Source organism: Pyrus communis, chromosome 14 (assembly GCF_963583255.1).
Source record: "Pyrus communis chromosome 14, drPyrComm1.1, whole genome shotgun sequence".
Taxonomy (NCBI): Eukaryota; Viridiplantae; Streptophyta; class Magnoliopsida; order Rosales; family Rosaceae; genus Pyrus; species Pyrus communis.
In genome coordinates this window covers 11796231-11868319 of record NC_084816.1, presented here as the reverse complement: position 1 = coordinate 11868319, position 72089 = coordinate 11796231, and the positions used below count along the sequence as shown (strand labels likewise).

Here is a 72089-nt window from a genome sequence, read left to right as displayed (position 1 = left end):
GCTGGTAATTCAGATTTTTCTGTGGAGATGTTTATATATTTTCCGCAAGTTCATAGGGAAAAATGTCTAGTCCACAAGCACAATGTGTACCTGCCCCAGCTGTGATCCAAATGGCGGCAGCAAATGGCGTTCCGGCTGCTGGAAATGTAATCATCGGCATTGCGGCACCGATTCAACCGAGGCATCCTTCGCGTCATCTACTAGAAAATACCAACAGTACTATACGATCTCTCTCTTTCATGCACATCCCATGTATACATACATGTAGCATATGATTAATTGATATATAGTCTCCATATATAAATGCGTTGTATTTGCACCTGTGAAGGTTAATTAAAGTGGTAGAAGTCTGCAAATTGATTAGTTGGGAAAAAGAAAAACAATCAGCATGGAAATAAAAAAATAACTTGAATTAATATCAATTAATAATACATAGCTAGGTGAAGTTATATGCTATACATGAATATGAGATAAATATTGCATGAAAATGTGAAGATCAAAACATGTATTAAATAGTATCATTTTATGAAAAGTTGGTTTAAACCCAATATCATAAGCATATTTTATGAATAACCCATTTTTTCAAAGACTAATGCTATAGAGACCATTTATTTAAACTATTTTTTCCTCAATTAATGTGTAGTTAATGGCTTAAATCACTTATAACACACAAGTACAATCAATAATTTTTTCCTACAAAAATTCAAAATTTTTATTTTCTTCTTCTTCCTCGTCAAAATTTCATGTTCTTCACCTCTAAAATCCTATGAATTTCATGGCATTCCTCCTCCTCCTACAAAGTTTATGGTGCTTTTTACCTTGTTAAAGGTTCAAGTGACGTGGCAGTTTACCTAGAAAAGAGAAGTTTTTTTTTTTTCCCGGTAATTGTTACTTTTCCTCGTACTGTAGGTAACGTAATCTTAAAACTTTTCACTCACACATGTTTTAATCATCTTGATGTTGTATCTGTTAACAAGGTATAAATTTGTTATAAAAATTCATGCCTAGCGCTGCTTAGGCCCCACCTATATAGGCACCAAGTTGCTGGCCACCACCTAATTAATCTTTAGGCATTTGAAAATTAATAAAAGGGCTTAGACCTGCTTAGGCAGCCGCCTAAGTCACGACTCTCACTTAAGCATAAGATAGATACTTTTCATTTTTCATTTTTTTTTTAATAAATTGTAAGAGACTTGTTGAATACTTAGACGAACACTCATTACATGTTTGCTTCTCGTGTTTTCAATATGTTCTAAAACTTTATAATATATGTCATTCTATTTTTTAATTTATGTATTTTACTACAATTATGTATTTTTAAGTATAAACAGACACTTTTTGTTTAAAAAAAAAATGTATAAACAGACACTTATTTATACGACGTATAATAAATTTACGTAAATCCGCCTAGTACGATTCGGCCTCTACCTAGCAGCCTTGTGTCTTTTAGAATCTTGATATGATTTTTACATCTATTAGCAAGGTAATATAATTTTTATGTCTATTAACAAAGTAATACAGTATCGTTCCTATTAATAAGATAATTTCAAGAATGTATATGGGTTCTTAAGGTTGAAAATTGAAATTGAAATCCAAATTTTTAGAACAACAAAAACGTTTTGAAATTGAATTTCAAAGGTAAAATAGTCCTTCCAAATATGCAACCTAGTCGACATGAGACTTATGTGGATTATTTTATCTAGTGAGTTCTTTCCCCATTTTCCACGGTTGACCAAGTCTAAATAAAAAAGATCTCATTTTGAAAAGTATACAAATGTCATAATCGTTCAAAATTTTTTTTGTCATAATCATAATTGTTTACTTTATTATTATTAAGATATTATCCTTGAAAAAACAATTAAGGGGTTTTAACTTTAATCCTTCAAAAATATTAAAACTTAAATAAAAAGTAGTGTTAAATTACAAATTAATTATAATTCTTTGATGTGTATTTTAATTCAAATCCATATTCGACTTTTATTTAATACTTGATATGTATTTTACTTAAATTCTCCCATTAAATATTTGAATTAATTAATAAACACATTTTAATTCTATGACAAAAAAAAAAAATACACATTTTAGTTCATTTATTTTGATTAACTTCCTCCCCTCAATTCGTTAAAAATGAACCTTAATGAGAAAAAATTCAAAATAAAATTCAAATAAAATTTGTTACACATAAGAAAAATATAGGAATACATAAGTGTACTGATAATATATATTAAAGTGAATTGATTTACCAAAATATCTATATAGAAATGTATGTACCAAAATATATTATCATGAATTAATGCTTCTAAAGATCTATTCCGAAATGGATATACCAAAGTATATTATATAAATCACTGTCTAAATAATATAAATAAGTTAGTTTACCTAAATGTCTAAAACAAAATATTATGACGAATGAAATGAAAATTACGAAGAAAAAGAGAAGTAAAATATCCAAATATAATTAACATATGAAGTGATTAAATGTATGCTGACATTTACAGTGACTCAACAGACTACAATTAGTTTTAATCTTACTTAAGGTTTTAGTCTAAGTGTGACATTTTTCAAGGATTAGGAATTTAGGATGAAGTTTTCTAAAAAATCAATAAATTTGGCCAAATTGGAGTTTGTTCTACGATGCATATGTAGCGAACGAATCGATTTTTTGATAACAAGTAATATCTTCAAATGAACCGTTTATTTCTTTGATGCATATGAATGACTAAATGATACAAAGTACTAGAAGGTTTATCAATTTAGACAAGAATCATATTCAGACAATAATCAATCTAATTTTATATGGATGGTATGCCAAATTTTTCTACGAGAGAATATTTGTGTACTCATATATATTCTACGTTCACAAATTAACCATATGCTTAGTCTAACTTCATCCCTTGCATCCATCACAGGAGAGGCATACTTGGACTTGTGTATGCCCCTTTACAAAGCTGCAATGGAAGGCAACTGGGAAACCACCAAAGGTATCTTAAATATCAATCCGGCACTCTTAACTGCTAGCATAACAAAAGGATGGCAAACTGTTCTGCACGTTGCAGCAGGAGCAAAGAACAATATTCAGATTGTGGCAGAACTAGTCAATATGATAGATGAAGACGACTTGGCACTTCAAGACATGAAAGGAAATACGGCACTGAGCTTTGCCGCTGCAGCTGGAACCGTAGAAATTGCCGATATTTTGATACGAAAAAATAGGTTCTTGCCAAAAATTCCAGGTGGCGAAGGAATGACACCACTTTATATGGCTGCTTTGTTAGGACAGTCTGAAATGGCAACGTATTTATACCCAAAAACGTATAAAATGTTGGATGAAATGGGCCGTAACGTTCTTTTTTTCTGTTGTATAGATCATGGTCTTTATGGTAAGTACTTGGAACTTGTTAAACATTAAACACATCTTTATTTCCCGACTACTATTCTTTTAATCTTTGTAAAATTGTGCAGATTTAGCCATGAAGTTGCTACAAGAGGATAGAACATTAGCAACGGCCCGTAAAAGCGACAAAGAAACGGCCCTGCATGTCTTAGCTCGAAAGTCTTCAGAATTTGGTGACCATAGTACTCCAGGAATGTGCAGAAGACTTATCAAAACACGTGAGTTAATTCTTCTAAAATATGAATATCAAAATGTGATGAGTTATATAAAAACAAACTTTCGTATTTGATCACCGCACATTTGCCTGCATATCCTTGTGACTATCAACCCTTTTGTTTATGTTGTAACCTTTTTAATTTACAGTTAAAGTACTCCCAGGGATGAATGTTTCTTACAAAAGAAACTTGAAGCAAACTCAAGCCCTGAAACTAGTCGAACGCCTTTGGAAAGAAATGTTGAAACATGACGATGACGAAGTCATGCGTCTGATAAGAGAACCTTCAGAATTAGTATTTGACGCAGCGAAATTAGGAAATTATGAGTTCTTATCTGTGCTTATTGGCTTTTATCCGGAATTGCTATTAGAATATGATGACAACAATCGAACTATATTCCATATTGCAGTCTTGCATCGTCATGCAAGTATCTTCAATCTCGTGCATGTGACAGGCTCCATCAAAGATATCATAGCAACATTTACTGATGATGAGAATAACAACATTCTACATCTAGCTGCAAAACTGGCACCTCAAGACCAACTCAATCTTGTGTCCGGAGCAGCTCTTCAGATGCAACGAGAATTAGTATGGTTTGAGGTATCATTAAAGTTCATCTACAATCAACTTTAATCCGTTTTGCCTAGAAATTCCTTGCTTCTTTAATTTCATTATCGATCATTGATTTGGCAGGAAGTCGAGAAGATTGTGCAACCTCCCTTTATAGATATGAAAAATATGCAAGGCAAGACACCTCAAGAATTATTCACTAGCGAGCATGAGGATCTATTGCGCAAGGGAGAATCATGGATGAAGGACACTGCAAATTCATGCATGCTTGTTTCAACTCTTATCGCCACTGTCGTGTTTTCAGCCGCATTTAGCATTCCGGGTGGTATAAATGATAATAAAGGAACACCAAATTCCATAAAAGAGACAGCATTTTTAATATTCGCCATATCTGATGGAGTAGCACTCTTTTCCTCCTCAACTGCAATCCTCATGTTCTTGTACATCCTCACGTCACGGTATGCTGAAAACGATTTTCTCAAATCTTTACCGTTGAAGTTGATGATCGGGCTTACATCGCTCTTCGTGTCAATAACATCCATGATGGTGACTTTCAGCACAACCTTCTATTTATCTTGCCATGATGGATTAATATGGGTTCCAGATCTTATATTCATATTTGCATTTGTTCCGGTTGCTTTGTTCGCTTTCTTACAGTATCCTCTCTTGTTTGATATGTTCTTTTCGACATATTATTCAAGTCTTTTGTTTCAGCCAAGGAGGGTTATGATTTGATATGTAGAACTCTCTACTGAAGCCTTGCCTCCACAATAATGTGTATATATGTATATATGTTCTAGCTCAGAGTTGTGATTAAATAAGAATGATCATCTATATTGACACAAATGGTTGGCAGTAAATTTGGTATAGTTCTAAAATTTGATATTTAAACTTTTTTAGTTTTGTGCAATTACCACTCGAACTTTTTTTTTTATTTTATATTTAACCACCCAAACTTCACATGGTGCCCTTTTAGCCTGATTACGGCAAATCATTTATAGATAATACTTGCATCCCTCAAGTGGGGATGTACAAATCCCCGATTTGCAAAAAATGTATTTTGACCATAAAAATTCAAGTATTCAACAATCGGAACTATTCAATCTCCTATAACCTTCAATTGAACATCACCTCTACAAAAATTCATTTGAAATGAAGATCGTAAAATCATTGAAGCATATCAAATAAATAGACGGTTCATAATGTATATGTTACTTGTACCTATCCCATTGATTTGTTCTATTCATTTGAATGATTAAATAAGCTCCGATTAGGTGATCTATAAATGAAGATTAAAAAATTTAGCAACTCCAATTGTTATTTTATATGGTCAAGATATGTTATACGCAAACGAAAAATATGTGCATCTCCATATAGAAGAATGCAAGTATTATCCTATAATTTATCCCATTGTTGCAGCCAAAACAAGTGCATGCGGATTTTTTTTCTCCCTAAAAAAGCTAGCACTCCATTTTCTCTGAAATTCATCAATTATAGACCCTTATCAACATTAATGATTTCGAAAAGAATTGTTCGGCCTTAAATAAGAAAAAAGGCCTGTTATGGGGCTAATTTATTTTATTTGCTCAAAATCATGCGATGCAGCCCACCAACTCCAAAGTCCAACTCAAGATACTTACCCAAGGTTCAGACGACCACTTCCTATCACTCCACGACAATATAAGGGATTAGACACGACCGCCCTCGAAGCGCGTCTGCCACATGGACAACCAGATCTTGGAAGCTCTCGCTTCATTAAACGGCGAGGAACGGGTCACCAAACAGATTGATGTAGCCACAAAAATCGTATTGGATGCACCGTAAAGCCCAGTAGTACACCAACAACCACAAATTGCAGTCATTGTCAATATCAAAAGACCGATCAACCCTACTCCATCTCAGTGATACGATGGAGATTGCTCATCCATGGTTATCTATAAATAGTGCCATAGGCCCTCAAGCTCAAGACTTCCGTCAAATTCAATCTCAACGAATATAGGGAACTTCTAGTGATTCTTCAATTAACCTAACAACTTTTCAGCTCAAGTTGATTGCTTTTTAGCTGTAACCCAAAGCCTTCCTTTAAGCAAACATTATCTACGATCCCTGAGATCTAAAACTTTTACAGCTGTGCCAACCCACGATATATTTTGGTTCACGTGCAATTCCAACCACCATGATCACCTCTTTGAGGCAATGTTTCCTTTTTATTCCAATCTGATACCAATGACCGCAATGAACTCCTTTAGTATTATCTTGTCCTAACATGCTTGAATCTTGCTAAAGTTTATTGTTTTTTTTTACGTTTTCAAGTCTATTACTTTTCAACGTATGTAGACTTCTCATTAACCTAAAATCACTTTTGAAACGTTTGTATTCTCGAAATGATTACATTTAGTTCCTTGCTTTATTTCTACTTTCATTTTCAATTATTACTTAGGCAAACACTTATTTCTCACTGGATTTCAAATCCTCGTTCACTCAAAGCATTAAAAACTTAACCGAACCAACGTCTCATTCAGTGCACAATCATTTATTTAAGAAGTCTAATCTACGTGCAAACACAACACAACTTTACACAATATTGTCTGTTGGCAACCTTCAACTGTGGCACGCCTATTTTCTATTTCTCTCAAGCCATCTATGGCCCTAAGACCGAAAGCAACAGTCGAAGCAAACACATGTTGAACCTAGTCAGGCTCCATCTAAATTTGACACTAACAAAAATGGTGTGCGTTCTTGTCACATTCCATTATTTGACACAATAGTGGATAGAAGTGAGCATTGGTGTCAAACTGTAGCAACATTTGAAGATTGGTTAAGTAATTATAGGTTTTTATCAGAAATTGTCCCTGAAATTGACCCATCTTATCAAGATGGTCCTTGAAATTGAAATTGATCGATATAGTCCTTAAAAATCGGTGTCGAAAATCAATATGGCCATTTCATGACAATTCTATTATGTGCAGGTATAGCACATAATTAAGTCCCACAAGTCTAAGTAAATATTGACATGTGGACTAAAATATTTAAATAATAAAGGATAATGTTAGGAAAACCAAATTTTTTAAACCAAATGATGTGGTTGTTGATTATTGGATTATTACTTAAGCATTGATTAACATGCTTATTTCATATTAGTGACACATCATTTAGTTTGTAAATTTAGTTTAAAATTTTCATCTTGCTAGCATTAACAAATAATAAAACTAATCAAACGAAATTTAATATATAAAGGAGGCCCACATCTTCTTCTCCACGTCTTCCACCATCTTCTCCAACTACCTATTTTTATCTCCTTCCCCATCTTCCACTCCAGCCATCCAACAATTCTGGCCAACTGTTTCTGGGAAAAGCTGATTTATTATCCTCTCAAGCAACTCAAGCTTCGTGCTGTCCCACCCTCTCGAGAAAAATTGAGGACAATCTTTGTTCTATGTATGAATGCACTATACACATGGTCCAATACACAAAGGAGCATTCCTAGATTCAGTCATCAATTTTTAGAGAAACCCATAAATTCAAACACCAAAAGTTTCACAAAATTTAGGTTTTTTGATCAATTTGAACAAAACCCAGATGAGATTATATACAAATTTTCAGAAACAAAGAAGAACCCAGAATTGGGCTCGCAGTCTAGCTGGTGGTTTGTGGTGTGTCTGGTTTTCGATCTTCTCCCACCGCTGCAACGCCTCCTAGTTAGCCCTATTCGACTCTATTAAAGAGGATATCTTAGATTGATTAGGTCAAACATTGTATATTATTCTTTAGTGATTTACTTCCTTATTTAGTCCTCAGTCTGCCTTAATTATGGGCAGTAGGGTAGGATCTTGTCGTACAGAATGTGTATAAGAATGTAATCTTGCTTTGTGAAATAATAAGAAAAGGATATTACACCATATCAGATTTCTCTAGATGGTACCAGAGTGATCGAACTGGGACACACACAAAACACGAAACACAAACCCTAGCAGCAATAGCCATGGGTGACAAACCAGAAAAGTCAACCTCATCTGGCATGACTTTGTATCAAAAATGGGAAAACCCTAATCATCAACTCTACCTCCATCATTCGGACCAACCAGGCGCAATACTTGTGCCACAGCCGCTTGTGGAAGATAACTATGGCACATGGGTTCAATCCATGACCATGGCCTTGATGGTCAAGAACAAACTGGGGCTGGTTGATGGGACGATCGAGAAGCCAGGTGATGAACAGATTGAAGAACTGCAACAATGGAACAGATGCAACAACCTGGTAAAAACGTGGCTGCTTGGTTCCATGTCCAAGGAAATCTTGGGAAGTGTTATACATTACAAGGACGCACGACAGATGTGGCTAGACTTGCAGGAGAGGTTTTCTCATGTGAACATCGTACAACTATTTCACATCGAAAACGAAATCCATGATTGTGTACAAAGCGACATGACGGTAAGCTCTTATTTCACCAAACTTAAGAGCCTTTGGGATGAACGTGATGCATTGTGTTCAATCCCCACATGCCGTTGTGAGACCAGGAAAGAGATAATGTCATATGTTGAAACTCAGAAAACTATGAAGTTTCTGATGGGACTAAATGAATCGTATGCTAAGGTTTGTGGTAACACTTTGTTGCTGGAACCACTGCCCACTGTAAACAAAGCATATTCACTTGTCTTCCGACATGAGAAACAGGCTGGAGTATCGAGTGCTAAGAGCATTGCTCAACCAGAAGCAGCGGTGTTCGCTGTGAAGGGTGCTGGACGCGAAACCGAGTATAACGATGGTGGGCAACGTTGTGGTAAATGCAATAAGACAAACCACACCACGAAGAACTGCCGTGCACACCTTAAGTGCACCTTCTGTGGCTGGAAAGGTCACACCTTTGAATACTGTCGAAAGAGAAAAGCTGCTGCTGAAAGTGAGTCAGGATATTCCATGTCTTCCAAAGGGAATCAGGTCACATTGCATGACAAAAGGGAGGTGATGCCTAGCTTCCCTTTCTCTCGGGAAGATTGCAAACAAATTCTCCAAATGTTGAACAAAAACAAGCCTTCCTTCGTTAATCAAGTTGGTAATTCCTCAAATATTGAAGACCTTTCAGGTAAAGCTTTCTCTTTTACATATCATGGAAAGAAAAATATATGGATCCTGGATAGTGGGGCTACGGACCACATTGTTTGTAGTCCTGATCTTCTCACGAATTCACACCCAGTTGAGAACCACACTGTTGAATTACCCAATGGCTCATTTGCTAAAGTTACTCATGTTGGACAAATAATCTTTTCACCCAATCTCATTCTTGACAATGTCTTATGCGTACCCCCTTTTAGATTAAATTTGATCTCTATCAGCAAGTTAGCATGTGATTCACTCTATATCACCATTTTTCTAAACCATTTTTGTGTCATACAAGACCTACGCTCGGGGAAGACGATTGGGACGGGAATTAAACGGAAGGGGCTTTACTACCTTGACCCTCCTAAGAAAGGAACATGCAACCACGTGCAAGTTACTTCTCCTAGTCTATGGCACCAACGTCTTGGACACCCTTCTCCAAAAGTTTCTTCATTATTTCCCATTGTTGATCATAAATCTTGTGCTTCCAATAATTGTTTGATTTGTCCATTAGCCAAACAAACAAGATTGTCTTTTCCCTTGAGCACCATTTCTAGTAAATCATGTTTTGAGTTAATACATATTGACATTTGGGGTGGTTATCAAGTTGCGTCTCTTTCCGGTGCCAAATACTTTCTCACTATTGTCGATGACCATACTAAGAGCACATGGGTTTATTTGATGAAACAAAAATCAGATACACGCGACCTCTTAGTTCAATTTATTCACATTGTAGAAACTCAATTCAATGCTAAGGTCAAAATAGTGCGAAGTGATAATGGTCCTGAGTTTAAACTTGAACGTTTTTATGCCCTCAAAGGAATCCTACATCAATCTAGTTGTGTTAATATGCCTCAGCAGAATGGTGTCGCTGAGCGTAAACATAGGCACCTACTTAATATGGCTCGAGCCTTACTTTTTCAAGCCTCTCTTCCCAAAAGATTCTGGGGGGGGGACGCCATTCTTATTTCTGCCTACCTCATCAATAGGACACCGACACCCCTTCTTCAAGGGAAAACACCATATGAAAAATTGTTCCAGAAAGAACCCAACTATTCCCACTTACGCGTCTTTGGTTGTTTATGCTTTGCCTCCACTCATGCACAACGTCCTTCCAAATTTGATCCTCGTGCCAGTCGTTGTCTTTTCCTTGGTTACCCTTATGGTCAAAAGGGTTATAGACTCTTTGATCTCACACTTAAGAAGGTCTTCGTCTCACGAGACGTCGTATTTTTGGAGGATCACTTTCCCTATCAAAACCATGATTTATCCGCTGCACCACCATCACATCCTTTCCTTTCACCTTTGTCTTTTACCATGGACGCCTTTAGTGAGCCTTCTCCTCCAGTCATTATAAATGAGTCTCCTAATTCTCCATCTCTTTCTGACATTCCAAATGAGTCTCCTGCCTCTCCATCACCTCCCTCCACCACTTCCCTAGCAGGTGCTTCTCCATCACCTTTGATTCCCCCATGTAGCACTCCTCCCCTCTGCCGTGGCACTCGACCCACCAAACCCTCTACCTTCTTGCAGGACTTTCACGTTGAGGCAGCCCTTCTTTCTCGTGCTGCTCCCACTTCTTCCACGAGTATGGTCCAAGCCTCAGGTATTTCTTATCCTCTTTCTCATTCTTTGTCCTATGCAAGGTTGTCATCTCCTCATAAAATATTCACCACCAAACTTACCCTTCTCCAAGAACCTACCAGTTTTCAACAGGCTAATCAAGACCCCCTTTGGCGTGCGGCCATGCAAACTGAAATTGCAGCTCTCCAAGCTAACCACACTTGGACCCTCATGCCATTGCCACCTCACAAACGTCCCATTGGGTGCAAATGGGTTTACAAGGTCAAGCTTAAACCTAATGGCAGTCTAGAACGCTACAAGGCTCGGCTTGTTGCGAAGGGATATAGTCAAATTGAAGGTGTTGATTACCGGGAAACCTTTGCACCAGTTGCCAAACTGACAACAGTTCGTGTCATTCTTAGTGTTGCATCGCTGCAAGGTTGGCATTTACACCAACTTGATGTGAACAACGTTTTCTTGCATGGTGATCTATATGAAGATGTCTATATGTCCTTGCCTCCTGGATTCGGACGAAAGGGGGAGACTCGAGTATGCAAGTTAAACAAATCCCTGTATGGTTTAAAGCAAGCCTCACGACAATGGTTTATCAAACTATCCACGGCACTCAAGGCTGCCGGATTTCATCAGTCACGGTCTGATTATTCATTATTCGTCCGACATCGTCAAGGTAATTTCATAGCCTTATTGGTTTACGTTGATGATGTAATACTCACAGGGAATAATTTGCAAGAGATAGAAGAGGCCAAGAAATTTCTTTCCTCACGTTTCAAACTAAAGGACTTGGGACAACTCAAATACTTCTTGGGGATAGAGGTTGCAAGATCAAAGAAGGGAATCACTTTATGCCAACGTAAATATGCCTTGGAAATATTAGATGACACTGGGTTTCTTGTAGCTAAACCTTCAAGGGTTCCTCTGGAGCAAAATCTATCTCTCACACAAACAGATGGAGAATTATTAAGTGATCCATCCTTGTATAGGCGACTTGTTGGTAGATTGATTTATTTGACTATCACAAGGCCTGATCTAACGTATGTAGTGCATGTGTTGAGCCAGTTCATGGATAAACCAAGGCAGCCACACCTTGATGCCGCTCACACAGTTCTCAGGTACATCAAACAAGTTCATGGACAAGGCATATTTCTTCCCTCCACAGGTTCATTGCAATTACGAGCATTTTGTGATGCTGATTGGGCTCGATGTAAAGACACTCGAAGATCAGTAACTGGTTATTGCATTTTGCTTGGCCAAGCACCAATTTCTTGGAAAACAAAGAAACAAAGCACCGTGTCTCGTTCCAGTGCAGAGGCAGAATATCGTTCTATGGCCACTACATGCTGTGAAGTCACATGGTTGAAGAACATTTTGACAGATTTGAGAGTGCACTATGCACAACCTGTTACGTTGTTTTGTGACAATCAAGCTGCTTTGCACATTTCTTCAAATCCGGTATTTCATGAACGAACAAAGCATATAGAGATAGATTGCCATGTGGTACGTGAGAAGGTACAAGAAGGAGTGGTGCGAACAGCCTATATAAGAACAACAAACCAGCCAGCTGACTTGTTCACCAAAGCACTAGGTTGGGTGCAGTTTGAAGCATTACTCAACAAGTTGGGTGTTATCAATATACACTCCAACTTGAGGGGGAATGTTAAAGAGGATATCTTAGATTGATTAGGTCAAACATTGTATATTATTCTTTAGTGATTTACTTCCTTATTTAGTCCTCAATCTGCCTTAATTATGGGCAGTAGGGTAGGATCTTGTCGTACAGAATGTGTATAAGAATGTAATCTTGCTTTGTGAAATAATAAGAAAAGGATATTACACCATATCAGATTTCTCTAGAGACTCCGCCAACTCCGTCATGACTTTCTCGTTTGTTCTATAAGCTTTTTCCTTTTCACGCATCGCCTAGTCCCTTTGCCTCCCCCACTCGTCCCGCTTCTTTATCGCCTCGTGCGCCAGAGCCTTCAGCTGATTGAACTGATCCTGCAAATTCAACTTCGAATTCTCCACAGTGTCGCGAGCTTACCACTCGAGATTCAGCTCATGAAGCACTACGGGGAAATCTCGTCCGGTGACAGATTCTTGATTGCGATCGGCACTGGATCGTCGCCCTCCACATCACTGAGCACTACATCATTGTTCTCGTCACCGGAGTGGAAAAGAGAGGTTGTTGGAGAAGCAAATGGAGAGAAGAAGATGTAGGCCCCCTTTATGCTTTAATTTAAAATTTGTTTTAGATTAGTTTCATTACTTAAATATTTCTAATACACATGTCAACATTTAATGATATTTGTATAATCTATTTATGTATCACATGAGCACATAACAGAATGTTTTAACAAAATTATGACGAAATGATCACATTAATTTGCAACACTCATTTTCAGGAACTACATTAATTTGCAACACTCATTTAAAAATCATCTTGATGGAATGAGTCAATTTCAATGATCATTTTAATAAAAACCCTTGATTATAAATGTTTTAGTTTATGTTGTAATTTCACAGAGCTAGAAATATTCAAGCGTGATTTATGCTACACTTTAGGTATCAATATACCACAACAGAACATTGTGTCATCAGCAGCCATAATCTAATGCCAATTTTCTTCTTAATGCTCGAGGAGTTCCTAATTTGAATTTTTTTGTCAAATTCTAATTTGCATATTTTACTACTACAATATCAGTCATCTATGACGTTGTCTTTAAAAAAAAAAAAAAGAAGAATAATATATGTACGCTCAATCTATTTGAAATTTCAGCCAACGTACTAATCTATATATGTACGCTCACTCTATAAACCATCAAAGGAAACATAAACCAGTCAGGATTCCAATACGGTGCTCATATGGGCTCACTCGATAATATTTCAATAATTTGAACTGATATTTTTTTAGGTTTTAATTGAAAGATCATCTTTGCAAAAATTTATTGAAATTTAAAAACAATTTAATCTGACTGTTAAATAGGCGAACACAATGTTGTTAGTAAATATTAAAATGTTCATAATTCCACATTAAAGGGCTAAAACAATTTTCAAATCAACTGAATTTTTACAAGATGATCTACGAATAATGACCTGAAAAAAACAAAATACATAAATGATGAGACTATTTTGTAGAGTAGGCACGGATAAATAGTTAACAACGTACTAACTTACTAGCACCTGAGCGATTCAATGGAATCATGAGAAATAATAAAAAGAAAAGCTCTATCTACACCCAAAATCTATCTCTTGACACCTAATAAAATTTTGTATTTTTAATACTTATTATGTCGTTGGTTGAAATAATTTACCCATAAAATTTTATTTTATCACGAGCAATATTCTGCATTAGTTTTTTTTCCTTTACAAAATATTCTACAATAATCTATATTAAAAATATAAGAAACTTAAGAAAAAAAGGCCTTAAGACTATCTCCAAGGCATGTATTTTGAGGGTGGAAATTTTAGGATGATGGGTTTGGGGGTCTCACTCTAAAACCCAAGAATCAAGTGATTCAGATCTTTGAAATTTAATTAAACGGCTAAAAATTATTATAATTTTTAAAAGTTTTTACTAACTTCTCTGCTTTTAGCCGTTAGATCAAATTTAAAAGATCTAGATCACTTGATCATTGGGCTTTGGGAGAAGAGATCCGGAGATGATCTATTTCCGGTACACACCACAAATGGATAAAGTTGTAAGAGGGTCGAGGGACCCACGTTTCACCAGCTGCAAATTGAAGGGTAGATAGAGGTGGACCTTGTGTGTTAGCAGCATTAGTGTGGACGATTGCATGCAGGTGAGTGTGCAGAAGGCACGCTTTCTATGACCCATATTAAGGCGGTCATTCATATCAAGGGTAGGCGCACATCCTGGGTTTTGATCCAGTGTGTGGTGCATCTATATTTATTTTTAAATCCAACCAATCAGTTTAATTTAATCAATTTTAGCAAAGTAAAAAATAATCAACAATTCAAATTTAAATCTAACGATCAAAATAATATTATTAATTAACCCAAATTAGATCCAACACCGAAACTTTATAAATACCCATTCATTTAAAAATTTCATTTTTGTTGTAGGCCTATTTGATTGAACAATCTAGGGTTTAGAGAGAGAGAGAGGGGAGCCGGCCATAATAAGAGAAAAGAGAGATTGATTTAATTGTGAGGTGTATTTGATTCACCCTATTGTGTCTTTATTTATAGTAGTAGAATAGGTAAAAACCTTTCCCTTTAGGATTACAACATTTAATAGGTAATCTAGTCCTAATAGGAATATAAGATACTTTCCCATATCTCCTAGGATTTACACAATCACATTTTTATTCTAAATATGACTGCAACACTCCCCCTTGAGTGTGTAAATACTCAACAAACCATCACATTAGATCTTCAGTAGATAAGGTAGAATAGTTGATGAAGTAATCGGCACAACAGGTGATCGCGAGTCTCAAATTTAAGTGAAGTATGCATTTGTAGTAAAACTCACAAAACTTCACTATCGTAAAACCCAAGGCATGGGGAAACCCTATAGACTAAGGAGAAAAGTCAGAAGTATGCATAATATCTTTAAACAAACGTCAAACTAGACGAAGGTAGAGAACTCAACGGAGTATGATCATTGCAGGATGGGTGCCTCATTAAAACCTCGTTAGGTAGCAAAAACCCAGTGGATAAAGGGTATTGTGTCTTTATTTATAGTAGTAGAATAGGTAAAAACCTTTCCCTTTAGGATTACAACATTTAATAGGTAATCTAGTCCTAATAGGAATATAAGATACTTTCCCATATCTCCTAGGATTTACACAATCACATTTTTATTCTAAATATGATTGCAACACTCCCCCTTGAGTGTGTAAATACTCAACAAACCATCACATTAGATCTTTAGTAGATAAGGTAGAATATTTGATGAAGTAATCGGCACAACAGGTGATCGCGAGTCTCAAATTTAAGTGAAGTATGCATTTGTAGTAAAACTCACAAAACTTCACTATCGTAAAACCCAAGGCATGGGGAAACCCTATAGACTAAGGAGAAAAGTCAGAAGTATGCATAATATCTTTAAACAAACGTCAAACTAGACGAAGGTAGAGAACTCAACGGAGTATGATCATTGCAGGATGGGTGCCTCATTAAAACCTCGTTAGGTAGCAAAAACCCAGTGGATAAAGGGTATTGTGTCTTTATTTATAGTAGTAGAATAGGTAAAAACCTTTCCCTTTAGGATTACAACATTTAATAGGTAATCTAGTCCTAATAGGAATATAAGATACTTTCCCATATCTCCTAGGATTTACACAATCACATTTTTATTCTAAATATGATTGCAACACTCCCCCTTGAGTGTGTAAATACTCAACAAACCATCACATTAGATCTTCAGTAGATAAGGTAGAATATTTGATGAAGTAATCGGCACAACAGGTGATCGCGAGTCTCAAATTTAAGTGAAGTATGCATTTGTAGTAAAACTCACAAAACTTCACTATCGTAAAACCCAAGGCATGGGGAAACCCTATAGACTAAGGAGAAAAGTCAGAAGTATGCATAATATCTTTAAACAAACGTCAAACTAGACGAAGGTAGAGAACTCAACGGAGTATGATCATTGCAGGATGGGTGCCTCATTAAAACCTCGTTAGGTAGCAAAAACCCAGTGGGACAAATGCACCTATTCATAGGAAAAATAGTATATTAAGATCATGTGAGTATGCTTCTAGATACTCCTCCTGAGTTAGACATAACTTCTAAATAAGAAAACTACAAGCGATCCAACTCAGATAATTTACGCATATCGATTCCTTAGACAAGCTTCTGAAAAGTAGACTTGGGCAACGACTTGATGAAGAGATCGACCAGGTTGTCCTGGAAATGGATTTGTTTGACTTCAATGTTCTGATGCTGCTGCTGCTACTGGTGTGAGTGAAAAAACTTCGACACTATGTGCTTGGTGTTGTCTCCCTTGATGTATCCCTTCTTCAACTACTCGATACATGCTGCATTGTCTTTAAAGATCGTCGTATGAAGGTCAACGACTGATGTAAGACCACTAGTGCTTTGAATGTGTCCCATAACTTCTCTTAGCCAAAAACACTCACGCGATGCTTCATGTAGGGCGAGAATCTCAACATGGTTAGACAAAGTTGCAACTAGCGTTTGCTTCGTAGACCTCCAAGATATAGCAGTGTCTCCAATGGTAAAAACATAACCCGTTTAAGAACGTGCTCTATGTGGGTCAGACAGATGTCCAGCATCCGTGTAACCAACAAGGCAAAAATCAATCCGAGAACCATAGAGGGTGGCAACATTTGGAGATTCGTGGGTATAAAACAAGCCCAAATCCGTTGTACCTTTGAGGTAGCGGAAAATGCCTATAACACCATTCCATTGCCTGCATTTGGGCGCATTGTTGTATCTACCCAATAGATTCACAGCAAATGAGATGTTAGGTCTAGTGCACTGAGCCAAGTACAATAAAGTCCCAAATGCACTTAGGTAATGAAATTCGGGTTCCAAAATCTCTTCCTCATCCTCCTTTGGACGGAAGGGATCTCGTTGAGCATCTAGAGTTCGAACGATCATGGGTGTACTCAAAGGGTTCACTTTATCCTCATTAAAACGACGCAACACCTTTTGGGTGTAGTTTAATTGATGTACTAGGATTTCATCCAAACAATGCTCGATCTCCAGGCCGAGGCAATATCAAGTTTTCCCAAGATCATTCAACTCAAATTTTGGTTTCAAGTGTGTAGCAATTTCCTTAAGCTCTACAGGAGTCCCAATGAGATTTATGTCATTGACATAAACTACAATGATTGCAAATCCGAAATGTGACTTCTTTATGAACACGCATGGGCATAGTTCGTTGTTCACATAACCCTGACTTGTCAAATATTCAATCAGACAGTTAATACCACATCCGCTTGGATCGTTTCAATCCGTAGAGTAACCTCTTCAACCTAATTAAGAGAATGTTCCATGGTCTAGAACTATTTGAGCCAGTCAATGGAAGTTCTTCTGGAACTTTCATGTATATTTTCGTATCTAGATCCCTATAGAGATACGTGGTTACCACGTCCATAAACTGCATGTTCAATTTTTCGGAAACTACCAAATTAATTAGGTAGTGGAATGTTATAACGTCCATTATGGGGCAATACGTCTCCTCGTAATCAATCCCAATGCGCTGAGAGAAGCCTTGCGCTACGAGGCGTGCTTTATATCGCACTATTTCATTCTTCTCATTACGCTTCCTCACGAAAATCCACTTGTAGCCAACAGGCTTCACGCGTGGTGGTGTAGGAACGATAGATCCAAATACCTTACGTTTCACGAGCGAATCGAGTTCGACCTGGATTGCTTGTTTCCAGTTTGACCAATCGGTTCTACGTCGGCATTCATCGACGGCACATAGTTCAATATCACCGCTAAGCATGATGTCAGTAGCTACTGAGTACGAGAATGCATCGTCGACGATCATCTCATTTCTATTCTAAACCTCATCTAATACTGTGTAGTGGACCGAAATCTCACGATTCTCGGGAGACCGACATGTTTCATTTAAAGCATCATCGTAATTTAGAATAACCTCATGCGTTGGAACGGATGAGTGAGCGATGGTCAGATTCAAACTAAGGTTACTAGTTAATGCCATTTTCGTCTTCCGAGGTTGTGAATCCTTTGAACCAAGGGGTTTGCCACGCTTCAAGGTTAGAGCAGGTGATTGGCTAGCCGCTAATGTACTTTGCCACGTGGAGGGTGTGGCCTCCCCACCTTCGGGGATGGTCTGGCCTTCCCAGGCAAGTTGTTAACTTACGCAGGGTACATCTATCCTTGCAGGTGTGTTTGCAACGGGTATATATGATATTGTCACCTTTGCTAGATCATTAAAAGCATCCCCCATGCTTTGAGCAATGCTCTGAAGATCTATAATTCGTCGTACCTTAGTTTCAGATTGGGCAGTACGGGGATCTAAATGAGACATAGTGGGAGCATACTACGATAATTCGCGGTGTTCTACGAGAACGTTAACATGCTTATCTCCCGCTAATGACCGGAAGATTGTCTCATCAAAATGACAATCTGCAAAACGTGCAGTAAAGAGATCTCCTATCAAGGGTTCTAAGTATCGAACAATTGATGGCAAATCATAACCGACATAGATTCCCATTTTTCTCTGAGGACCCATTTTGGTACGTAGCGTCTACGTTATTGGCACATAAATGGCACAACTAAAACACCCGTAAATGCGAGCTGCCAGGCTCGTATCCAATGACCAACTGTAACGGTGAATGTGGTTGGGTAGCGGTGGGCCTCAGGCAGACCAACATAGCTGCGTACAATATTGCATAGCCCCAGGCAGATACGGGCAATTTGGTTCTCATAACTAAAGTCCGAGCTTTATGAAGGCTTCTGCCAGGCCGTTTTGGGTGTGAACATGGGGCATAGGATGTTCCACATCAATCCCTACTGGCATACAATAATCGTCAGAAGTCTGTGATGTAAATTCTCCAGCATTATCCAGTCGAATCAACTTGATCGTATAATCAGGGTGGTGAGCTCTTAGCTTAATGATTTGAGCTAAGAGTTTAGCGAACGCAGAGTTGCATGTGGACAACAAGCAAACATGTGATCATCGTGTCGATGCATCAACCAACACCATAAAGTATCTAAATGGTCCGCATATTGGTTGGATAGGTCCACAAATGTCCCCTTGAATCCTCTAAAGAAATTTAGGGGGGTCGTGAATAATCTTTGTATATGAGGGTTGAGTATTCAATTTCCTTAAAGAACACGCTTTGCATGGCGAGAGTCCAACATAAGGATGTAACTTATGCCTGTGTGAAGATTTAAGGATACGGCGCATCATGCCACGTCTAGGATATCCCAAACGGTCATGCCAAAGCAACAAAATGTCCTAGAACTCAGGCATAGAGCCAGCCACAATGTGGGCTTCTATGTTGCGAATGGTTGTGATGTATAACCCACTCAGCAAGTGTTCCAACTTCTTGTGAATATGCTTTTGGCCATATACATACGAAGTGATACAAAGAAATTCAGAACCATGATCTTCAGTGGTTTCAAAATCATATTGATTATCTCGAATATCTCTAAAACTGAGCAACGTTCTTCTGGAACATGGAGAGTAAAGTGCCTCATTAACGGTCAGAATTGTACCATTGGACAACATGATACGTGCCTTTCCATATCCTTCAATCAGGTTGGATGAGCCTGAGAGAGTTGTCAAATAAGCTTTCTTAGGTATGCAGTTAGTAAAATAGTGTTTTTCACGCAAGATGGTGTGCATGGTTGCACTATCTGCCAGACAACTAACTTCCTCACTAGACATACCTAGAAATATATTGATTGAATTGGTCACATGCATAGATATAAGTCCATTCATTCAATTAAGTAATTCGAGAGAATAATATCCATTCAAATAACAATCCATAATTCAAATCAAACCAAAACTAAACAAATTATTCAAAATACTTAGGAAAATTGTTCAAAATTAAACCATAAACCTAGCGAATAGGGGGTAGGGCCGGCCACTCCTAGTAGGTTTGGCCACTAGGGGTAAACACCCTAAAAACATGTCTAACTTATTCATCCATAAGCATTGACACTTCCTGAAAATCCGATATCTCCATTGATATAGTTGCATCTTCCGAATGATCCACATGTGCAAAGTTAGACTCACGACGGGAATGATACTTGGTAATAGCTTCAGGGGAAGCTCGGCATACGCGTGACCAATGATCCCTTGATCCACAACAATAACACATGTCCAGTTCAATAGAAGCGGGCTGAACGGGAGCCTTGCCCTTGTTCTTGAAGTTTGGGGTCTTAGGGGCGAGTGGTGGACGCTGCTGAGTCATATTTTTTCCCTTAGGTGCAGCACTTTGTTGACCTTGGGCCCATGGTTGGACTTGTCGCCCATTGCCACGGCCACGACGATTCTTTCGTGGTTGATGGCTACTAGAATAGGTCTCATGCGCTTCATGCGCGGCATTCGAGCCAGTTGGTCGAGCTTGATGATTCTTCATCAGAAGCTGGTTTTGCTTTTCAGTGAGAAGTAAAACAGAGATCAAATCGGAAAACTTGGTGAATTTTTATGCCCTATATTGTTGCTGCAGGACAATATTGGTGGCATGGAAGGTCTAATAGGTTTTTTCCAGGTGATCTGATTCGGTTATTTCCACTTTGCAGAATTTCAACAAAGAATGGATTCTACAAACTTTAGAGTTGTATTCATTCACGGACTTAAAGTCCTGAAAGCGAAGATGCTACCAGTTGTGTCTTGCTTCAAGCAAGTATATGTCTTTCTGGTGATCGAAACAGTCAGCCAGAGCAAGCCAGAGGGTGCGTGGGTCCTCCTTAGCAAGATATTCAGTCTGCAATGCATCATGGATGTTTCTTCGAATGAAGATCATTGCAATAGCCTTCTGAGCTTCGTCAACAGGTTTATCGGCGATAGGTGCCTCGATGGTGGCTCTAATGCCCTTTGCAGTTAAATGAAGCTTCATGTCTTGAACCCACTTTAGATAGTTTCTTCCAAAGACTTCTAGAGCGGAGAAATCGAGCTTGTTCAAGTTCAACATGTCCCTAAAATCATATGGTAAGCCATAGACATATATCGTAGAACATATAGGTTCTATAAACATGTATTGGTTTAATTTATGCATGAAAATTACAGGTTTCATGTGGTATGTTTTGAAGAAAACTTTGGGTTTCAAAGGTACTAAATTTGAAACTACAGGTTCAATTTAGTTTTGTGAACAATTAGTTCATAATGAGAGGTTCCTGCAAGAAACACAAAATGCAATATACTAATTTGAATATAATGGATTTGAGGTTCTTCAGGAACTCAAATGTGAGAGCTTCATTACTACGAAAGTATGTGATGGTTCAAAGTATAAAAATAAATTATTGAATCATTAATATCCAAAAGTGATCTTCAGGGTAATAATTTTGGATTCATTATCAGATTAATGGACTGCAGGTCACTTTTAATTAATTCAATAAATCAGGCAATACGGGGTCGATTGTAGAAGCTAAATAATATTAAAATAATATTATTGGATCAAAAATATAGCCCCAAAATAATTTGGGCTTGGTGTCATGGGTAAGAGGCATGGGTTGGGTGCCTTAAGTATAAGGCAAGGCCCAAAAAAAGGACCTCGGGTCATGGCTACAGGCCACGGGGTGGAAGAAATCCCCCAGCCGTAGCTGGGTTTTCGTTTGGGCAGAAGGAGGGTGCACGGGACAAGGCCCAGCAGGAGCTGGCTTTGTGGGTGATGCACGAGAGGACAAAAACCCAGCCCCGTGAGCTGGCATGTGGGTTCGAGTGAAGGCCCAGCCTCCAAAAGGCTGGTGTCATGGCTGTGGGCCAATGTAGCAAGATGGGCATGGGACTTCAGGTCCTGCCAAGGTGAATGCCAGGGCGAGGCCTGGTGGCTGCTTCCACAATGATGGTGCGGTGGTATACCTCCCCCCTATTTTTTTTTTCAAAAAATCCCTTAGGGTTTAGGAAAAACCCTAAATATGCTTCTAATTTATTTTGTATAGTTTGACTCACAAATCCCACATAACAATTTAATTGTGTGATGCATGAAACAAATATATATATATATTGACAAATATATCAACATATACAATATATTTATTGAAAGGAAAATATAAACATATAGGGATTCATGCATCATGGGGAATGTTTTCATGCTTCGTGGATGTTTCAAATATCTTCTTTTATTTTAAGCGTACCTGATTAGTAGAAAACAAATAAACCTTTGAATTTGGTGGATGATAGCCTCCTCATACGATGTGTCAATTCCTTAGCTTCTGGCAAGAGCGTGCTGATAACGTGTTGTAGGCCTATTTGATTGAACGATCTAGGGTTTAGAGAGAGAGGGGAGTCGGCCACAATAAGAGAGAAGAGATATTGATTTAATTGTAAGGTGTATTTGATTCATCCCATTGTGCCTTTATTTATAGTAGTAGAATAGGTAAAAACCTTTCCCTTTAGGATTACAACATTTAATAGGTAATCTAGTCATAATAGGAATATACGATACTTTCCATATCTCCTAGGATTTACACAATTACATTCCTATTCTAAATATGATTGCAACAGTTTTCTCATATTTCACTATCAATTTTTTTTTTGAAATTTGTATTTTTTTTTACATGAAAATGTTGTAAAAATCAAACAAGATAGAATTGCAAAATCAAATTCCAAATTAGCCCCCCAAAAAATCAACGCATTACAAAAGTTATACAAATTATAGGAGGAAGAACCTTATCGCTGGAGGAAAAAACTATCTAACCTCATATATATATATATATATATATAAAATAAATAAAAGTACAGGGACAATTTCTAGAATCTTTACCATCACTTTTCTACACATGAGATGTTATCTAAACTACATATTAATAAAATCCTATTTGACAACCAATACGGGGTAAAAATATATTTTTGTCTTCTATCACAACAAAAATCAAGGACAATAATGTAATTTTCACAAAATAAATTTTGCTGTTTTTTATTTAAATCTGTGATTTCATCATCTCTAATTAAAGAAATTAAAAAAAAAAAACACCTCTCTCCCCACTCTCATGTACTCTCTCACTCTCTTACTCTCTCGTTCAATTTTAAAAACAAAACAAAAACATTTCACACATTTTGTGTTTGGGCATATACTTTGCGTCTAGGCATATAATAGTAAAGTACTGAAAAGAGAAAAAAACAAAAAAAAATAAAAATCAGCCGGCACAAGACAAACCCCGCGCAGCAACAGCAAAACCATTCCCTCCCATCAACCAGACCAGCCGCCGCCTCGCACACCACACCAGCAGCTTCCATCTTTCTCACCCACTACACCGCTCACATCTCTGCTTCACCCGATACTGAAGAGACACCGATTCTCAGGTATGAAATATTTGGGTAACTAATTTCTATTTTCTGTTTTGATTTATATGATTATTTTGCTTCCTCTTTTTGTGGATGGTGTTCAGTATTTACCTCATGAATTTTGTCCAGTATTTATGCTTTTGTTGGTAGTAATGAGACCTTGGTTTCAATTTTAGGGTAAAGGCCATATAATCCTTTTCTAACTCAGAGAATCAGAATGTTAAAACCTGGTACCTCGATGGGAATGCCAACCAAAACAAAGTTCGAAGAACCTGAATCTTCGTCTTCTGAGGATGTAAGTGATCCAAAGCAGCGTAATTTATTAGTATTTTTGTTGCTTTAATTTGAAGAACAATTGAATTTTTGTATTTAATTTGCGTATTTTTATTTGTTATAGGAGGAGGAGATAGAGCAGGCGCTTGCAGATGTGACATTTGGGGAACTGCAGAAGGCACGCTCGAACGGGTCACATTTAGTCCACCTTAAGCCTAAAGAAGAGAAGAAGGGTGGCCGGGCGAACAAGAACCGGTAATTTCAGCTTACATTGGATTGTTTTGTTGGTTCATATGTTTTGTAGTTAAACAGATGAATATGTTTGTGTGTTTGTGAAGGCCGATGGAGGTTACTTGCACGAAGCCTGTCCCTAGATTTCGAGAAGTCATTCAAGGTTCAAAAAAGGTGAGATTTTGATATGGCGTTTGTTATGATTTGTATGATGACTTCATTAAGATTCATTCTTATTTTCCGTAACCCTTTCTGTTTTCTATTGGGTTGTAAAAGTTTTCATTAGAAAAGAATGGTAATTACAAATATTTTACCATGAAGAAAGTTAACTTTAAATAACTATACTCTGTTGTTGTGTAATTGCCCTGAACTATTTGGATTCAAAACCTGGTATGATTTAAGCGCGATGAATCGGAATTAGGTGGTATAGTATTTCATGTAGCTTTTCTTACAGGATTCATTTATCCTGCTAGGTTTGATTTGTCAAAGTTGTGATAAAGCTAGAAATCGATGATCAAATTTGTGAGTCACTTCTATGATAAAAGCTAGGTGTTTCCATACTTAATCAATTTAGGCAATTCATTGATATTGGAGTACTGGCTTACGTGTACTTCGATTAGTGTAAAACTTGTAGAATTCAGTCAGTAGAAAGCAATTTATATACCTTGGTTGGAATTGTTTCTTGCTATGTTCAGGTGGTACGGGACCCACGTTTCGAATCTTTATGTGGAGAACTTGATGTTGATCGGTATGCTTTCTCTCTCCCTGGCAAAACTTTTACCGGAGTTTTATGTTTATTGATTTTTTCTTGAAGCTGGTTAGTAACATGTGGAGAAGGGGTCTTATGGGATGGGAAGGTTTTTGACATCACTATGGTGTTTAATGTCGAGTTTCAGAAAACTCGTTTTTTGTTGTTGCTATTTTGAAGATTGGAAAGATGTTGTGATCTTGATTTTACGGTTGTTGTATGATAGATAAACTTTACTGCGTTGGCTTATTTTTTGTTTATTGTTTTACGGGTAGTGGACAACTTGTTGTTGAACTTGTAACTGTTTTGACTTCAGCAAAATTTTGTTTCTTACAAAAATGAAAAAAAAAAGAGGGAATAACATGCATTCAACAGGTTTAGGAAGAAATATCGCTTTTTATTTGAGGAGGAGCTTCCTGCCGAAAAAGAGGTAAAGTTTCTTAAATAAGTCATATATATATTCAGTATCATCTATACACCTTTTCTCTCGCTTAGTTTTGGTTTGAATATTACAGGAACTACAGAAGCAAATCAAGAAATCTAAGGACCCAGAAACCATTGAAGAACTAAAGAAACACATATCTTTGATTGTAAGTGCTTGCCTTTATGTAAATATTTGACACTCCCTCATTTATGCGACCATGTTATATAGTCCTTTTAACTTTAAATTTGCTTTGGAAAATTAGAATTACTGGTTCTTTAACTATTCATTTATCTTTGTTTTTGTGTCTTTGTAGGATAAACAGCTAAAATCTGATTCAAAGCATACTGAAGCTGCAATACTGACTGAGCACAAGAAAAAAGAGAGGAAAGCAGCAAAGGAAGGGAAGCAACCCTTTTTCCTTAAGAAATGTAATGCCCTTTCTTGCTCCCTTTCCACCTGTGTGTGCATGTTCATCTGCGTTCGGTTCAAATAGTATGTACTTCTAGTCAGCACATAGCAGATACAAGAAAAATATATATTTTTTTGTTTCAAAATTTTCTATCACAATTCTAGGGAGCAACAATAGTAACTGATATTGAGGTTTCCAGGACGTTTCCTTGGTCATGGTTGAGAATCTTTAGATGTTCATTCTTAAAATCTTGCACGGGTGGCAATTCATAATTGTAGTTTGTTGGTGGTATGGAAGCTACATGTAGCTTTCTTAAAATAATTGCACATCAGCGAATTGTATACAACATTGCCTTAAATGTATCTGCCAGCTCATTAAGGTAATGCTGTCTTTTAATCACTTATGAGCAAGCATCATAAGAAAACTACAATTATTTACCAGACCACCAAATACCTAGGATTAACAACAAGACCCAGATAACTTTACAAGAATGAACGTTACAAGACTCTCAACCATGACCAGTGCAAAGTTCTGCGTGGCCATCACCCAAAAACTTGTATTGCTGCTAACTGGAACTGTGACACAATTTTTTCTCTGGCTACCATTTCTTGGAACAAATAGGACGAGTCCAAATCACCCTTTGCTCTTTGATTCAGAAATATAAATTGTCATCCTAAACAAAGCTAAAAACGTAAAATTGGGCTCCAAATGATCACATGAAGAGCCTTGAGTTTCTGAATACAGATGTTTCACTATGTTTTTTCTGCTTATTGTAACTGATGAGTGCTACCCAGAAGTATAGACTGTCAAAACCCAGTATAGGTTTTCGGCATGAGTTCTATTGAGATATTGCTCTAGTAACACTTGATTAAATGAGATCATAAGATGAGTAGATCAAAATTAAATTCCAATTGACGTTTCATTCTTCTATTATTCGCAGCTGAGATCCGAAAGAAAAGACTCGTGGAGAAGTATAAACAACTCAAGGTAACATGTTTTCCTTTTGTCATAATGTTGAAAAATAGCTTTGTGAGAGATTAGTACTTAGTCATGATGGCTTTGGCATTGGCAAATAATGTCATCCGTTTGCATGACCAGGCATCTGGCAAGCTCGAAGCCTTCATTGAGAAAAGGCGCAGGAAGAATGCAGCAAAGGACCACAGATACATGCCATACCGCAGGCCCGACGCTACCGAGTAGCAAGTTTAAAGGTTTATTTTGGCTTCATAGGAGCAAAGTAAATTTGAATTTATCTTTACTAGCTAGGTGGGCACTGCGGTGACCCTGGGTAGTGACGAACATCGGGTGTTTCCTTGGACAGCTGTAACGTTAAAGTTTTATTTTTCTTAAGGTAATGAAACACTAAAGAAAATCATTTTGGTTCTACTGTCTTCTGTTGTGCCTATACTTTGATGAAATTTGGATGCCGTAGGCAGATTGCCAGAAGGCTAATTGTTCGGCTTTGGATGTGCCTCACACTACTCCCCTTTGGTCCGCACTTGTAAATTCCGGGACTTGTTTGAAAGGTGTCTTTTGTGGAGCCTGTGGTAGGCTATCAGGCTCTCTTATCAAAACTAAATTATGTTGAGCGTGCTAGAGTTGGCTTAGATCAACAGATATGAGTTATTTAATCGTGAATATGTTGAATTATTGCGCCACAGGCTACTCAAAAACCTTTTAATTCAAGGGATTGTTTGTTGATGGGTTAAGTCCATAAAAAGGTTCTTTTCTATGCCTTGTGACCAAAGACTTTTAGTTTGCGTTGTATACTAATAATAAGGCCCAAGTTTGTTAACAATCACAATTTATGAAGCTTACTTGAGCAGTAAGGAAAGACAAAGTAATTAGTGCAAAGGGATAAATGATAGCTTGGAATGAAAGACTCATGGCAGCCATTGAAAACAAACTCAAATGATAAACTAAAGCATCAAGAAAGCAGTAGCTGGGAGTTCTTTAGTTGGGTGTCCTTTTCCACTGATTCTCTTGCTGGTTGATGTGACTATCTTAGGCAAGTTGATTCTTCTTTATTTACTAGTTTTTGCCATTGAAAGACCCTTTTTTTCCTGCAAAATTCTTCTGATCATCGTAGGCTAGCTGCCACGTCATAATATTTAAAAATATTTGGGCCACAGATTTTGCCAAAATCAAATACCCAACAAGGGTTCAATGGTCTTTGAATGGTCTGGGCCTAATTAAATCAAGCCCAAAGTAATTATCACCCCCAAACACTAATTCCAACGGATGGATCGATCAACTTAAGGTTAAAACAGTGTAGGTGATGTGAGATAGAAAGTTATGTAAATGATTATTTAAAGAGGTATTAGCCGATTTCCCTTTTAGTCCCTCATTAACTCAATTTACCCACTCAATTTTTATTTGACCAACTATCCCATTGACTTCTTATTAATGGCCATTACCACCTACGGTTAGATTTTCTAATTTTCTTTTTCATTTTTTTTTTTGTTAAAATTTATCACTTACCAAAAAATAGCTTGATTTTCTCAAAAACTCATATACAATGGAGGGTTGTGCTATAATTCTATAAAGCAGCCATACCATTATTTGGCCAAATGGGCATTAGGCTTGTCACATGTAACCCCCTTTTAGGCTATCTCCAACCGAAGGAGCTACGTTTAGCCTCCATCCAGATTATAGCCTTGCAAGAAATTATTTTTTAATGAACAATGCCAGGGCATATCTATGTAAAATCTCCAAACGAAAGAGGCTATTTTTTAACCTCCTCAATAATTTATTATTTTAAGTTTGTTCTTTAATTTTATTGGTTAATTGGATTAAACTACAATATTAAAATAAGGTTTCAGGACATTTTTTGCGGGCTACTTGTCATTAAATGTTGTTTTAAGTTTCATGTTATTAAATATTTTAATTTTACTTGCATGTTAACAACTTAGACATTAAAATGAGGTGAGATACTATGGAAGGGTGAAAATAATGTGAGAAATGGTGTAGAAATGGCTTAGGTATTTATAGGAAAATTTTAGAATTTTTAATTTTTTTTTTAATTTCTTCTTAAAAAAAAAGGGGAACTTTAACGAAAAACTCCCGGTACTGTTCACTTTAACGAAAAACCACATTTTTACACTAAAAAGTCAATCTTGGTACTATTCACTTTACCATTTATTTTGTCATTATCATTAAAACTCAAAGTTTTCAAGTCATTTTCATTAGTTTTCCTTTAAATAAAAAAAAAGCTATATAACGTCAACTAGCAAAACAATTGGCCCCAACTTTTGGGGTTGGTTTGCTGGCTATGTTTGCATAGCCCTTTGGCCATGTGGCTATATTTTGGCCTAGTTGGTCTCAAATTTTTTTGACCTAACCCTTCATTAAAGAGAAGTTTTGTGTCAAAACAAACTATGTTTTGGCCTATAACCTTTTAACCGACTCAGTTAGAGATGGCCTTAGCCCTTTTTTTGAGACCTAGCTACTTAATTGCAATAATGGATACAAATTCAACGACAAGATTTAAAAACATCCAACGTTAGTTTAATTACATTAACCACTAAATTTAAAGTATAAACTTAAAACTAATAAATTATTAAGGATGCTATGTTTAGCTTATTCGGTTGGAGATGGTCATACTTTGAGGGCTATGTTTAGCCCTTTCGGTTTGAGATGGTTTTAGTGCAGATAATATCGTTTGTTAAAAAAAAACAAAAATTGCTACATTGGTCCCCATCCAACGCTGAATTGATCTACCAAATGCAGAACAAAAAGCGAAGAATTGGAAGATTTCATTTATTCTCAATCTCACCACTAATCTCTACAGTAAAGAAAGGTATGATATTTTCAGCAAAATTAACATTAAAATTAAGGGCATCCTCATCGGGTCCCATCTTTCTCTGAACCTACGACAGTCGATGAATCCCCGAGCATGTAAGCATGCACAAGCAAATGTTATACGACGGATATATGGGAACTCCGCGGAAAGAAACTTTCGAAATGAGACTTAATTTATTATTGAAGCTTAGACTACAAATTTCAGAAGAAAATGTAACATTGTGCTTGCATCTTTCATACCAGCTGGGGTTGGGGAGACCAATCGTTGAGCTATCTGGCCCAAAACCCCTTCCTCCTAGCAGAATCGTTTTCCGATAGGGATCTACTCCACCTTGATCCAAGCGAGAAGTGTCGTTTCAAGAAAGGCTTCACAGAGGAATTCCGAGTGCTGGAACTCGGTTCCATCTTAGAAACCTGTCCTTTTCTATTGGCATTCTTCTGGTGATCAAAGACATCGTTATCACTATCAAAGTAGCTATCTACAACTCTATTTTTGGATACCTTGTGGTTTTTGGCTTTGAGCTCTGCTTCTGCCCTCAAAGCTTTTCTCGACATCTTTAAGACTTGCTTCTCTCCGACCATACAAATTGGGCAAGCCGGGTCATACCTATCAACCTCCAAGGTCATAGTCTCCAAGCACTCAGCATGGTAAACATGTCCACATACCAGCACAGAAACCACTGAAGTGTCGCTGCCAGCAATAATTTTCTGGACGCTCCATGAAGATCTCTCTGTTAAGAGCTTTGAGCAGACACCACAAGACTGCAAATCTATGGAAGGAGAACACGAGAACCTGCTGCTTGATCCACTTAGCTTTCCATGGATAGAACCCAAGTGCTCACTGTCAAAAGACAATCTTTCCCTTTGAGAATACGCCACGAGCTCAGAAAAGGTACGCATTGACCAGCCATCAGAAGACCCGCCTAGAGATCCAGTTGCCAAGTCATTGCTGCAAGTGGAGAGTACAAATGATTGCCTTCCTTCAGAGATTGAGTTGTTATTTGGAGATTTTAATCCCAATATCCGACTATCAGAAACCTGTCTCAACAGCTGATGTCCTGGTGAACGACGAGCTCGTCTTGATGGGGTTGAGTTGGGAAATAGAGGGTAGCTAGGGGTACGTAATGTTTCTGCAGTTGGTGTTGAAAAAGTTGTAGGCATGGACAACAAAAGATTTGACACGGCTGAATTTGCAATTCCTGGTGATTCTGTCAAACTCTTCACCTGAAATGCAATTGGAAAAAGGTCAAGACAATCAAATGGCAATCGGTAAAGGGTTAGAGCATCAAATAACAATGCACACAACCCATTATAACAGGTCTAGTTTTAATGGGGTCAAACTCACGTCTGGAGAATAATTTCTTGCAATGGTTAGATCTGCAAAATGCACACACTCAGCTCAGTAAACCACATACAAATGAAGAAACAAAAACCAGCAATCCAAGAATTAAATTTGTGTGACTACCTAACATAAAATGGAAGTATGTCTGACGAGTGTGTGCATGCGCAAAACATCACATGCAAGCATCCAAAGACCTCATGGCGAGGGCTACCAAATTTCCATTGTACAAATAATTGTAAAACAACGAACTGCAGGTTACCAATGTCCTTTCTTAACATGTGCTCAAACGAAAAGAAAATAGAGGACATATGTGTTCAAATTTAAAATATATGTTCTGTTATAAGACTTCGTCGATGCATAAAACAGTGACGCGTCCAGAATTTCTATTTTCACAGAAGAAAATTGCACATTTGATCTTTCTTTTTCTTTTATTTTGATGATATGTAAATTGGCAGATATCCAGTCATCTCAAAAAACAGAAAGAAAAAATCTGCATGAAGCCCTTCCAGTATTAGGGCCTAATATAAACATGTAGGAAAGGCAATTGTGTGGTTCTTCAATGTGTTTACAAATACCAAGAAAAAAGGCACCCAAATTACTTAAAACGCTATGATCAGTCGGCGAAAGAGATCACATTTTGACAGAGTATATACATTCTTGTCCATACATGGAAGACCAAATACCAGCAGAAAGGATTCATTAAGTAACAATTTAAAATTAAGACACGAGGTTTATAAACTCTTTTTAGATTGGTCATTCTCATTCACGACTATCAGAAAGTCCTCCCAATGCAAACGTGATACCGCTGTGCCATTTGCATCACACTGAGGATTGCAAAGTTAAATTTTCATTTTCACAGGCATTTCCGATGTAGTAGTTGATAAACCAAGTAAAAGAGGCAATTACATGTTTGCTGCATTCAATCTTATGTAAACTATCCTCATGATGAAAAGTAGGAAGCTCAGAAGGTTTTATTTACCAAAAGTGAGAGTTATATTTCACAACGTTTACCTGGAGATGGACTCCTCAGATTTTTACCTGTTCCTCCTTGAACAGGGGACTTTTGAGATATAGGTGTTCCAAAATTCTCCAGCGGGCTTCCCAGATCTGAGAAATTACCCCTTTCAGAACTTAATGCACCTTTTAACTCCATGCTATCATTAGTACTGATTCCACCAGAGACTTGATATGGAGTATCAATTTCACCAGCGACACGCCGACGATTATCCCACTGAAAACTCCATGATGGTGAATGAATGGCATTCCTATGCAATGCTTCACCTTCACTTTGATTTGGGTGGGTTCTTTTCTTTGCAGCAACACAGCAAGCTGATCCCATGATTGTCCAGATACCGTAAGTTTTGACGGTGAACCAAAATTTCACGTCCTGGGAAGACAGAAAATAAACAAGATTTAGTCCGTCATTCATGTTTAATACCCGCAACCTAATCCTCTAAGTAGAGAATCCGGTAGCAGCTCTACTGTATTCAACAACTGCGACATCATCTGTTGTATTCAGTTAATGGCACATTACTTGGCGTCTTCAATTAATTTGTTACCTTTTAAGGAAACACTCTGCACATTATTGCTTCCATACTAGCCTCTAACAGAAAAAACCCAATTGATGCTGAATGATAGATGCTATAAAAAATGGAGCCTACTTCACCATGTATTCATTGAACATAGAGTCCAACAGTTCTTAGATGTCAAATCCAAAACCGAAACAAGCGAAAACCAAATTAAATCAACACCGCAAGCACACACCAAAACAAAATTAAACAACAACAACAATTCAAAAAGGAGAAAAAGTTAAGAACAAAGTAAGGTTATCATGACGCATCATCTACTGTCGAAAATCCGATAGCAGCAGCATCATCGACTGTAATTAATTCACTGCAACATCGTCGTTGTATTCAGGTAAGGGTACAACTATTTGGTATATTCGATTTGCAAGTTACCTTTTAAGGAAATACTGTTCACATTATCAAGTAATTCCTCAAAATTAACATCCAAACCCACCACTTAATTGAATTTTATATTCAAAAACCACAACAAACCAAAACAAATCGAAACCGCATCCACAAACTGATACAAAAATGAAGAACAACAATTGAAAAGGGAAAAGAAAACAGAGTTAAGAGCAGAGGAAAGTAATTAGGCAAACAAAATTCACTGATTCTTAATAATCATAAAATTGAAGAAAAACCTAGGAAAAATAAGCATTGAAGTTCAATCATGGAAATATAAATTGAAGAAAAAACCTAGGGTTTCCAAACTGCTGGAGTACACGAAAGAGAAAGGAAAAGTCGTCGAGAATTTACCGTTTCGTTCCGTTTAGGGTTTCAGACAGCGAGGGAGGTCTTCATCTTCTTCTCCCGCATAAAGCTGAGAGAGGAGGAGAGGACAGATTTAGGGAGAGAGGATATAAGCGGTGTGAGAATAAAGGCGTGCATGTGAAGGGGTCGGATTTGGCGGCAGAAAGGGACGACCGTCGTTGTGACGGAGTTAAAGGGAACGGAAAGGATCATATGGGAGTGGAAAGTTGGGAAGCGCACGGGGAATTGTGCCACGTTTTCTGTACTTGAAGCTTATAATTTGTTTTTTCCTTTGGATATTTACTGCTCCTCCTGTGTATTTTTACAAGAAGTAAATTGTAGCAATGATTCTTTAATTTTAACTTAATGAGAACAATGATTTTTCACCTAAAAATCCATTATTATTGGTCTCTCAACTCATCAAAATGTACAACTATGGTCTTTCAACTAAAAATCAATTACCATTGGTTCCTCAACTTTAATCCAAGTGAAGAAATAATCTCTTAACTTTAATCCAATTAGAGCAATAGTCCCTCAAACTTTAACCTAATTGGAGCAATAGTCCCTCAAACTTTAACTCAATTGTAGCAATGATTATTTCAAGGTAACTCATTTTGACAAAATTTTGACGAAATTGACGAAAAGGGTCATAACTACATGTTTTGACGAGTCAAGGGACCCTAATTGTAGCAATGGTTCTTCCAACATAACTTATTTTGATAAAATTCCGACAAAGTTAACGAAAAGGACCATAGCCACATATTTTGATGAGTTGAGGGATCAATGGTAATGAATTTTTAGTTGAAAGATTATTGCTTCGATTTGATTAAAGTTGAGGGATCATTGCTACAATTTACTCTTTTGCAAAAATACATAGGCAATCTTACGTAGGGATGGACAACGGTTATAACGGGCGGGTAACCGCGGTTATTTACTCATAACCGTTTATGTTCATACCTATATAATTGTTTATTCGTTGAGTAATTGTATAAAGGGTTATACTCATACTCATACTCATAACGGTTTATAAACGGTTAACCATACCTATAACCGTTTACCCATTTAATCATAACCGTTTACCTGTTTTTGAACCAGTTTATCCTTTTTTTACTCATTTACCCCTTTTTTCACCCTTCTACATGTTTTTTTTTTTAACAACTTGAAAATTACAAAAGAAAAATTTGTCATAATTTTCATTTTCTGACAATTAAATACCGTTATAAGTACATTTTAGCATGCATTTTCCTATTTTAATCATTTAAGACTCTTATGACATATAGGATGCAAAACAATAAATAAATAAACGAAGATGGCGAATATTGCATTTTTTTTTTCAATTTACTGTGTATTAGATTCAATTTTTTTTTTCTCTAGGAAATAAATTGTAATAAGAAAAGGAGAATTTTCTAAAACACCCAGTGTTTATACAGTCAAATACAAACATTTAGCGTGCTTCATTACTCTGTCCCAAATATAACTGTTGTTAATATTATGGTCAATAGATGTAAAAACATTGGCTAGGAAGTTGACTTCTTTATAAACATGTTGACACTGAATATAATCAAAAGAGTTCGCCAATCATTTGACGTCCTCGAAATAGTTCTGACTCTCCAAGGGATCTTGCATCGGTCGAGAATCCTTATAACCATCTTGGAGTCACTTTCAACCATCACATCCTTTGTTTTAGATTCAAATTCTTTCTATATTGTTTGCAATAAAAAATAACTTTCTTGCGAAAGGCTTTTATTTTTATTATGGGTGCATGACCTCTACATATTTTTTACATATATTTGATAATGGATAAACCAAAATGGCGTTAATGTTAAACTACAGGATGCAGGTTAAAGTTTTTAAAGTTCCATGACAGAATGATGGTCTACTCTGCTACATTCACCCAAAACTACTTTGGGATGATTTTCACACACTATTTTTTAACTTCTCACACTTACTTTTTCATTTCTAACCATCATGATCTCTTTCAATACATCAATACAAAGCAAAAATCTTCAATATGAGTCACCTGAATATAATCAAAAGGAGTCGCCAACCATTTGATGTCCTCAAAAATAGTTATGACCCTCCGAGGGATCTTACATCGGTTGAAAATCCTCTCTATAACTATCTTGGAGTCATTTTCAACCATCACATCATTTGTTCTATATTCAAATTCGCTCTATATCGTTTGTGATAAAAAATAACTAACCTTTTTGCAAAAGGCTCTTCTTTTTATCATGGGTGCATGATGTGTGACAATTCGTTCGTAATTTTATGGCTTTAATAATTTTATAAGTGTGAATTGACGAAAATGCCCCTAGTGGTGAGATTTGTTGACTTTGGTTGACCGTCATTTCATGACACGTACGAGCTATTATATTACTATATTTTCGAAGTACTCGATGATACGAAGGCGTAGGTGTAAGTGGAATTGAAGTCAAGGTTACGACGAAGGTTTTATGGAACTACAAATCCAAAAAATACTTTTGTAAAAAATACTATTTATTATTTTATATATTTCGGATAATTATTATATTATTATTTATTTTTTTTATTATTAAATTATTTTAATATTACTTGGGGGATATTTTAAATATTTTATTAATTTATATTGCCCCGTGGAGGCCATACATCCCAAAACTCTCCACTCTCCTCTTTCTGCGTGTCTTCCTCCCCAAGCTCTCTGGAAATCTCTCTCGAACTCTCTCTTCACTTACGCTCTCATCTCTCAGCTCCCTCGTCTTTCACTCTCTCTGCAAGTGTAGAGAATCCTGCAAACCCGAGCACTATCACTTGCCTGCGTCGGCAAGCCAAACCATCAAGCCACGACACCTTGTCATACCCCGCACCTCTGTTAAACTCATACCTTTATATCGAACCCAGACCTGACCCTACGCGTCATTGTACCACAGTTTCTGTTCAAGGGATTTTCCGGCAAGATCTCATAGTTCCGACCAAGAAGCAACAAAGGAGGAAAACTCCCCCAGTTTTTCGGCAGCTTCCAAGCCTTTTTTCGGCCAACTCCAGCTAGGGCCGAGGAAACCAAAGGTGCCTAGTTCGAACGATTGCGACCTCGCAAGTATTTATGAGTGGGTCTTTTCTTTTATCTACTATATATATATATATATATATATATATATATTTGTTAGTTTCCATTTACATATTTCATAAAGGATTTTCTATGATACGCCTACATTAGCTTAGCGTTTATAAGATCTAGTGCATTGATAGAAATTATGAAATTATGCGACGTTCGACGAGATGCACATGCATGCGTATTATTATTGATGCCTTAATTATATTTATGGCCGTGAATAGTATCATGGTGACATGAATTATCGATTTACTGTTGTATGATTCTATTTACATTATCTGTACACTAGTGTTATTACTCGCCCAGGTTAGGACTAGTCTTTCACGTGTATGTTCACATCGCACTGTAAGCTCACTTTGGATCCATTGTAGGTGTTAGTCCTGTCCTAGATTGCTATAGGCAATTAGGACTCGTATGTGATGCGCACAGCGCCAGTCTTCACGTGATTGTAGTACCAAAGCGTAAATTATTGTTATACCCAGTTCTATTCATGTCAGAATACCTTTGCATGAACTCGTGTGTCAGCATATATCGATGAGCACTCAATGTGATATGTTTATTTATGTGCGATATTGTGATTACTAGAAGTTATGTGCCTATTTACGAATTTTGTGACGTATTGAATTCTTGAGATATTGGGCTACAGTAAGTATTTTCATACTATACGTAGTATGTTATTTTGGAAACTATACTTGTTTTACGACGAGAAGTTATAATCTTTTCAAAAAGATTTTTATAAAACTTTATTTTTAGGTCCACTCACCCTTGTTTTTCGCCCCTTTAGGATTTAGTGCCAGTGTTCATGTCGACGAGGATTTCTGGCAAACGCTGATATTGGAGACTACTTCCAATGGTATAATTCTCAATCTACTCTATTGTACTTTACTTTTGCTGTGAATTATGCATGTCAGTTTATGGCAACACCTACTGATGAACATTTGCAGTTAGTCAAAAGGATACTCTGATACTTGCAAGGAACGATGTCATGTGGTCCCACGTATTCAAGCGCAGAACATATAAGAATCACTGCATTTAGTGATGCAGATTGGGCATCTGACATTAACACAAGGCGATCAACCACTGGATATGTGGTGTTTTTAGGACAAAATCCCATTTCGTGGCAGTCTAAGAAACAATGATGTGTTTCCCGTAGCTCAACAGAAGCTGAATACAAAGTGCTTGCCAATACTGCTGCAGATATTGCTTGGGTGAGACTTATATTGAAAGATTTGAAGGTTTATCTACCTGATCCTCCTATCTTATATTGTGATAATATATCCACTTTGGCCTTATGTTCAAATCTAGTTTTTCATACTCGGATTAAACACTTGGACACTGACTTCCACTTTGTTCGTGAAAGAGTTCAAAAAGGAGACTTGCAGGTTGACTAAATTTCTACAGAAGACCAGGTTACTGATCTGTTGACGAAGGGATTACATGGTCCAACCTTTCTTCATCACTGTTGCAATCTCAAGCTAGGATTCCCCAGTTGAGATTAGGGGGGGGTATTAACCATAAGAATGCCATGTGGCATAATCTTTGCTATGACATGTGTAATGATCTTATAGTCTTGATTGTTATAGTTAGTTAAAAGTATCCTTGGTGGCCAAGTATCCTAGTCACTATATACAGTGAGCTAAGTCATTTTCCACTGTAATGAAACTGCTATTGCTGTAATAGCAAAGTCTTCTTTCTCTTTTCTTTGACTTTTCGCATTTCCTCTATTTTTTCATTTCTGTGTGTTAAGAAACCTATGAAGGAATGTACCACAAAATATAACATATAGGGGATTAGAAAAGTACTTCATGAGCATTACATGTGGGGGAGTTTTGTAGATGACACATCCCGAGTAGCGTTTTACAAATCCCTCTGACATGGCTTTATAATGCTCATGAAGGGCTATTCAAATAGTCTCTATGTAATATTTTGTGGTCCTGTCCTTCATAGTGACTTCAATCCCTAGAACTTGAAAAACCCTCATCCAAATATAGCACATACATATTCTATGAAGTGAATAATGAATTGAAAGAAATGCAAAACATCCACATGAAGGCAGGATGTCAAAGAGCCATGGATGTGTGGTTTGGGAATTGGGTGAGAGATAGAGTTGTTTTAGTGACTTTTATTATATTTTTTATTTTTATCTTAAGGGTGTGAATGATTTATAATTTAGTTGTAATTTTATTTTTTTGTAAATTAAAAGTCATGTGGTGAATTTAGAGTAGAATGATACACGGTTGATGTGACATATCGGATTCACACAATAATTTTTTGTATGGAGAAAAAAATAAGCTCTCCAGCTTTAATTACTATTTTTAAATAACTTGTCAGACAAAGAACTTCATTTCTATTGGTTCTTACTTTTTATGACACCCTAAATAAAATGGTATGGTTGAAATAGAAATGTTTTAGGGTGGTATTAAAATAGCTCTCTACCCCTTTTTACTTAATAAAACCGAAGCAACATCAACTGTAGAACAAAATCAAATAATGTATTAATGCATTTCCTTTGTTACATCAAAGTGGGATTTGTTCTTAGTAGCACCCACTCATTTTGATAATAAAATAATGCTAATTGAACTTAAGAAATTATAATGTACATGATCTAACCTTGAAAAGAAATATTTGAATCAATTATTTTGTACGAAGATCTGTATTATATATACCCCCATAGTTGTCAACAAATTAACCTATAATTCAATAATATAGTATATAACCCTACTGCGCAGCAGTCTTCATATGTAATGCTTCACTTGTTTTCCCCATATTTCTTCTTGTCCATTCCTAGAGCACTATGATTATTTGGTGGATACGAGCCTTCACTACTAAGAGAAGATGATTGAGACGTCGAAGATTTCTTCTTGTCCCTTCCTATAGCACTTTAAGCGTTTGGCGGATACGAGTCTCCATCACTCTGAGAAGGTGGCTCGGATGACAAAGATTTCGTCTTCTCCCTTCCAAGAACAGTCTTAGCATTTAGAGGATTCGAGTCTCCACCAGAAGACATAGTTGCTAATGATCAACTTAATTAAATTTGTACACAGAAGGTGTAGAAAGGAGATCAAGTTGTGGCTTTTGTTGAAGTTGGAAATATTTATAATAGCCGATTGGAGGGACGTTAGGGTTCATATCGTGCAGTTTGGTTTCCCCAGAACTACCAAGAAATTAGGCTAACCTAATCACATAAGTAAACACAATTTATTTGTTTAATTGAATTCCTTTTTCTATATTTCCATTTGAATGCGGGTGGTCAATGAACTGCGAAGAATTGGTTCTTAGGCCACGTGTGCAATGCAGTTAAGGAGAAATCTTTGACGGTGTTTTAATTGCGCATGCATGTGATTTCTTGGGGGATTTCTCCTCCTGTATCATATGCACATATTCCTGGAAAATGAGAACAAGTTTTTGACTGGGTTCTTTGTTATATTAATTAAGTTAATGCATGGATATTTACATTATACATGGGAAATTTCTCTTAGACTCTTTTCTCTCCATTGTTACTTTCTGATGTTTCTCTGTGATAGAATTTCTTTTCTGTTTGTGTGTGTATATATATATATATATATTGACTTTCAAACATTTAAGAAAATGAAGAGAAAGGCTTGCACATATTGACTTTCAAACATTTAAGAAAATGAAGAGAAAGGCTTGCACATGTAGAAAAACATCAATGGATCGAAACCCACAACAAATGTTCAAGGCCTGCAAAAAAATTAAACTTCCTCAAAACACGGTTTAACGAATGTTTAAAGATCCACACTGATGCATATCTTAAGAGGAGGCGTGTAGTCTAATCTTTATAGGTATGGAATGTAAAATAACGAAGGCTTTCATTAAGAACCATAAATATCCAAATTGTGTGATCGATATTCTGGAAGGCTTTAATTGTCATTTTTTACGGGACTAATTAACACACCGTCCCAACTGTTGTAATCTTACTTACAAAATTTTATACAAATAAATTGGTTGTCAACTTAATATTTGAAGATAAGAGATTTAAGTGTTTGAAGTCAAATTATAATTAGTTGGTTTATTAATATTTGAAGATATGTAACGTGTAATTAAGAGTTTGAAGTTAAAAATCACTGGGAAGTAACCGTACGTTTTGAACTGGGGAATGCTGGAGCCTGGAGGTTGGCATTCTACTCATCATGCCGCCCATTCCTGTGGAGCTACGAGGATTAATTTGCTATGAGATTTAAGTAGAAATTACATGGTTAATGTCAAAACGTGTTGACATATATAGACACACACACACACACATATATATATATATACACGAAAACGTGTGGTTGTGCTAACCGTATGTTTTCGTTTCCCACTTGCAGCTAGGAAACTATATACTGGGTTTCATGTGCCATTAACATGTATGTATGCATGCTTCCATGGGTCATAAATCCTTCGTTTTATTTCTTATTTGTTCTTCTTCTTCACTCGGCAGTCGCCTCCCCTTCTGATTACGAACACGTATTTCTGATTTGTTAATGGTCCGTCGGTCTTACCTACCGATCAATCTCTTATTTGTGGTTCTGGGAAAAATCTGAGAAATTGTGCAACAAATTTACTGCATGCAGGCCTTGGACGATTTCTTTCTTTCTTTCTTAACAAGAAAAATGATATGGATGAATAAACGCATATGCATGGAGAGCTTGTAGATTAAGACCTGAGCCCTTCATCCATTGGCATAAAGAGGGACACATAGGGATTCATACGCGGGTTATCCCATGTAATTTGGGGGGAAAGGGTTAAATTATTTGTTGACCTATACTAAAAAAATTCTAAATTATTTTGACACATCATGTATATAATGTTTTGGCTTTTTCTTGTCAATTAGAAATTTCACAACAAAGTCCAAATGGACGACGGATAAAGATTTTGCATATGCAGGTAGACTAGCCACCTAAAAAATAAGATGTCACAACTCAATGTGTTTATATAAAACAGACATCAAACTAAATGATATCAAGGCCTACACAAAAAATCCCAAAAGTGGTCACAAACAAAGATCTAGGAGAAATACTAGAAAGGTCGCCCACCATTACCGCTAAATGATATCAACGCCTACACAAAAAATCCCAAAAGTGGTCACAAACAAAGATCGAGGAGAAGTACTAGAAAGGTCGCCCACCATTACCGTTACAAATCTGGTGAAGGAGGCCATCCACCGTAAAAACCAAAATGACCACCGGAAACACATTTTAGCCCATTATGTATCATATGGACCCAAACCTGTGGATCCAAAGAAGCCTCAAATTTCCAAGTTGTCATAATTCCAGTCCCCAACCAAAAGCAAACACACATGAGGCAACTTAACAAACAAATAATTTGAGCTACATTATTACTAATTTATTAAGACGCTAAACCCACCTCTCTTTTTTATTGTAGATAATATTGTTTGTTAAAAAAAAAAATCCAAATGGACAATTATAAAGAATACGCAGATCCAAATAGAAAACTGCCCAATATATAGGGAGCGTGCAAACGGGATGTGATATATATATATACAGGTCTTTTAAGGGAAGGGATCCTCATTTTAAACAAAAATTAGGGACACCCTCTTGACCATTAAACTTTACTTTAATGAAATTCTGTGGTTGAGATTAAATCACAGACCACAGAATCTCAACCACAGAATTTCATTAAAATCAAATCTAACGGTTAAGAGAGTGTCCTCATTTTTCAAAAAAAAAGGGGATCCCTCCCCTTAAAGGCTTCCTCTACACACACACACACACACACACACACACACACATATTACGAATAAAGGTTATTTGTACCCAAAACAATAAGGCATCGTTGGCACACTATATTAGAGATCAGATTGGAGTATATAGTGCAAGACAGGTATTTGGTGCAATTTGTACTAAATAGTCAACTATTTAAATAAATGAAAACTAATGAAAAGGGCTTGAAAACTTTTAGTTTTAACGATAAGGACAAAATAAAGGGTAAAGTAAATTGTACTAGGATTGATTTTTTAGTATAAAAATATGGTTTTTCGTTAAATTGTGTTAACTACATTGTAGTGTTTGGGAATTGAAGAGAAAATCAAGAAGAACGGATGAAGAGAATGATGAACACAAAGATATTAGAGAGAGAAAGAGAGTTTCGAGAGAGAAATAGGATTTGTATTGACTGACCAAATGAAGATTACACACACCGTTTTTATAAGAGAAATCCTAACAACCTTACTAACTATATTACTAACTGTATTTCTAACTGTATTACACTTGTACCCTTAATACTCCCCCTCAATCTCAACTGGGGAAACCCAATTTGAGATTGGAAGAACATCTGCAATCATTACTATGAAACCCAGAAAAACAAAACAGCTTGAACCAACTGCAACCTTGATTCTGCAAATATGGAAATTCTCTCGAACCTTTTCTGAATAAGGAGTTTGTTATAGCTGCAGAGCAGTAGTGAACATCAATATGCCCCAAATATATTCACCGACTCGCTGCAACAAACTCAATCTGCCCCAAATTGACCTTTATGCTTTGACAGAAATACTTCACCAATCATACAATCAAGAAACGACAATCTTCAAGAATTCCAAGAATACACACTACTGGCTATCGGCCTTGTTCGTGTGAAAAACTCAACAGATACTCAAACAAAAAGCAATGACTATTGGCCTTTATGCTTTGACAGAAATACTTCACCAATCATACAATCAAGAAACCAACTTTTAGACAGCTTTATACTCCGGCAATCGGCCTTAAGGGAGTACAGCATACAATCACAGAGAAATGGCTATTGGCCTTAAAAATTGTCAAACACTCCAATCACAAAGAAGAAATGGCTATTGGCCTTGAAATTCTTCACAAAAGAAAATTAATGATACGGCTCTCGGCCTTGAAAAGGTAAGTATAAGGTTATCGGCCTTGATACTTACAAGATGCACAGAAAAATCTTCACTGAGACATTAACATAAACAATTGATATGCTAAATTGAGAAGTACTCGAAACAGCATATGATGACTTAAATCTTGATCTCCCAGAAGCCAGAAGCTCATCAATCCACCAGAAATCATAAATTGATGACTAGAAGCACTATAAGCCAATAAGTGCTCCAATGCAGTGACCTTCGCATGGAAAAATTATAGACCATCAGGTATAGAACTATTTAATACAGCGGCCGATCGAAAGAAACCCTTTCATGCTACTAAAGATGCTGCATTGCTAACGGTGTTCAGCCACCCGGAGTTCCATGTCCAATGTACGGAATCCATGTCATGAATAGAGAAAAACCGTGCTTAATTAGCCTCAATCTTCCACTAATCCTCTCAAAGGCAAACTGAGTGGGGTGGATGGTGACATTGTCTTTCAAGAAAACCACCTCGGCGCGCTTTAATGGACCCATCAGAGTCGACCAAGATGTTTCCACCAAAAGATCAGCCATTTAAGCCAATGACATCAAGCTTGACAGCAAGACCGAGTTAACACGTGTGATCTAGAAACCACAACAACAGCACCAAGTCAATCACCATCAATCCTTCATCCTTCAAAACCTTAACTTTCCCCCCAAGAACGATCAACCCAACAAGAACAATCAACCATAACAATCGCAACAATCGCAGAAAAATCAACCCAAGAACAATCGCAGAATCATTGAAAATCTAATGAAAATTTGGAAAGAAACTAAGCTAGAAACATATGTAAAATAATGGGAAGTGGAACCACCAGAATCCATGGTGTGAGCCTGGTGGCTCTGATGCCGTGTTAACTACATTGTAGTGTTTGGGAATTGAAGAGAAATCAAGAAGAACAGATGAAGAGAATGATGAACACAGAGATATTAGAGAGAAAGAGTTTAGAGAGAGAAATAGGATTTGTATTGACTGACCAAATGAAGATTACACACATTGTTTTTATAAGAGAAATCCTAACAACCTTACTAACTATATTACTAACTGTATTTCTAACTGTATTACACTTGTACCCTTAATAAAGTGAACAATACCGAGAGTTTTTCGTTAAAGTTCCTTTTAAATAACCCCTAGTTGCTTGTTTTTTTCAGACCTACACCTGCTAACTAATACACCCACAAAGCTAAGTATAATTTAGTCGGCTTTGAGACACGCTGAATAAGAAACACGCTAGGCTTCACGTTCTTTCTTTGTGAATTCCATCTGCTGTTCTTAGCTCTTCTTCCTCTAGGCTCCAACCAAGGTCTTTTCTTTCCTACCCACCAACAACAATGGCAACAATTGGGGCGAATTCCGGCAGTCATTACAAATGCAATCACCGCCAACCTTGCTCTCCTATTGCTCTCTATTTGTTGTTCAAATTCAAACCTTAACTTAATTATGGCTTAATCCTTGTTAGTAGCATAGGTGATTGAATGGCTAACGAGATTGAAGAGATAATAAAGTGACAAAGTGAAGGAACGATTGAAGCTTTTGGGTATGTTTATAAGCTCTTTTATTCTGAGGAGAGGTGTGCGGAGGACATGGAATTGTGACAAATTGGATTTGCTTTACTAAAAATTTTATTTTAAAGTAAACTCGAATTTTATTGTAGTTTTCTCACATGTTATTCAAAAGCAAAACTTACGTTTTATTTGACCCATCACTAAATTTTCCCTTCCCCACTTCTCTAAACTTTTTGTTTTCGTTCAATTAACTCTTTGCCTTACTTTTCTATTGGGAATGTGGTGTTCTAACGTTGCGTTGTGACATTATAACATTACGTTGTTAATAAGACGTGACAATGTTACGTGCTGTTTTTAAGACATGACATTCACCATACAAACATTTAATTGGAATTGTTTATTCCTTTTATATCATCAAACAAATGAACAGTTCATCATGATCAAAACTGTTCGTTTGTTTGATGCATATTAATGGCTAAATGATCTTCAAATTGAATTATTTTTCCAAAGATGATCTTTAAATGATGATGATAAAGAAAATAAACAGTTACAATTATGATGTTTGTCCAATTCATATACGAGATATACATGTTTTTTTATATAAAAAAAAGAAGCCATATTCGTTCCTCTAGAGGGAAACCCAAGTATTATCCTCTTTCAAATTGAAAACCAGATTCCCTTTTCCCATATAGAGAATAGCTTTACACATTTGATATTTCCATGTGGGATAATTGAGGCTCAAAACTAAATTTTGGTAATTAACCATATCAAAGAGAAAGTATTAAGTAGATTACTAGATCTTAAGGCCATCTCCAACTGAGGGCTGACCAGGGGGCTCGTTTTAGCCCTCTAGCCCTCCAAGATATTAATATTTTAATGAACAGTATAGGGCCATATTTGTCTCCATCTCCAACCGAGGGCCAAAGGGCCATAGGGCTCGTTTTAGCCCTGTCACAAAAAACCGTCTCCAACCGAGGGCCAAAGGGCCATAGAGTCGAACATAATTTATTATTTAAAAACTACAACTTAAATTCAAATCCAACGGCTAAGTGACGTCAGCTAGCCGTTGGATTTGAATTTTTTTTTGCTATAAATAGTGTGGATATTAGGCTATAATTCACACAACTTTGAATTCAATTTATTTCAATTCAATCTCTTTCGATTCAAGTTTGCAATGAATGCCAACTTTGAATCTTCTTCGGATTCCAACTGGGGGTCCTCATCCAATTCCAAATTGGAAGAAAAATGGGCGCAAATGAGACGAGAAGATAAAGAGTCTGATGAAAAAGTTCAAGTAAGGTGTAATAAACAAAATAGAGCAGTAGCCATGGCTGCGGCCATGGTGTGTCAGCCAACTGAGGAACAACCTCAATGGGGTGGCTCTGTTGCTAGTCGCTCTTACAAACCATGAAACAGAGCAATGACGCATGCCAATCTGATGAACAACTACTTCAACCCTAACTCAGTGTACACAGAAGAGGATTTCAGACGTCGCTTTCGGATGAGGCGTCATGTCTTCGAGCGTTTACTTCGTGATGTCCAGTATGTCAATCTATACTTTCGACAGAAGCGGGACAGATCAGGCTGCCCTGGTTTCTCACCTCATTAGAAGGTTACTGTTGCACTTCGAATGATGACCTATGGCTCCGCAACTTATTTGATGGATAAAACCTATGATATGTCTGAGTCTACATGCCTTGATATTCTTGAGCAATTCTGTGACATAATTGTTCAGGTTTATAAAGACGAGTACCTCCATGAGCCAAATCAAGAAGATCTGAATCAGCTCATTCACAAAGCCGAAGATTGTGGGTTTCCGGGCATGATAGGGTCATTAGATTGCATGCCTTGGGATTGGAAGAACTGTCCTATCGGATGGCAATAGGCTTTAGCGGAAGGTCGAGAAAGCCAATTGTTGTGCTAGAGGATGTTGCCTCAGATGACACATGGATTTGGCATGCTTTCTTTGGAGTCCCTGGATCCCAAAATGACATTACAGTTCTTGGGCGTTCACCCCTCTTCAGTCGCCTGACAGAAGGTGAAGTACCTTAACTTGACTACTACATCAACGATCGTCAATACAATATGGGATATTACTTGGTAGATGGCATCTACCCAAAGTGGGCGACACTTGTCCAAGCAATTCAACTGTTTAGATTGCGTTACCATAGATGAACCTTGATGGGTGCATTTATACCATAGGGAGAGAGACTTTTTTAGGATAAAATCCTCATTCTAAGCCGGGAGAATCCTAGAGGATATCTAGAAGTAGATATTGCATTTTCTTATGAGTTATGATTACTTGCAGCACATGTCAATCCCTAGGTTATGGGAACCCCAAGACTTATACTATTTGATTGTGTCCATATCTGGATTAAATCACATTGCATCCTCTTAGGAGTTATGATTACTTGCGGTGCACCCTAATCCCTAAGTTGTAGGAACTTCAAGACTTATAAGATTTGGTTGTGTTAATATCTGGATCAAATTGCATGTCTTGCGAAACAAGTATGGCAATCCAGCGGAGTCACTAGGACTCTGCCTAGTGCCCTTGAGTAGAGTGATGGTTGCATCGCTATTCCGTCTAATATAGCTCTGCTCGGAGCTCTGAAACCATTATCGGACTTCTAAGGTAACTATATTTGGATCAGACTTACTTCGGCCTTGAACAATCATTGTCCCACATATTACTATATCTTAAATATAAGCAATATTTAAAAGCATCTTCAATGGGCTCGTTAAATGAGCTACTAACTAAAATTTAGGGAAGAATAGAAAAAGTCCAAACTGCAATCACATTTGTTATCATGCTCTTAGGATAGCAAAATTGCTAGGAGCTTCTAAATCTAGGAAGTGAGAAAGGAGAAATTATTGTGTATCCGACATGTTAGCCCACTATCGAATTAACCCTATGGGTATGTTTGGATGAACCTTTTTCCAAGTTCCAAGGAATTGAGGTTAAGCTATGTATGAATGTACAACAGAATGTAACATAGAGTGGATTAGAAAAGCCCTTCATGAGCATTACATAAGCATGTGGGAGAGTTTTGTAGATGACACCTCCCAAGTAGGGTTTTGTAAATCTCTTTGACATGCCTTTATAATGCTCATGAAAGGCTTTCTGAATCGCCTCTATTTTATATTTTATAGTCGGGTAATTTTATTTGAACCCATGTAACTTGTTTCTACACCTAACTTACTCTCTAACCCCATCTTACTTTTTATTAAAGAATCAATATCTCTTTTAACCCAAATTTATTACCTAAACTAACCTTCAAAGCCCAATTTAAAATGTAAAATTATCACTGCCCCCATTTATAAAATAAAATCTCTAATTGAATAGTTTTGTTTTCAAAGAGACTTGAAAGTCAAAAAACATCATGGTCCTTTGTCCCCCCTCCGACCGTGAGCTCTATAGTTGCGTATGTCACTATAGCATTTTTTTATGGCTGCAACAACAACCTCCTTTATGTTTCCATGGTCGCTATCCCCGACACCTACACATATACATACGCATACATATACGCATACATATACGCATGCACATACACATACACATACACATACACATACACATACACATACACATACACATACACATACACATACATATGGTCTCTCTCTCTCTCTCTCTCTCATCACCAACACCAAGTAGTTACAGTAGTTATGCATCAAATTCAAGTTGTTGTTTGATGTTTCAAGGATGTTCAGTCCACGAACGGAGTTTTCAAGATATGGGTTGTGTAATGGCGTGAAGGACAAGCAAGCAAGACCAAGATGGCGGCCAATAGGTCCAACAGTACCAGTGGCTATTGGAAGTATTAACAGATGAAGATTAACACAGCTGAAGAAAGATGAAGCTTCAAGAATGAAGATTTAGAGAGAAATATAAGACTGAAGAGAGAGAAATGAATCATAACAACTTTAGTCAATCTAACAGCTTTAGCTGACATGGACACTGTCCAATACAATTGTGACATCTGTACACTTATATTCTTTCATTTATCATCCCTCCTCAATCTTAACGAGGGAAACCAAGTTTGATATCGCAACAATGTTTGACAAACTTTGGTCCATTTAATGCTTTTGTTAACATATCTGTTTTCTACTCCTCTATTAGAATGTACTGAACAATTAGATATTTTCTTTGTACTTTCCCTCTTACAAAGTGAAAATCTGTGTCAAGATGCTTAATCCTAGTGTGAAACACTGGATTTGAACACAAAGCTAAAGCTGACAAGTTATCACAATGTAACAATGGTGGATCTGGAATGAATTGATGCATTTGAACAAAAGTCTAATCTACACCACATCTGCAGCACAATGAGCCAATGCTTTGTATTCTGCTTCAGTAGAACTTCGAGATACTGATGCTTGCTTCTTTGATTGCCAAGAAATTGGATTGTTTCCTATATATAATACAAAACCAATGATTGACCGCTTTGTATTTGGATTAGCTGTCTAATTAGAATCTGAGAAAACAGTGAATGATTGATCTGTTAATGCTAAAATGTCACACCACATTGAATGGTACCTTAAACATATCTTAAGATCTTTTCAACAAGACCAAAACTTAAATCTATGGGAGTAGTCATGTATTGACAAGCTAGATTGATAGCATAAGCCAAATCCAGTCTAGTTAAGGTTAAGTATTCAAGTGCACCAACTAAACTTTTATACATGGTTGAATCTGATAAGGGTGTTCCTTCAGATGCTAATACTTGAGTGTGTGGCTTACATGGAGTTCTAGTTGGTTTACAGTTATCCATTCCAACTTTATGTATTATCCATTCCAACTTTATGTATTAAGTCATTTGCATACTTGGACTGATTGATGAATATATCTCTATTCTCCTTGTATTGTATTTACAATCCCAAAAAATAGATAATCTTCCTATATCTTTGAGTTCAAAGACTTCATTGAGTTCTTGAATAAAAATTTGAACTTTCACAGAATTAGAGCCTGTCAAGATAATGTCATCCACATATAATAGAAGGGCAATCATATCTACTCCATCATGTTTCACGAACAAATTATTATCAGATTATGACATTTGAAATCCAATGGCAGGTAAATAGCCTGTGAATTTTGCATTCCAGGCTCTTGGTGCCTGCTTCAATCCATATGAGGACTTTACTAACTTGCAAACATAATCTAGATGTATGGGATCCACAAAACCCTGGGGTTGCTTCATGTAAACCTTTTATTCTAACTCTCCAAGCCTAGTTTAAAATGTAAAGTTATCTCTACCCCATTTATAAAAGAAAATCTCAAATTGAATATTTTGCCTTCAAAGAGACTTGAAAGTCAAAAAGCATCATGGGTCCTTTGTCCCCCCTCCTACTGTGAGCTTTATAGTTGCGTAGAGAACTGTAGCATTTTTCATGGCAGCAATTGCAACCTCCTTTATGTTTCCATGGTTGCTATCTCCGACATATACACATACACATACACATACGTATACAAATATACATACACATACATAGATGCATACAAATGCACATATGCCTACGCATATGCATACAAATGTGCATACCCATGGTCTCTCTCTCTCTCTCTCTCTCTCATCACCAACACCAAGTAGTTACAGTAGTTGTGCATCAAAGTCAAGTTCTTAAGTGTTGGATGCTTTAGGGATGTTCAGTCAACGAATGGAGTTTTCAAAAAATGGGTTGTGTAAAGGTGTGAAGGATAAGCAAGCAAGACCAAGATGGCGGCTAATAGGTCCAACAGGACCAGTGGCTGTTGGTGAAGCTCAAGTAGGTGTTTTAGTTAGTGAAGAGCTACTTTATCTCAGAATGGAATTGGGAACTTCCAGAGCAAGGTTTGCGCTAATCGACAAGCTAGGGACTATTCCTGCTAACAAAAAGAGAGAGTACCATCTCTTTTTTTGGCTTTGAAAAGTTCCACAAACACCATCGATAAAAAACTTGAAAATTATTATCCATCGATAAAAAAAAGACTTGTTTTCCTCTATAAAAGCTATTAGGGTTACAGCTGGAATGAACATAGAATAAACAAGGAGTCATGGTAGGGTTTAATTATAGTGTGTGGGTTTATTGATAAATTTTAGTTTTATTATTAATTTCATCTTGTACTTGATGGTAATCATGCAATATCATAAAAAAGATAATTAAAATTTAAGTTGGGTGTACAAAGAGATTACATGGGTTTAAATAAAATTTCCCTTCATAGAATTTGACTTCAATCCCTGAGACTTGGAAAACCCTCATCCAAACATAGCACATATATGTATTCTATGCAGTGAATACTAAATTGAAGATGATGAAAAACATCCATAAAAATGGAGGATGTCAAAGAGCCATGGATGTGTGGTTTGGAAATTGTGTCGGAGATAGAGGTGTTTCTGTGACTTTTATTATATTTTTTACTTTTATTTTAAGGATGTGAATGGGGTCTAATCCAGTTGTAGGGTGATGTGGCTTATTTTGAGTGTAATGATACCCGGTTGGCATGGCGTATCGGATTCACACAATAATTTTTCTTAAGGAAAAAAAATGAGCTCTTAAAGGCGGATGGGGATTCTCTCCCCTCTCTTTTTCCCTCCCCTCCTTTCACAGTTCTTTTTCCTTCTTTCTTTCTCTATAAAGATGAAAAAAAAAGATGAAATCTTGAGAGTTCAAACACGATGGGAGGAAAAAGAGGGGAGAGAATCCTTGTCCCTTAAAGGCTCCTAGCTGTAATTACTATTTTCTAAATAACTTTTTAAATAAATATAAAAAAAACTCCATTTCTATTGGTTCTTATTTATTACGGCTCCCTAAATTAGAAATGTTTAAGGGAGCTATTAAAATCGCCTTCACCCCTTTTTTTCTTGAAGTTTAACTAAAATAACTTTCTACCCCTTTATACTTACTTAAAATCTATGCAACATCAACTATAGAACAAAATCAAATAATAAATTAATGTATTTCTTTTGATACATCCTAGTGGGATTTGTTTTTAGCAGCACTCACCTATTTTCACAATATAATAATGCTTACTGAACTTAAGAAATTATAATGTCCATATTCTAACCTTGAAAAGAAATATTTTTATCCACTATTTAGTACAAAGATCTTTCAAGTTTGTAAATATAAGTTTGAAACTTTGCGTTTTTATGTCCACCTGTATTATGTATATACCCATAGTTGCCAACAAATTAATCAATAATTCAATTATATAGTATATAATTCTTCACTTTTTGCCCCAAATTTCTTCTTGTTCCTCCTAGAGCACTATGAGTATTTGGCAGATTCGAGCCTCACCACTTTGAGAATATGATTGGAGCGACGAAGATTTCATCTTGTCCCAGTCAACTTAAATATGGTAAATACCAAAATATATGTGACAATATTTGGGAATTTCATATATATGTTCATTAATCTCGAAAGTGGAGTATGTATAGGAGTTACAATTGGTGTTACATATACACTTCATCAATGTGGGACAACAAACTACTATTTACACTTTAACTAATGTATAATTCGCAACACTCCCTGAAGTTGGAGCCAAGATGTCAGGCATGCCCAACTTGTTAAGCGAGTTGGAAAACACATTATTAGACACAGCCATAGTAAGCACATCAATGAGTTGATCTTCAGATCCCAAAAATGGAAACATAATAATTCCAACATCCAATTTTTCCTTGATGAAATGTCGATCAATCTCTACATGTTTGTTTGATCATGTTGCACTGGATTATAAGCAATCTCAATAGCAGCCTTGTTATCAAAATGGAGTTTCATAGCACCCTTGGGTTTAAATCCAAGGTCTCTCAACAATTTTTTCAACCACAACAACTTACATACACCATGAGACATACCACGAACTTCAACTTTAGCACTTGACCTAGCCACCACTTTTTGTTTCTTGCTTCTCTAAGTAACTAGATTACCACCCATAAATGTAAAGTATTCAGGTGTAGATCGCCGGTCAATGATAGAACCTACCCAATCTGCATTTGTATACCCTTCAACATTCAAATGATCATTGTTGGAGAAAAACAAGCATTTTCCAAGAGCCATCTTCAAGTACCTCAAAATATGGATTACTACATGCATATGAGTTTCACTAGCTGAGTACATAAATTAACTTACCACACTAACTGCATAAGCAATGTCAGGGCAAGTGTGAGACACATAAATTAATCTCCCCACAAGCCTTTGATACCGTTCCTTATGAGCATTGTTCTAAAAATCCCCGTCTAGTGTCGCCTAGGCCCCGCCTAGGCTCTAGGCAATTGGCCACCGCCCCAATTAATGTCTAGGCGTTTGAAAATTAAGAAAGGGCACCTCGACCTACTGAGGCACTTACCTAGACCGCCTAGGCACCCACCTAGCCAGCCCAAACCTACCTAGGTTGCAACTCACTTAGACAAAAAACATATAACTTTCATTTGGCATTTTATTTTTCAATAAATTGTAAGAGACTTGTTGAATACTTAAAGGAACACACATTATATAGTTGTTCCCCATGTTTTCATTATGTTCCAATAGCTCATAATACATATGTCATTCCATCTTGTAGTTTATGATGAAATCATACATATTTTAAGTATAAACAGACACTTATTTACACGAAATATAATAGATTTAATTAAATCCGCCTAGTCTGCCTAGGCGCCCACTTAGACCCCACCTTGTCGCTAGGCCCTAGCCCGCTGCCGGACTAGCGCCTAGCATCTTTTAGAACCTTGCTTATGAGTAGGAACTTGATCCGAAAATAAGCCTAGACGATGATTTTGCTCAATCGGAGTGAACTGGTTCGTAATCTAACATACCTGTTTCAGCTAACAAATCAAGAACATACTTTTGTTGAGACAGAAAAATGCCATGCTGAGATCGTGCAACCTCGATTCCAAGAAAATACTTCAATTCACCCAATTCTTTCATCTTAAATTCAGTAGCTAGGTACTTTTAAAGCCATTGTATCTTCTTTTGATCATCACCAGTCACTATCATGTCATCAACATAAATAATCAATGCAGTTAGCTTACCATTTTTTTTGTTTAGAAACAAAGTATGATTTGAATGACTCTGGAAATACCTGAACTTCTTCATTGAACTTGTAAACCTCTTAAACCATTCTCTAGGAGATTGTTTCAAACCATACAAAGCTTTTTGCAATCTGCACACAACATCTTTTTTAGGAGATACTCCTATACTAGGTGGGAGATCCATATAAACTTCCTCATTGAGATCACCATGAAGGAAAACGTTCTTAACATCAAACTGCAATAAGGGCTAATCTTGGTTTGCTGCTAAAGCCAAAAGAACATGCATAGTATTAAGTTTGGCAGCAGGAGCAAAAGTCTCCTGATAGTCTACCTCATATATTTTGAGTGTAGCCTTTATCAAAATCTGGCTTTGCATTGGTCAATAGAACCATTTGCTTTATGCTGAATAGTGTACACCCATCTACATCCAATAACTTTCTTCTTGTTTGGCAAAGGAACCAAATCCTAAGTGGAATTCTTTTCTAAAGCTTCTATCTCAACATTCATGGCATTAACCCACTTAGGGTTAGACAAAGCATCCTCTAATTTTATTGGAACTGACACACTAGATAGCCGACATATGTAAGATGCATATGGTTTTGACAAACGATGAGTGGATACATAATTGTTGATATGATACTTGGCTTTGGCTTGAATATCAAACTCATATTGTACTTTAGGTTTTCCATGATTAGCTCGTATAAGCAACTGATAAGTAGAAGAAATCATCATAATTTATCTTATGTGTGTCACCACCTAGTACCAAACCGTTAGAAGAATAATCACTCCACGAACCATCATCAGGCAACTCATTAGACATACCAGTAGCAGGAAACTGGTCATCATAAGGCAATTCATTAGACATACCAATAACAGGCAACTCGTTGGGCATATCCGACCGGTCGTCAGTTGAAATAGTCACGGGAATAACATCCGACCGATCACTATCTATAGCTGACTGGTTAATGTTTTGTAGCATAACAGGTTTTATCCCCAACTGTGCATGTAACACATCATCCATACCATCTCTTCAAATATGTACTTCACTCCCCCTCTCCTCCTAAAGTGGAGAGCCCGAAGAGGGATTCACAAAATACAGAACTTCCTAGTGGAAGGTGACATCCATGGTAATATAAGTTTTCTGAGTTGGAGGATGATAACACTTATAGCCTTTCTGATTGTTAGTATACTCAATAAACAAACATCGGAGAGCACATGCATCAAGTTTACTTCACTGATGAGAGTAGACATGCACATACGCCATACACCCAAACACATTTAGTGGAAGTTTGGATACAGAAATAGGAGAAACATGTTTATGTAACACATCAAGCGGTGTCTGAAAATCAAGAACCCTACTTGGAACACAATGTATCAAATACATAGTAGCCAAAACAACATGAACCCATAAATGATTAGTAACACATTTATCCAACACCAAGGAGTGAGCAACCTCCATTATTTGACGATTCTTCTGTTCAGACATACCATTTTTGTTGCGGTGTAAACGGAGTAGTTGTTTGGTGAATAATACCCTGATCACAAAAAAAAGCATGCCAAAGTGTGATTCACATATTCTCCTCCATTATCAGACTTGAAGACTTTACCTTTGGTCTGAAATTGAGTAGAAATCATTGCACAAAATTCTTGAAGAAGCAAAGGGACATCACTTTTATTATTCATCAAGAACACCCAAGTTAATCGAGTACAATCATCAATAAAATAACAAACCAATGAAATCCATAAGACGTAACCTTCACTGGACCTTACAATCAAAATGTATCAAATCAAATGGCAAAGTAGCTTTAGAATCATTTATGGGAAATGAAGCACGATGACTCTTAGCCATGACTCATCAAACATAGTCACATAACTCATCATTTATGGCAAAGTAGCTTCACAGGGAAATGTGCTCCATTTGCACTAGTTATATACGGATCACGAACATAGTCACATAACTCATCAAACACTCTGGGCCACCAGTCACATGATCAGTGGCCCTAGTACCAATTATCCATATATTTGTTCCACTAAGATGCATAACAATACTATGATTATATTAAGCCATCTAGCTAAACCACGAACAATAAAGGCACAAAAGATACGTAGCGGAATTAAGACAATTTATCAGACATTGTAGCAGAATCACTGTTCACAACACTGTAGCAAGGACTATTTGCGACACTGTAGCATGGTATTGTTCACCTTTTTATTTTATTTTATTTTTTTTTTGAATGAAGAAATCACGACAAAAGTGGGCACAAAATTAAAGCACATAGGTCACCAAGAGCGAACTGCTTTGATGCCAAGTCAAATTAAATATGGTAAATACCAAAAATATATATGACAATATTTGGGAATTTCTTATATATATAGGAGCTACAATTAGTATTACATATGCACTTTGTCAATGTGGGACAACAAACTACCATTTACACTTTAAGTAATATATAACTCGCAACTGTCCCTTCCTAAAGCACCCTGGGCATTTGGCAAATACGAGCCTCCACCACTCTGAAAAGATGACTGGGATGACAAAGAATTCCTTTTGGGCCTTCCTAGAACACCTTGAGCATCTGGCGGATCTGAGTCAGAAGACATAGTTGCTAAAAATCCGCTTAATTGGAAAGAGATCCTCTCCGGATCTCTCCCACCAAAGCCCAGGGATCAAGTGATCCAGGCCTTTGAAATTTGATCCAACGGCCAAAAATTATTATAGCTTTTAAGGGATCAAAATAGGTGGGCCGTTGTATTAAATTTCAAAGGCCCCGATCACTTGATCCTTGGGCTTTGGTGGGGGATATCCGGAGAGGATCTCTTTCCCACTTAATTAAACTTGTACACAGAAGGTGTATAAAGGAGATCAAGTTATCGATTTTGCATTTAAGTTGGAAATATTTATAGGAGCCGATTGGGAGGGACGTTAGGGTTCGTATCGTGCAGTTTGGTTTCCACAGAATTACCAAGAAATTAGAGTAACCTAGCCAAATAAGTAAACACGATTTATTTATTTAATTTCAATTCCTTTTTCTCTATTTCCTACTGAATGCGAGTGGTCGGATGATCTGAAATTTGTCTTTGGGCCGCGTGTGCAATGCAGTTAAGAAGAAATCTTTGACGGTGTTTTGATTGCACATGAATGTGATTGCTTGGGGGATTTCTCCTCCTATATCATACACACATTCCTGGAAAATGAGAATAAGTTTTTTAATAGGTTCTTTGTCATATTAATTAAGTTAATACATAGATATTTACATTATGTATGGGAAATTTCTCTTAAAATTTCTCTCCATTGTTAATTTCTGATGTTACTCTGTGATATAATTTTCTTTTCTATGTGTGTGTGTATATATATCTATTAACTTTCAATCATTTAAGAAAATGAAGAGAAGGGCTTGCACATGTTGAAAAACATTAATGGATCGAAACCCACAAAAGAATTGTAATATTATATGTGGCTCCAGGCATGCATATGTGTGTTCATCCACATCAGTTTCCTTGTTAACAAAGAAAGAACGAATCTTCAAAGGCCTACATGCTGTAAGTTGCTGCACAAGTCCTCAGATTTTTCCCAAAAACACAAATAAGGGATTGATCGGTGGGTAAGGTTGAAGGACCATTTCCAAATCAGAAATACGTGTTCGTGATCAGAAGGGGAGGTGTCTGCCGAGTGAAGAAGAAGTACATATATGTCAACACGTTAATGGCACACGAAATCCAGTATGTAGATTATATATACATGTACACATACATATGTCAAAATCTGTCAACACGTTTTGACACTAACCATGTAATTTCCACTTAAATCTCATAACAAATTAATCCTCGTAGCAGCACCGGATTGGGTGGCATGCCTCCATATGGGTCATATATCCTCCATTTTATTTCTTATTTGTTCCTCTTCACTCGGCATACGCCTCCCGTTCTAATCACAACCACATATCTATGATTTATTAATGGTCCGTCGGTCTTATCTACCGATCATCCTTTATTTGTGTTTTTGAAAAAAAATGGGAGAAATTGTGCAACAATTTACTGCATGCAGGCCTTTGACGATTTCTTACTTTCTTTGTTAACAAGGAAACTGATCTGGATGAATACACACACATATGCATGCATGGAGAGCCTGTAGATTAAGATCTGAGCCCTTCATCCGATGACATAAAGAGGGACACATAGGCTTCATACGCTGGTTATCCCATGTAATTTGGGGGAAAGGGTTAAAATATTTGTTGACAAATACAAAATAAAAATCCTAAATTATTTGGATACATCAAAATCCTGTCAAGTAGAGATTTCACAACAAAATTCAAACAGCCAACGGATAAAGATGTTGCGTATGCAGGTAGACAGCCACCTCAAAAAATGAGGAGGGTACAAACGAGACGTCACAACTCAATGTATTTACATAAAGTGGATATCAACTCAAACAATATACACACCTACACAAAGGCCCAAAACTAGCCACAAACACAGACCTAACAGAAATACTAGAAAGGTTGCCCACTGTCACTGTCACAAATCTGGTGAAGAAGGCCATCCACAAGAAAAACGAAAAAGACCATTGTAAACACAATACTTCCGATGAAATGGACCCAAACCTGATGATCCAGAGAAGCCTTAAATCTTCAAGTTGTCATAATTCTGGTCCTCACCTGAAAGCAAGCACACACGAGGCAACTTAATAACGGACAATTTATTAAGATTACGCAGATGTAGGTAGAAAACTACCCCAAAATATGGGGATCGTGCAAATGGGACGTCACGTGTGCATATATATTACGAATAAAGGCTGTCACATTTACATTAAATTACATATAAAATGTGTCCAAACTCAAGTAATGAGGAGCCTATACAAAAAGGGCCGAAAGTGTTGCAAATATTTGGCGATTGGATGCTACTTCTCCTATAACAATCACATAAGATAAATATTAGTATATCACAATTTTATTTTAGTTAAAATGGTCCCTGAGATTGTCCACCATCAATCATTTTGGTCATTTGGTGAAAAATTATGTTAAATAAGGATCCAAATGACAAAATTACCATCAATATAATAAACAATAGGCCAAAATGATTTGACAAAAATTAAGGGTATTGTTGTCAGTTTCTCCTTGTTTTATGGAAATTTAAAAAAATGACCAAAATGATTGATTGTGGACAAAATCAGGGACCAATTTTATGGAAATCTTTTGTACAGTAGAAATCGTTCTTCATCGATACTTGATTAGAACAATATTTTAGGTTGAGGCATGCAATCATTGTCCTTAAAAGTAGTTTTCATCCCTTTAAGACAATGTCTCAGTGTAATAGGTTATGGTGCTCTACCCTCCAAGATAGATCCTCATAAGCATACACTCGCAATACTTGGATCAAGTGAACAACTCGATTCTTTCTTTGGTATGAATACATGAAATGAATATAACACTTGAGAAACGATGGATTAAGAAAGAAGTGAGTTTTGAAGATCAATATGAAGGGGTAGTGAAAGAAAAATATAATACAGATACACATAAGCAATTGTTATTCAAATATTTTTGTCCATGTTATCTCACGGAGTGAAGGGTGTTTATATAGGACATGGAAAAGTTACAAAATGATCATTGGTAGATTAAGGACGGTATAAAAAACGTTAGACCCTCTAATGGCCCAATTAATGGGATAATCAAGATGACATATTCAAGGTGAAAAATGTAATTTAAACAACATTATCGCACAATCAAATGCCAAAATTATGAATCACTTTAATGAGTTAGTTTTGTTTGCAATATAAAACCGAAATTAAGATTAAAAGAAATCATTAAGAATGATATTATATGATCAATGAGGAGTTGTATTTTGAAATACCCAATAAAAATTTCCAACAACCCCCCACACATTTTAAAATACGATTTGAATCACCAGAAGGGAATTTGAGTAACACAAGCTTAAGGAGAACAATGTAGTACCAAAGGTAAGTGACAATCCAACGCATCAGAATTGGTGTCTTTTGGACTGTGAACCAACTTTAGGACAAGCTAGCCATAACTCACAGATTTTTGGTGAAAATTAAATTTTCTATGAACCAAGATTTCCTTGTGTGAATCATAGGACTAACCATCCACATTGAATCCTTAGAATCGAGCTTGTTCAAGTAGGTTGACGCGAATAAGCCATATGCCCACCCGGATATTCATGAGTGCTCTAGAGAACCTGCCTAAGCTCTCATCAGAAGTGGCCCCACTCCCACACTAATAGGTGAATCCATCAAGTGTGAATTGCAGTCAAGCACACCACCATATATAGGCTATGGTATTCATTAAGAGCATAAGTTCAATCTTGGATGCTCCAGGCATTATCTACACCATAGGGATAAACTCACAACATTATATATTTGATAGTGCACGCCCGATCAACAAGTGACTTGTTTTTACCCATATGAACCTACTTCCTGGGATCCCCGTTCCCATAGGTTGGGTGACTATCACTCTTGATTGATGCTATAGGCATAAGTCTCATCTACCTCAATGTAATAATCATCACTAGCATTTAGCATTGTGGATTTGTCAGAGGATATGCTAGCTCCAATTCTGACCTCAAAATAATTATATCAAATATATATATGCAGAAGTCATTTAGCTTGAGCTCTTATAGGTATGATGTCACACACGATGAACCAATTGCTTTCTTCCACAAATAGTGTGATATCTCAAACCAAACACATTGGTCTTTTCCACAAATAGTGAGGTATCTGAAACCAAACACAATTAATGGTCTCTTCCATATAAGGATATCACAATAATGGACTCAAACAAAGTTGGTCTCCTCCATACAAAATGGGATATAACAAAGACGTTGGTAAGCCTCAAATAAATATCTTTTTTCAAAGATCATGTTCAAATCCAAAGTCAACCTGCATATCTATTTAAGATATCTCCAAAATATGATATTAGTACATATAATATTCACCACAAGCATCATTGTACTGTAAACATTAAACGTTAGTTGATGCTATCTTAAATTTAATTAGTGCTTAGAATATACCTTTTGTTGTAATCCATGAGGGTGCGTTTGTTGCACCGGACTATTTTGGACTAAACTAGCTTCAGGGACTAAGCTGGACTAGCTTAGAGTAGACTAAGTTGGACTAACTTAATGAAGTGTTTGGTGTAGTGTGGGACTCAGAAGGTGGACTAACAATAAATTATTATTATATTTTAATTTATTATTATCAAAATTAATATATGAATAAAAAAAGGGCATATCCCTCTTCTTCTTCTCGAATTGTAGGTAGACTCTGCAACTTCGACCCCATTCAAACCCCAGAAAACATCAGAATTTAATCCAACCCAACAAAAAAGAAATGGACTTTTAATAAAAAAAAAAAAAAAAAAAGGGAAAGTACGATCTGCTTAAGAAGCTAAACTGGCAAAATTCGAAAAAAAAAAAAAAAACAACAGATTGGCAGTGATTGATTGCAGCCGCTTGGTGAACATCGCGAATTCAAATTTGTAGCCAAAAGGATGCAGTCGAGAGGTCGGAGACGACAAGGAGTCATCGTTGGAGATGGTGCAGTCGAGAGGAAATAAGGGAACGGTCTTAGCAATCCCATGGTTCTTGGGGGGTTTCGCTAAGACTGTTTAGTGAGCTTGTTAGTCTAGGTGAGTGAGACTTTATCCCATTAAAGTTAGTCATGGTGAGAAACAAACACTGGACTACCTTAACCTTTAATCCAGTCTAATCTAGTGAGAGCTAAAGAAGCCAAACAAACACACCCTGAGAGTATATTTTCTTAAGCCTTTGATTTTGTTGATATACCTGATTAAGCCCTTTGTTTTCCCTAATTAAATTTTAGTATGTCCTCATATGCTTATATTTGAGTATACATGCCCAATATGGTATCTGAAAAACATCTTGCATGCAAACACATTAGATAAATTAAAAAGACATTTCACATGATTGTTAACACCACAAGACGCGCGTAATATTAAGATTATCACATAAAACTTTATTGTAAAGTCTTTTCGGGTGAGAGGGTGCGCGAGTTAGGGTCAGAGGCGTGGTTTGATGGTTGCTGGGTTTGCTCTTCCACATCATGGAGAGTTTCCTACGGTTGTTTTGGTCGAAGTTATCTGGACGAATAAGAGGGGGTGGAAATAGAGATTAGCGATATGGCGACGGAGCGTTTCCATTGCTCCACGTTCTTTTTGTTTGGCAAAGTTTTGTCAAGAAAGGTTCCTCGGGCCAGTGTGGTGATGAGGATGTTCAAGGATCTATGGCATCCCAAGGCTAATGTGGAGGCTATGTCAATCGAGGATAATCGAATTTTGTTATGATTTAATATGGAGGTTGAAGTGCAATGTGTTTTGCGTGGTTTTTCGATAAGTGCAATGTGTTTGGAGGTGAAGGGTTTAGAGATGCCGGTGGCGGTTCCCCTACGGGTACAAGTGTTTGGGATGAAAGTACATGGGCTGCTTCCGACCTTTACGTATGGGGAAGGAATTAGGGGCTGTTTTAGGGAGACTAGAGGCAGCGGATTGCGATAATGATGGTGCATGCCTGAGTGAGTTTATGCGGATTAAGGTGGCCATTGATGTTTTCCAGCTGTTGCAGAGGGGATACTAGTTCAATTACCAGAATCTAAAGGGGGTGGGTTAATTGGGGTTCATCCCTAGCATGAGTGTCTACTGGCGTGTTGTTACTTGTGTGACATATTAGATCACAAAGAAGTGCACTGCTCACATTACTCAGGTGGTCATATTGATGAAATTCTGTCATCGTATGACGGTGGTTGAGGGCAGGGCAAGATGTGTTAGGGGTGGGTGGTAGCGGGTAAGGTAGGAGGGATGAAAGGATGGAGGGGTAGTGAATGGCGGGTGCAGGTGCTGAAATTCACGTTGGCGGATAAAGTAGAACTCGTGGGGAAGGAAAACAGTTATGGGTGGGGGAACGGTTAGCTGGCTGGATTTGGGAGTTGACCGGTCCACACAAATTTTGCTAAGGGAAGATATTGATGAGGATTTCTTGGTATCGTTTGAGGAAACGAATCAGGAGACAATGATAATGTCGAGGCGAAAGGCTCTATTATGTTCAAATTCAATTAGTGATTTTGGCGGGGAACCTAATGATGTAGTGATGGGGGAGTGTGGGATGACTGGTAGGGGGACTTTGAGTAAGGATGGGGCTTTGGGCTTGGGTTGTGGGCCACAGTTATTATTAAGGGGTTCGTTTCCTATTAGGGATGGGCTATCTGATTTGGTTTGTGGGCCTATGTCTACATTGGGGTCTAGTCATTTTAGCCTTAACTCATTTATCTATGGGGTATATGTGAACAAATTTCGAGATCAGGTGCAGGAAGAAAGAGAGGTCAGGGTGCAGAGAGGAATAGCATTTGGAGTCTAGTAACAGAAAACCAACACTTTCTTCGATTTCCCAGGTTGATGAGGGTGCAGTTTCCTTGAGGGCTGGCGAGCATGTCCACTGCTCACAATGAATGCGTTGAGTTGGAACTGTCGAGGACTTGGGGACTCTTGTGCAGTTAAAGCTTTGATAGAAATCATCCAACACCAACGTCACCGTTTAGTTTTTCTATGTGAAACCAAGTGTAGTGTGAAGGTTATGGAGGCAAAAATTATGATCTTGGGGTTTACATATAGTTTTGTTGTTCTGAGCAATGGTAGGTCTGGTGGTTTATTTTTGTTATGGGCTGATGATGTGGAGTTAGAGATTCGATTGTCGTCTCTAAATCATATTGACATGGCGTGTATGGAGGTCAGGATTGAGCATTGGTGGAGGTTGATCGGGTTTTATGGTCATCCGACGACGGTGAATCAGCATTTATCATGGTTTTTGTTATCTTCTCTTAGGCAACAAGGGTCTTTACCTTAGCTTTGCCTTGGGAATTTTAAAGAAATTCTAAGTGTGCAGGAGCAACTTGATGGCAATGTGAGAAGGGAGAGTCAGATGGATGGGTTCGAGCGGCGATCCAAAACTGTAAGTTTGTTGACTTAGGTTATGTTAGATGTGATTTTACTTGGATGGATAATAGGGAGGATAAGGTAAGGTGCATATTGGATCATGCGTTGGCCAATAATTCATGGTTGGCTCAGTTTCCCTTGTCTTGGGTGTGTCACTTGAATTCGTCCAAGTCTGATCATTTACCTGTGTTGGTGGAGATTTGGAGTTCTTTGGTGGTGTGGGTTAGGAAATGAAGGAGGTTTTGGTTTGAGGAAATGTGGTTACAAGGGGAAGGTTGCGAGAATGTCATTCAGTGTGCTTGGGCCATTCCGAGTAAAGGTGTGCCATTATTCTAGGTTTGTGAGAAGATATGTGCCTCGCGGGTCACGTTGTTGGAGTGGTAGCGTAATATGTTTGGTTCAACGAGATTGGAAATTGCGAAGGTGAGAGAAAAGTTAGGTGTTTTATTTAAGCATCCACCGTCGATGGAGTTGAGGGCGTGTAAGGGGAATTAATTGGTACTTTGGATTCATTGCTAAGTAGAAAGAAGATGTTTTGGTGGCAACGGTTTTGAACATAATGGTTGAAGGATCTTTCACCAATGTGCTTTGAATCGGGGAAAGAAGAATACCAATAAAGGGTTGCAGGATGAGGCCAAGGTTTGGTAGGATTCACCTGATGGTATTGAGCATGCAATGATGGATTATTTTAGGAAGCTTTTTTGGTCCCAAGGGGTTCTGCCAAGTGCCATGAGTGAAGTGACAGAAGCAGTGGTTCCAAAAGTCATTCTGGAGATAAATGCGGAATTATTGAAACCTTATATGGAAGAGGAAATTAAGGTGGCTTTCTTTCAAATGCATCCTTGTAAGTCTCTGGGATTGGATGGGATGTCTCCATTTTTCTATCAGAAATTTTGGCATATTGTGGGGGCAGATGTGGTGGAGGCCGTTTGGTCTTTCTTGATGTCGAACCGTTTGTTGCATGAAGCTTGCTTTACGCATGTCATACTTATTCCAAAAGTTGTCGAACCCCAGGATATGACCCAACTAAGGCCGATTAGTTTATGCAATGTTGTGTATAAGATTGGGGCGAAAGTGTTTGCTAATCGGCTTAAAGGGATTTTGTCTATTATTATATCTCCACATCAAAGTGCATTTGTCCCTAGTAGATTGATCTTCAATAATTCGTTAGTGGTTGTGGAGATTGGTCATTTTCTCCATAATAAATGACATGGTCAAGATAGGTATTTGGCTTTGAAATTGGACCTTAGCAAAGCATATGACCGTGTCAAATGGAAATTCCTAGAAACTATGATGATCAGGTTAGGTTTTGCTAGGGAATGGATTAGAGTGATTATGGCTTGTGTGTCATCGGTTTACTATTCTTTCCTAAATAATGGGGAGCCTAAGGGGTATGTTGTGCCATCCCGTGGTCTTCGGCAAGCGGACCCAATCTCGCCGTATCTTTTCCTACTATATGTGGAGGGTCTTTAGGCTCTCATTGCGAAAAAGGAGCAGTGTGGGATTCTTAGTGGTATTAGTATTTGTGAGGGTGTTCTGAATATTCACCACTTACTCTTACTCTTTGTTGATCATAGCTTTCTAGTCAGGAAAGCTAGTCTTGATGATTGTGCGGTTATTCAGCATATATTAGATGTATACTCTCAAGCGTCGGGGAAGGCGGTAAATTTTTCAAAGAGTAGTGTTGCTTTCAGTGCAAATGTTTGCTCAAGGGAGCAGGCTTCTATGGTTGGGTTTCTTGGTGTCCAAGTGGTGGAGCAGCATGAACGCTACTTGAGGCTGCCTACCTTTGTGAGTAAAAATAAGAAACAAACATTTTCCTACATCAAGGAACGAGTCCTGAATAGGCTATGTGGGTGGAAAGGAAAATGTTTGAGTAGTGTGGGGCGTGAGCTTCTTATTAAAGTGGTTGCTTAGGCTTTTTCGGCTTATGTTATGAATTGTTTCTTGCTTCCCAGGACCTTCTGTGATGATCTTCATAAGTTGATGGCTCGGTTCTGGTGGGGAAGTGATCCGAATGCAAGGAAGATACATTGGTAGTCTTGGGAAAAGCTTTGCAAATCGAAGGAGAAAAGGTAATAGTCGTTGGTGCACCAGTCTCTAATCGAAACCTAATTGCAGCAACACTTCATGGCTGACCTGATGAATTTGAGTCCTTCATTAACTCTATCATGCTGACTTGTCTTCTAGCTCCTTTGATGAATTGCATGGTCTATTGCTTACTAAAGAACTGTCTATGGCTCGTAGCAAGCAAATTGTTTCTTCTTCTGTCACTAAGCCATTTCAGGCCTTTTCTATTTAGTCTCAGGCACCATTGTTGCCAACGCCTTCTACACAGGTCTTTGCTACATACAATCAACCATTTTAGTCTTCCTTTTGTTATAATTCTAATCGTGGGAGACAAAATCGCACTTCAACAGAAGGAATCGAAATCACAATACCAATCGTGGTTCTTTCAATGGCAATCAATGTGGTACTCAAAATCGTCATCCTCAAGGTTCTAAGTCCAATTATCATGATTTTTCATCCTCATCTGGTACCAAGACTCCATGTCAAATATGTAGTTCTACTAGCCACAAAGCCATTGACTATTTCGACAAGATGAATCTCGAGACCTTTGGAAGAGTACCACCAACCAAGCCTGCTGCTTTGTGTGCTCAATACTCTTCCAAATCCTCTCCATCTTGGCTACTGGACTCTGGAGCTCCATCCCATATTACGAATGACATTGCCAATCTTTCTATCTCATCTCCCTACACAAGTGAAGAAAAGGTCTACATAGGAGATGGTAAAGGTCTGTCTATCCAAAATATTGGTTCTTCTTCTTTACATACTCCTTATACTTCTTTTAAGTTAAGTAATGTACTGCATGTTCCACATATGAAGCACAATTTACTATCTACTTGTCAATTTCTCAAAGATAATAATTGCTCTTTGACCATTGACCATGATGGATCCACTGTAAAGGATTATGCTTCGGGGAAGATGCTTTTGCGGGGCCAAGTTAAAGACAGGTTTTATCCACTGCAAGGTTCCAATCACACCATCCCTTCATCACCATCACCTTTAATAAGTGTCAAAGCTCATGTGAAGATTTGGCATCGAAGATTGGGTCATCCATCTTCCTCACTTTTTCGAAAGGTTCTCCTTAGCAATAACCTTGCTATACAAGGCAAGACCACTGTTGATTTCTTTTGTTCAGATTGTGCTCTTGCTAAAAACCATAAGCTTCCATTTGGATCTGCGAGCTCCACTACTACTCACAGCCTTCAATTGCTTCACTATGATCTTTGGGGCCCTAGATCTGTTACTTCACCTAGTGGTTTTAAATACTATATGTTGTTAGTTGATGACTACAGTAGATATAGTTGGTTGTTTCCATTAAAGGCAAAGTCTGATGCCTATTCTACTTTTGTTGTATTCAAACATTATGTTGAGCACTTACTTGGCAATAAAATCAAAATTGTGCGCTCAGATTCAGGGGATGAAGTCATTTGTACTGTGTTTCAGTCATTTCTTTGTTCTCGTGGCATTTTACATCAATTAAGTTGCCCCCATACCCCTGAACGGAATGGTTGTGCAGAAAGAAAGCATAGACACCTTGTGGAGACTGCCACAACTTTACTTGTTTCTTCCAATGTTCCTCATCTCTATTGGCTGGAGGCATTCTCCACGGCTGTGTATCTCATTAACCAGTTGCCAATATCTAGGATATCTCAGTCTCTTTGGGAATTGTTTTTTCACAAACCCCCAGATTACTCCAGATTGAAAGTATTTAGCTGCAGTTGTTTCCCATGGCTCAAGCCTTATGTTCATTCAAAGTTGGATGCCAAAAGCAAAAGTTGTGTTTTTTTGGGGTATAGTTTACAACACAAAGGTTATAGGTGTTTTGGCCCACAAACTGGCAGAATTTATATTTCAAGACATGTGCAGTTTAATGAAACTGCATATCCCTTTCAATCTCTTCCTAAGGCAACAGCTGCTATTCAAGAATCTATTTCACCTTCTATAGATCTCCAACTCTCTATTCCACTTTCGAGGTCCTCTTCAGGGTCTCCTTTTTCAGGTTCAGATATTGGCGAAGCACAGAATCATGAATCTTCAAGTTCTATCCACAATTCTGATCATATTTCCCTCACAAAACCTCTCTCTTCAAGTGATCCATCTCCTCCAGTGCCTACGGGTGAAATTCATCCCATGCTCACTCGTTCCAAAGTTGGAATCTACAAGCCTAAAGTCTATGTGGCTACTAAGCATCTCCTTCCTTTAGATATTGATGATGTACCAACTACATATCTGCAAGCATCTAAACATGCTCATTGGAGGTCTGCTATGCAAGATGAATTTAATGCCTTGCAATCCATGGGTATTTTGACCTTAGTACCTCCATCTTCCTCTCAAAATGTTGTTGGCTGCAAGTGGGTCTTTAGAGTCAAGAAAAAGCCTAATGGTAATGTTGAAAGATTTTAAGCTTGCCTGGTTGCAAAGGGATATCACCAGCAGGAAGGCATTGATTTCCAAGAGACTTCCATTCTGAGAAGCTTCGGAGTACCCACGGCTTCTTACTACTGGAAGAGTATTGTGAAGGCTAGATTTGTGTTGGAAGAAGGCTCACGGTGGGCTATTGGAGATGGGCCCTCGGTTTCTGTTTGGCGAGATCGTTGGGTTCCTCATCCGCTGACTTTCAGAATTCTCACACCGCCCCCTCGGTCTATGGAGAATCTTTTGGTTAGCGACTTGATTTCTCATGAAAATAAACTATGGAGAGTTGATCTGCTCCACAGCCTTTTTGACGCAGAGGAGGTCCGTTTAATTAGTTCCATTCCGTTGAGCTTTCGAGGGGTACCAGATAGGATCATGTGGCATTATGATCGTACGGGCCAATTCTCAGCGAAGAGTGCTTACAAAATAGCTTTGGATAGTGGTGCGCTAGCGTCTCTTACGGCGTCATCTTCATCCAATACTGGCGGGGCCTATCGTGGCCTGTGGCAAGCCATCCGGAGGGCTCAGGTTCCACCGAAGGTCAAGGTTTGTGGGTGGCGCATTTGCAGTGATATACTTCCGACTAGAGTTAATCTGGGTAAGAAAGGGGTTCGGATTGATGCTTCGTACCCTCATTGTGATGCCCTGTGGGAGACTAAGATACGTGACTGGAGAATGCAGTTTTTCTCGAGCTGTGTGGTGTGCTGCTCATGTTGGGCTGAGTGGGGAGGACTCTGGTTTAGACACGGTGAAGGAATGGGTAATGCACTTGTTGGAGAAAGACGGTGTCAATTTCGATGCCGTTTTGATGCTTATGTGGTCCTTATGGACGGAACGTAATAAATTTCTTTGGAAAGGTACAGTTTTTTATCCCATAGAAGTTGCCCAGTGTACTCTCAGCGGTTGCATGAGTTTAGGCAAGCTAATCTACACCCCAGTTGTGTGAAGGTGCCCAAACAACTGAGATGGGTGGCCCCCAGAGACAATTGGTCAAATTGAACGTCGATGGGGCTGCGAAGTTGGAGAGGGTGTCGGTGGAGCTGGAGCGGTGATTGGCGGGGTGAATGGGGAGTTTATGGTGGCAGGTAGCTGGCGTTCTCAAGGATGCTGCTCCATAAAACAGGTCGAGCTACTAGCAATTCGCGAAGGAATCAGACTGGCGCTGCGTTTTGGTTTGTTGAGGTTGCAGGTGGAGACCGATTCCATTGAAGCTAAGGAGGCTTGTAAGGGTGACCTTGCTGACCTCTAATTTGGGGTTCATAGTCTCTTACATTCAAGTCCTGTTATCAGAATTGGTGGAAAGTACAGTTTCGTATGTTCCCCGGGAATGTAATAGTGGGGCTCATTGCCTTGCTATGTCTAGTTTATTTGAAGGTACCTCAGTACATTGGTTCAAAGAACCTCCTGATGTTATTAGGGAGCTTCTTGACCATGATATGTATCCTCATTCAGTACCTCTCTCAATAAAATTATCGTATTCTCTCAAAAAAAATAAAAATAAATAAAGCACAAGCGTGAGCCTCGTACTTGATTTTCGTTTTCAAAGAATATAAGAATGACCTACTATGTTTTATGAATCAAAGCCATTACACATAAAACATATGCCTTGCTCCTTAGCTTTAGATTCACAAAATCACTGGGAATTAGCCTCCTTGATGGCATACAAACACAAGCTCATGTAACGAACTATTAGAAATGTGTGAGTTAAGGAAATAATTCAATGACTCAAATAATTTGCGGTATTTATGTGAAAGCTCCAAATATATTGCAATCACGCTTCACTTTTTAAATTATCCATGTAGCTAACGTGGATAAAAATTTGTCATGGAGGAATATATGTGATTGAGAAGTAGTAGGAGCAGCAGCCAAAATTTACTCTTAAGATTGTTGGAAATATTCGGCGATATGAATGCTACTTCTCCTACAACTAATCACATAAGATAAATATTGGTATATCACAATTTTATTATCTTTTGTAGGGTAGAAACCATTCTTCATCGATACTTGATTAGAACAATATTTTAGGTTGATGCGTGTAATCATTGTCCTTAAAAGTAGTTTTTGCCCCTCTAAGACAATGTCTCGGTGTAACAGGTTACAGTGCCCTACCCTCCAGGATACAACAACCTATAAGGTACACCCGCAATACTTAAAGCAAGTGAACAACTCGATTCTTCCTTTGGTATGACTACAGGAAATGGATGTAACACTTGAAGAACAATGGATTAAGAGAGAAGTGAGTTTTGAAGATTGATATCAAAAAAGGGTAGTCAAGGAAAATCTTGAGAAATTATGCAGCAACTTACTGCATGCAGGCATTTGACGATTTCTTTCTTTCTTTGTTAACAAGGAAACGGATATGGATGAACACACACACATATGCATGCATGGAGAGCCTGTAGATTAAGACCTGAGCTCTTCATCCATTGGCATAAAGAGGGACACGTAGGCTTCATATGCTGGTTATCCCATGCAATTTGGGGGAAAGGGTTCAATTATTTGTTGACATATACAAAAAAATCCTAAATTATTTGGATACATCAAAACATATAATTTTTTTTTCTTGTCAATTAGAGATTTCACAACTCGATGTTTTTACATAAAACAGACATCAACTTGAATAATATACAGGCCAACACAAAAAGGCTCAAAACTAGCCACAAAAAAAGACCTAAGAGAAATACTAGAAAGGTCGCCCAACCGTCACCGTCGCAAATCTAGGGAAGAAGGCCATTCACCAAAAAAATGAAAAAGACCACTGCAAACACAACACCTCCGATGAAATGGACCCAATCCCATAGATCCAGAAAAGGCTCGGATCTTCAAGTTGTCATAATTCTGGTCCTCAACCGAAAGCAAGCACGCACGAGGCAATTTAACAAAGTCCAAACGGACAATTTATAAAGATTATGTAGGTAGAAAACTACCCCAATATATGGGGATCGTGCAAATGGGATGTCACTTGTGCATATATATTACGAATAGAGGCTATTGTTGGTGCCCAAAACAATAATTACATATAAAATGTGTCTAAACCCAAACAATGAGGAGCCCATACAAAAAGTGCTAAAAATGTTGGAAATATTCGGCGATATGGATGCGACTTCTCTTGCAACAAATCACATAAAATAAATATTAGTATATTACAAATTTTTATCCCAATTTATCAAATAAAATAAACCAATAAGATAAAATACTTACCTTCTATAGGGTAGAAATGGTTCTTTGTTGATACTTGATTAGAACGATATTTTTGGTAGAGGCGTGTAATCATTGTCCTTAAGTGTAGTTTTCGCCCCTCTAAGACAATGTCTCAGTGTAACAGGTTATGGCGCCTTACCCTCCAAGATACAACACCCTATGATCCTCGTAAGCGTAGACTCACAATACTTTGATCGAGTGAACAACTCGATTCTTTCTTTGGTATGAATACAGGAAATGAATATAACACTTAAAGAACGATGGATTAAGAGAGAAGTTAGTTTTGAAGATCGATATCAAAAAGGGGTTAGTCAAGGGAAAAACATAATAAAGATGCATATAATTTTTTTGTTTTTTTTTTTTTAACAAACAATATTATCTACACTAAGGAGAGGGGGTTGGCTTAGCTTCACAATGGGCCAACAATAATGTAGTTCAAATATGATCCTCATAATTATCTACACTAATAGAGATATATATAATTAACCAATTGTTATTCTTATTGCTTTGTCCATGTTATCTCACGGAGTGAAGGGTGCTTATATAGGACATGGAAAAGCTACAAAATGGTCATTGATAGATTAAGGACGGCATAAAAAACGTTAGACTCTATAATGGCCCAATTAATGGGTTAACCAAGATGACATATTCAAAGTGAAAAATGTA

General features: G+C 37.4%; 5 protein-coding genes across 7 annotated transcripts in view; 3 read left to right on the top strand and 2 right to left on the bottom strand.

Moving 5' to 3' along the window:
* Positions 1-5045, top strand: part of LOC137715809 (ankyrin repeat-containing protein NPR4-like) — a 5999-nt gene extending 954 nt beyond the window's left edge. Inside the window, exons 2-6 of one of the 2 annotated variants that reach the window (XM_068455159.1) lie at positions 57-216; positions 2910-3380; positions 3463-3612; positions 3773-4209; positions 4303-5045. In XM_068455159.1, the coding sequence (XP_068311260.1) occupies positions 63-216; positions 2910-3380; positions 3463-3612; positions 3773-4209; positions 4303-4914 (1824 nt within the window). In that variant the 5' untranslated portion in view covers positions 57-62 and the 3' untranslated portion in view covers positions 4915-5045. Of the gene's footprint in view, positions 1-56; positions 217-2909; positions 3381-3462; positions 3613-3757; positions 4210-4302 lie in introns of both variants that reach the window. The other variant, XM_068455158.1, reaches the window with a different exon arrangement.
* Positions 5046-17077: 12032 nt separating this feature from the next.
* LOC137714374 (uncharacterized mitochondrial protein AtMg00240-like) lies at positions 17078-17446 on the bottom strand. The gene has a single exon (XM_068453607.1). It carries the CDS (start codon positions 17444-17446, stop codon positions 17078-17080), a length of 369 nt encoding a protein of 122 aa, XP_068309708.1.
* A 6166-nt stretch (positions 17447-23612) lies between these two features.
* On the top strand, positions 23613-27248 carry LOC137715959 (uncharacterized). The gene is made up of 10 exons (XM_068455327.1): positions 23613-23795; positions 23954-24072; positions 24175-24305; positions 24389-24455; positions 24977-25029; positions 25405-25459; positions 25545-25619; positions 25767-25881; positions 26803-26849; positions 26961-27248. Exons 2-10 carry the CDS (start codon positions 23995-23997, stop codon positions 27060-27062), a joined length of 723 nt encoding a protein of 240 aa, XP_068311428.1. The 5' UTR covers positions 23613-23795; positions 23954-23994; the 3' UTR covers positions 27063-27248.
* Positions 27249-29813: 2565 nt separating this feature from the next.
* Positions 29814-33542, bottom strand: LOC137715267 (uncharacterized). 2 transcript variants are annotated; one of them, XM_068454530.1, is made up of 4 exons: positions 33327-33542; positions 32044-32392; positions 31009-31040; positions 29814-30887 (listed from the first exon to the last, which is right to left on the bottom strand). In XM_068454530.1, the coding sequence occupies exons 2-4, from the start codon at positions 32342-32344 to the stop codon at positions 29934-29936; spliced, it is 1287 nt and encodes a 428-aa protein (XP_068310631.1). In that variant the 5' UTR covers positions 32345-32392; positions 33327-33542; the 3' UTR covers positions 29814-29933. The 2 variants fall into 2 exon arrangements, with proteins under 2 accessions (XP_068310631.1, XP_068310630.1); XM_068454529.1 differs by having other exon boundaries at positions 32017-32392; positions 33327-33539.
* A 12663-nt stretch (positions 33543-46205) lies between these two features.
* Positions 46206-46837, top strand: LOC137714373 (uncharacterized). The gene is made up of 2 exons (XM_068453606.1): positions 46206-46327; positions 46591-46837. Exons 1-2 carry the CDS (start codon positions 46206-46208, stop codon positions 46835-46837), a joined length of 369 nt encoding a protein of 122 aa, XP_068309707.1.
* Positions 46838-72089: the final 25252 nt, after the last annotated feature.

What these genes read in the sequence shown, in the direction of transcription:
- LOC137714374 (XM_068453607.1), bottom strand. Translation starts at nt 17,446, where the DNA reads ATGATCGTTCGAACTCTAGATGCTCAACGAGATCCCTTCCGTCCAAAG.
- LOC137715959 (XM_068455327.1), top strand. Translation starts at nt 23,995, where the DNA reads ATGTTAAAACCTGGTACCTCGATGGGAATGCCAACCAAAACAAAGTTC. An exon ending in AATCTTCGTCTTCTGAGGAT is followed by an intron (nt 24,073 to 24,174) that starts GTAAGTGATCCA and finishes TATTTGTTATAG; the next exon opens with GAGGAGGAGATAGAGCAGGC. An exon ending in TCATTCAAGGTTCAAAAAAG is followed by an intron (nt 24,456 to 24,976) that starts GTGAGATTTTGA and finishes TGCTATGTTCAG; the next exon opens with GTGGTACGGGACCCACGTTT.
- LOC137715267 (XM_068454529.1), bottom strand. Translation starts at nt 32,344, where the DNA reads ATGGGATCAGCTTGCTGTGTTGCTGCAAAGAAAAGAACCCACCCAAAT. An exon ending in TCTGAGGAGTCCATCTCCAG is followed by an intron (nt 31,041 to 32,016) that starts GTAAACGTTGTG and finishes TGCATTTTGCAG; the next exon opens with ATCTAACCATTGCAAGAAAT. An exon ending in CAAGAAATTATTCTCCAGAC is followed by an intron (nt 30,888 to 31,008) that starts GTGAGTTTGACC and finishes ATTGCATTTCAG; the next exon opens with GTGAAGAGTTTGACAGAATC.
- LOC137714373 (XM_068453606.1), top strand. Translation starts at nt 46,206, where the DNA reads ATGACGCATGCCAATCTGATGAACAACTACTTCAACCCTAACTCAGTG. An exon ending in CGTTTACTTCGTGATGTCCA is followed by an intron (nt 46,328 to 46,590) that starts GTATGTCAATCT and finishes ACAAAGCCGAAG; the next exon opens with ATTGTGGGTTTCCGGGCATG.